Source organism: Anomalospiza imberbis, chromosome Z (assembly GCF_031753505.1).
Source record: "Anomalospiza imberbis isolate Cuckoo-Finch-1a 21T00152 chromosome Z, ASM3175350v1, whole genome shotgun sequence".
Classification (NCBI taxonomy): Eukaryota; Metazoa; Chordata; class Aves; order Passeriformes; family Viduidae; genus Anomalospiza; species Anomalospiza imberbis.
Genome location: NC_089721.1, coordinates 11822522 through 11890425, shown reverse-complemented (window position 1 = coordinate 11890425; position 67904 = coordinate 11822522). Strand labels below are relative to the sequence as shown.

Below are 67904 nucleotides of genomic sequence, written 5' to 3'. Positions count from 1 at the left end.
GATATATATTGATCAGCAATTACTACTTAATTTATCAAGATTATTCAGAAGCTGCCCAATGTTGTTTCCCTTTTGACTAACAAAAGTTTCATGCATAAAACCCTTCCTCAAGAAAAATCAAAATGTACAGATTTTGAAACTTGCAAATACTATTCTGTGCTGCATAATTTCAAAAGCAAAATTGCAAAATCACGAATTATGTGTTAATTACATTTGTTTCCAAAGCAAACATTAACACACATCCTTTAAACATCATTAACTGGCTTTTAGTAATAAAAAAGAAAGAAGAGAAGAAAGAGTCATAGTGGTAAAGTAACAATCTTTCTAGTGATAATGTCACTGCAGTTATCCTCTCTGCTCAGTTCCTCTTTATCGGGAAAAGTTTTGTGAGAGTATAGGTCTTATGGTATAGAGTTCTTTTCCCGCTAAAACTGACAGCAAAGGTTTGCACAGGCCTGATATGCTCCTGAATACATCAAAGACAAGGGATTTGTTACTTTGCCTGGCTAGATTTGATATCAAACATACATGCTAGTAAATATGGAGTTGGTTTATCTCCCTTAATAAAATTTAACATTTACATAGCTTTATCTTTCCAAACTGCTGTAAGCTGCAAATGACTAGCTTAACAGAAAGATAACCCTTCTTCTCTAATCTTTAGGGTGCTATGCTTCCCATTTGTTTCCAGTACAGAGATTTCCTGTGAAAGTTATTTCTCTTTACAGCGTGGAACTTAGAGGAGAAAATTTAACGCATCTCTGGGAGACTATTTACTAGGTTGGTTCTGCAGCTTGTGTTTTGTCTCGAAAGTTAAGAGTAGCATCACATTTGGTCCGTGACTGATGCAGGATAGAATGAGGGCTACCTCCCTGGAGATTTCTATTACACTTGGCACCACAGACTATAGACCTTTGTAAGAAAGTGCTAGAGTAGCTTTTAACCAGCTTCAGAATAATTAATCAAAAGAGCAAAGGAGAGGGGAAGGGAGAACAAAAAAGAAAAAAAAAAAAAAAGATCCAATCAAAACAAGGATAGAAATAGAGAGGTGATAGTGTTTGCAGAGGTATAGTAGTTAGCAAAACTAAGATTTTTTTTTTTTTTTTTTGGTGTTTAAGGTAAAACTACCCCCAGATTTTCTCTTCTAAAACTCAAATGCTTGTTTCTGGGTCAATCTGAGACTGATGAGTAGCTCTCTTTGGAAGCAGAGTTATTGTTGCACTTCTTACCAGCTGTGAGAACCCATCCCACAGGCCAACTGGTACAAATTCCCCCTGAAGCCTTTGGTATTCTCCCTCTTTCTTGAGTCAGAGCCAGTTGCACTACCAGACCAGGCTTCACATCCATGTGCAATAACAGCAGCCTGCAGTCTCTCTGGCAACCACCTCTTGCCAAAAAAAGCAATTATTTATGCAACCACTGTCATCTGTGCAGCATATAAGCTTATCTCCTAATACCAGAGCCTCTCTCAGGGGTTCTGGGCACTGGAGCTGTGGGATGCTTGCTCTGCTATCACTGCAGGACAGTGCTGCTCGGTACTCCCAGCTGGAAACAGAATAACCAGCCCTTAATTCCCGAGAGTCACCTTTTCTCACTGCTGCAGAGCTTTGGTTGGCACATAGTCATGGCTACTGTAAATCCTGCCTCTTCTGGGTGTAGGGAAGGTTAGGAAGAAGCCTTTACCACTCGGACGTCAAAAGAAAACATGTTAATGGCACAGCTTACATTAGTGTCGAAGTGGGAGTTTCAGCAAGTCTTTCTGTCCAGGCTCTCTCTTCTGGGGGTGGGAGGAGTCAGGCCATCCTGAAATAGCTCAACACAAAGAGTTGTGTTCCCGTGAAGTCCGGGAAAGTGGTAGGATTGCACAAGAGAGTTGTCAAGGTTGCTGCCTGTAATAAGGGACAGAGTGAATCATAGTCTGACTGTCACGGGCAAATACAAGTTTCTTCCCAGCTTTCTGAGAAAGCCTCACTGTTCTTTATGAAAAACGCACGGTTTCTGCACCCGAATACAACGGGGGAAAAAAAGTATGCCCTGGAGCAGGGATCAGAACTTTGCACTTCTCGCTCCCTACCCAGGCACTACTGTTTGCACAACCACCTTCACTCCTGCTTCAGCCCCTTCTGCCTCCACTACTCCCCTGTTGGTTTTTAAGAGATGTCCAGGCTTCAAAATCAGAGTGGACAGTGCCCTCTAGCCTAAGGAGGCGGCCAGAGCACCCTGGGGGCACGGGAAAACCCTCTGAAGCACCCCTTCCCATTGCACCCCAACCCTTCCACTTCCCAATCAAGCCTTTAAAGCCTGTATGTACACTTATGATGGCATTTATTGTTTCTCCCTTGTGAGTACTGAGAAACAAATTTCCCTGGTGTTTAAATCCAAGAGGATTCAGGGCCATAAATGCCAATTAAGTGAGGCTTGAACAGAACTGTTGAGTAGGTAGGGCAAGATGTGACACAAAATAGTGATGCTAATGCTATAATCTCCAAAGCCAGAAGAGACTCCATCTAAATGTGACTTCACACAGTATGTATGTTTTACATCTTAACAGGCCAAAACTTTCAGAGTCCTCTTCAGCATCAGTTTTGCCAACTACAGGCATGAGATGAACGACTCTATGTAAGGCCAGGGGTCTGGAACAAGGCATGGTAGAATTTCTGCCTGTTGGTATACAAAAGTTGAAAGACAACAAAACCTCAGCTTACAGAGCTATGTAGAGGAAAGCAAAACTGAGAAAACAAATGAAACAAGAGGAATTTCCTTTTGGCTAGAACAAGTGCTCTGTGCTCAGCAGGTTGCTTCCTGTGAGCCTTTTCCTGTGTTCACTAGATGCTTTATTATACATTTAACGTTCAGCAGAGAGTGTGTCAGGACCTTGACTTTTAAGTTTGCAATTTTCATTAGAGTGAAGGAGAGCTAGCAGCCTATCCAAGTAGGAGGAACATCAAATTGCCAAATGGTGCCGTGTCTATATATGTCTGACAGGCTGCATTTCACAGCAACCTGCACTAAGCAGGGAACAGGCATAGGTTGAAAAGACATGCAATACTTGGAGACTGCAACAGCCAGCATGCCAAAACCAAACACCCTTACTGGAGCTTCACTGAACTATCTCTAAAATTTCACTTAAGAGCCTAATGAAAGCTTCTGGCATGTATGTTCTCCTCCAAGTCAGGTATTCCTCCCAGACACGTTTGTTTCCCTGTCCAGTGGGCATCCAAATGAGTCAGTTACAGAGTTTTGTGGAGGGTGAGCACTGCTGTCATGCTCAGATGCGGGCTCACAAAGAGTAGAGTCCAGATGATCTTTGCAACTAGGGACACAGTGCACCTCCCTCAACTATGATGCCTCAGACAATGGACAAATGGCAAGTTCCTTTTTTTCCTTAGGTTCCCACTGTCAGTTCATCCTAGCTATTGCAAGTGTGCTTGAGTCCCTGACTGTGCCTGAAATAATCCAATCTAATGGCTAAGGCACAAAGCTGAAGTTTAAACTCAGCACCTCCACCAGACTAAGATCAGCCTAGAGCCCAGGACTGTGGTTTGACACACAGCAGGAGTGCTCCTTCAGCTTCTGCCCTTGGATGTTAATTCCAGCCCTACAGCCCTTTAACCTTTGCCCTTAGCTGTCTATTCCTGTTTATTCCTACCTCCTACCAGCCTTCCAGAGGGTTGATTTTGTACTCAGTGTAGTTCACAGCAGGAAATCTATTCAGTTAAAAAATAACTTGAGGGGAGGTTAATTTAAAAAAAAGGAAAAAAAACAAAACTGAAAAAAAGAAAAAAAAAAAAAAAAGAAAAAAAAGAGACATAACTGTTTCCTCAAATTGTGTTACTGTTTGGAAATATGCAAAGTATTATGTTAACACAATTCAAAATCACAGAATAAAAGACCTATGATGAATGACGAAGTTCATACTGGTGGCAGAAAAAGTACCTGCCAAACCCTAATCTAGTCCAACACATGTATCAACTCATTAACATGCATGAGTCTGTGCCTCATGCACTCACAGCAACTGTTTGAAAAATGTGCTTTGCAGCCTTCCAGGTGAGCTGTGTTTTAGAGCAGGGAGGACAGAACAGAGACAAGTGTGAATGTGAATCCATTTTAGCTCAGTGCGGACAGATGTGGTTCTGGGACACCTGGCTGGTCTGCATCTGATGTGACCCCAGTGGGGAATGAATGCCTGCCTAGATACCCAACTTGCCAAGAACAGGAATAAGACAAAGCATGCTCAGTCACACAATTTTCAGCATGTACATACATTTCTGGTGTCTCCACTGCTGTCCACACCTGTTCTAAAAAGGGTTTTGCAGAAAATTCTCTCTGCCTGAAGAAGCTGAGCCTTGCAGCACTGATGCTACAAAAAAATCAGGCCCATGCAGGCAGCTCCTTTGGCTTTACCAGGTTTTGCAGAGGCAAATTAAAATTGCCATTAGTCTTCAAACTACTGAAAGCAAAAGTGCTTGTTATACCAGAAGGGAGGATGTAAGGATGTACACAGACATGTAATTAAGTTGATACTAGGTTAGAATTGTATGTCATTATAGAGTTTTATTATTGTAGACAACAATAAAAATAAGGTTGAGAACAAAAATAGGTCCACCTTGATGGAAACTCCTAGAATAGATACAGAATTTGCTGCAATAAGACACCTCATGCAAGGAATTGCCCGCTTTTATGAAAATTTCTTTCAGCCTGACTTCCAAACATGCTGGAAATATCTGCTTTACCAAAGTTAGCACTTCTAATGCAGACCTTTTATTAGCCTACAAGAGGACTGTGGTTAATAAGGGTAAAACACAAACAAAAACACCAGTATTTCTTAATACAGGCCCAGAAAGGACAAAGTTTCTTCTAATAACTGCATTTTGCCATCATATCCTCCAAGGCCACACCTTGAGGCATCTTTTTTGCATATTGTTTAATACTATAACATCCAAAGCTCTGATGCACTATGTGAAGAAGTACTGAAACCCACATCTGAAAAACTACATGGAAGGACTGACAGAAGGAATGCTGTGAACCATGTGAATACAGAACTTCCTGTTTTCCTGAAAAGCATTTGTTACATATTTATACCTCCTCTCTAGCTGAGCTCTCTTTGTCTTGCTACTTCTATGCTGATGCATAGAAATTTGCTTGCAAGCAGTGAGTGGGCTAACAGCTCCGTCCAAGGATAGTGCTGGAGAAGGCATATTTCTTTCCCTGGATACAGTTCAGTGTGGGGAGAGGGTGTTGGTGCCTGGAAGCTTTGTGCAAGGAGAACTGAAAATTCTAGGGACTTACTTGGGATTCACTGAAACTGGCAGCTCAGCTTGAGTTACATGAATTCTGGTTGAATGGAGATCAGCTTGGAGTGCATCTAAAGTTCATAACAGCTTAGAGTACTTCAGATTTATCCAGCATTCATCAGACATGTTCAGGCCATGGACTAATGCACAGAAAATCTGAAGCAACAGCATACTAAGCCTTGTAGTACAGAGGGCATTTCTCGGTGAGATCTCTTAGAAATAGATAAAGCATGGCAATATCTAGCTGATAAATTGGTGATTAGAAAAGTGTGACTGATGGCAAAGGCACTGCACTGGAAATGGAGCCAACACAACAGTGACAAAGAGTTTGAAATAAGGAGCATAGTTGAAAGTTACAAAGAACACGACAGGATGTTTGAATGGGATATACTGCTGTCAGGGAGCCAGTGAAGCGCCTTGTAAAATTACAGGCATACGAATGTCTGAGATGTTCTTGCTATCTTTTATTTTCAGATTTCCATGCTTCTCTAGCTATTACAAATCTAAATTGCTTCTGACTCTCATAAATCCTCTTTTTTCCTTATGTAATTAGGCCCTTCCAGTACTGTACAAAATATGCTTCTTCAATTTCATTTCTATAAATCACACTTAGTTCTAGGCTTGATTCCACCAACTCTTCCACAATCAGCAAGATTGTAACAATTTGTTGATGTTTCTTCAAAAATGTGTATTTAGCTTTATTCCTTCCCGAGAACTATTCTGTGTCTTATATCACTCTCTCAATAACGGACCTCTTATGCTTCTGTATTAGACTCAGCAATATGATGCATCCAACGTGATGACTAAGCATGTGCTGTACTTTATGCTGCAGTGTAAGCACCTGCAGGATGGCACAAGTGCTTAGATTGAAAAGCAGGCCCGCTGCTTTTAATTGGTTACAGCATGGAGATTGTTGTAGCAGGGAAACTTCAGCACCAAGTGCCTTCTCAGGCACCAGTTCACTTTAGTCCCTGTAGACATGTTTAACTGAGGTATTAAGACTTAGCTGGATGAAATACAAATGGAAATGCCTGCTTGTGGAAGTATCAGAAGCCACATTAGAGCAAGAGTGGAAAGAATGAGCATTACTAGACACAATGGGCATGATTGACTGTACTCAAATCAAGGAATGGTGAGGAGTGTGCTGGTTACATCAAGATCACAAGATAAGACAATAAGTTGAGTTCCCTTAGCGCAGGCTATTTGCCACCCCCAAAAAACTGTGCTCTGATAATATAATGATAACTGGGCTCAGATGACATCTTCTCAACAGGAAGGCAGACAGTAGCCATAAAAATGTGAAAATGAGGATATAAGGTGATGGGCAGAAACTTTTCTAAAGGTTCTGTAGAGTAAGGCAAGGAAGGGTCTGAGGCAAGACCACTGCGCAGCTGCTTGTCTCAGGAAGATATAAAAGACCTATTCAAAAGAATTGTTTGCAGTTGCCAGTGAAGATGGACCCAAGGTACTCAGTGAAGGCTCAACAGTTGGTACCCCCATCTTCTATCCTACACACAAATGCCCTTGGCATTTGGTAATGTGTGGCAATGTAATCTATCTCCTATCACCTCTGTAATGCATGGGAGAAGCTTCACTTTCACTGCCAACAATAAGGGTCCTATTACAGACAGTGAATCCAGTATTTCAACACCGTGTATTTCCCAGGCATCTGAGGCAGATTTTTTCCCAGTGAAAGGAATGTGAGTGTATTAAATTTAATTGGTTTTGGCAAGTAGTGTTTTTCTACCCATTTCTTTTTAAATTCATGGCACTATCAAAGTTAGTGCAGGTCAGTAGATCAAAGTCCTTCATTGCTTCTCCTGTAAACACAAAAACCACAAAGGACTATATGGTTTTTCTGCGGACAAGAGAGATCAGGGAATTTTTTGAAGCCCTTTAGCAATATATTGACAACATGCCCCTGGTTTACAGGCATAGGTCTTTAATGATGAAGAAAATGCTTTGTATTTGAAAATTATTAATTACCAAGAGTTTATTTCTCTGGGGTCAGTGTCCTCATTTCCAAGAAAAGCTCCATGTCAGCTTGACAAGAAGAGGTGCTTCCACTGAGACTTCATAGGAAAGAACTGTTGCATTGTAAGTGCACAAAAATACATGCACTATCCCCACTACTTGAGGTTATTCCTGGCTTGAGCAGAGGTTACTCCTGTTTATCACAGTCAATCTGATTTTTGTTATTGGCCTTCCTGAACACATTCAGTTAGACTCAAATTTGCTTTGTTGGTTGTATTATATAATTTTGTTTTAAAGAAAACAGGAACAGATAGCCCATAAAAACAACCATTGTCAGACCTTTGCTGGCACTACTATATATTTGCAATTTCTGGCTTTTGTAAACACTGGTAGAAGTACTACCTTTCAAACTTCTGGTTAAACTCTATGATTTGTAAAATGTGCACACAGCTTCTCTGCAAAGTTCTTTAATATTCTTTATTGGCTGGAGGAAAGTAGGTGCCAAATACAACTGTGAAATGAGAAACAATGCACAAAGGAAAAGTTCCAGAACATCAACACATCCCGTTCCTTTTCTCTGCCATAAATAACCAACACACCCTTAAACAGAAGACTAAATGGCTCCAGGAAACTCTCATTAATGAAAATGTCCTAGCTGGACTTCTCACTTTCATTTGGAATTACATGCTTCAAGAACTTTTTTCTGACCTAGACAGCAGATCTGTTGTTCTCTAAGTAATACCAAGCCTTGAGATAGACTAAAATAAACTGAAGCTAACCTACTTTCCATAGAGACCTAAACCTCTCCCTCTCAATGTCCAAAATATTAGTGTTGAAAGGCACAGCCCTGCTGCTGTTGACATCAATGACAAGAACCTACACTGACTATATAAAGACATAGCTGTGTGTTCCAGCATCTGTCCTTCAGTTCTCTGGAAAACAGAGATAAAACAGGAAACAAAATAAATGGCATTTGTGTATGTACTCTATGCAGATAAATTTCCTCATAAAATATAGCAGCTCTGATATTTTATGGAGAAGATGTCACAATGAGACTGTATGCATGCATAGCATATTTACTGCAGATCAGAAGTAGCAGGGTAATTAGGCCACTCATTTATCTAGGGGATGTTTATATTAACATATTTCACTGTATAAAAAAGAGATAACTGATACCAACCATCTATAGTCTTATCATCTTGAAACTTGGGCTATACAGACTTGTCGTAAATTGTACCAGACCTAGAAATTTCTGTCTCTTAACTTCCAATTGAGTCACTGAAAATTGACTCCTCATTACAATATCAAAACATTAATACAACTTCAGGAACTATCCCTACCTCTTTTTTGTCCTGGAAGCCTGTTCTAATTTTACAATCATATTTTCTGCTTTAAAAAAACCCTCAAACACACACAGCTCCTGTATGAAATGTCTGTGAATTACAGAGAAGCTATCTGGCTAATTAAGCAGAGAAAATAGTAAAAATTACTATTTCTTGGTTTTGTGATCTAGAAAATTTGCAAATCTTCTGCCACTACTGATGGTATCATGCACATGCTACAGGGCTTTCTGACAAGTGAGATTCCTGTGAGCCTTCACTAAATTTGAAATAGCATGAGCTGCAGAAAAGGAAGGTGGCACAATTTCACTTAACATTTTCAATGCCTTTTAAAGAGAGTTCTTGTGTCATTTTCTTGGATGGAAACCTGCATTTGTGTGTACCACCCATGGCACAAAGTGCATGTTACATCCTCATGAAACTTAGATGCAGACTCTAGAGAGTGCACCAGGCTCCAGTTAATGAGATCTAGAAACAAAGACAGAGGCAGTCCTTCCTTAAACAGGTGTGTACCATGAAATGTCCACTTTATCCTCAAACCTTGTGGTATTCCCAGTTTCACTGTGATTCGGTTGCTTTTGCATGAAAGAAAGCAGAAGGGCTTCTAGGCTAGAATGGGAACTAAATGGGAAAATGTTCTTAGGTAGCTGACATATCAAACCTCTTTGTGCCGGCAGTGAAGACTTCACCACAGAATTGGCCATCTAGCAGCCTTTCCAGTGAGGAGAGATTTGGTAGTGTGAAAGGATGACTGATGTGTTGGAAAGGCAACTGCTTAAACCTACTAAATAGAAGATCCCTAATAAGAGTCTTGCCTTAAAGTCTTTCCATCCTTGGAGCTGTGGGTGTTTCAATGTGAATCAATGTTCTGCTTGGGATTCACAGCTCATGGCTTTTCTTCAAATCAATTTAAAATAATCCAAGAATTGTAGGTGTATAAGGAGACTCAATCCTTCCTCTTGAAAGACCAACACACAGACAAGTGTCTCAGGTTTCAAGGCCTGAAGTCAAGTTCTTGAGCTAGAACAGATCTGAAGGCATGTATCTTGATACGTGACTGAACCACACAGTTCACATGCATCTTGCTGGTCTACTGCGTGTCCAGTTCTGTTTGCACAACTAAAAATGCTGGAAAGAAGACAGAACAGTGCCAGATTTCTTCTCTACAGAACAGCCTGTCTTTACTTAGACTGTGCAAGCAGCGCGCAGGATGGCAGGAGAGTCTGGATTTGGGGACCTGAAACCTACTTAGCCATCATGGGACATAAGTCTGGCCTAGGAATTCCACGCAAGTATTTGCAGTTTTCTGTCATCTGGGTTGTGAGACAAACAAAAAATCTGCAGCAACTTGGAAAACTGCCCTAGGAAATTGTAGGCAGAAAAATGCAATGAAAATCCAGCACTCACTTTTTCTCTCCATTCTTCTGTGGTTGACTGGGGCACAACAGAGGAGCCACAGGCTTGCCAACTCTTCTGATTTTACGGGTCTCATGGCATATTTTTGTTTAATTGCCCGACTCTTGAGACTGTGGGATTGTGAGGATTTCAAATTTAATTTACAAGAGAGGCTGACATGCAACAGTTGCGGCTTCAAAATGTTGGAGGTCAAGTCTCAGACCTCAAAAACCAGTGGCAAATACTAAGATAAAATGAATCAAGAATCGCCTGCATCTGTGGAGCCAGGCCCACCGCATCCAACCCTGGAGGTCTGGCAGCACTGGAAGTGTTCAAGGTACTTTTCTGTATAGGGTACTTGACCGCGACACAGAGAAAACCCGGAAGGCTCAGATGAGACCCGCACCTTCGCTCTCCCCGCAGCACACTCGCCACAGCCCCCTGGGGACCCAGCCACACCGCCGGCGCTGCAGTGCCCCCGGCAGCTCGGCCCTCACCACACGGCCAAGGGCGCCGTCAGCCCGCAGGGCCAGGCTACTTCGGCACGGCAGCACCAGGGTCGCTGCAGCGGGGCCGAACCGGGCCGTGCCGGGCGGCGGGAGGCGGCGGTGCCCGGGGCAGGGCCGGGGGCGGCGGCGGGCGGTGCGCGGCACAGGCTCCGCCCGCGGGCAGCCCGCCAGCCCAGCTCCTCTATCCCTCCCTCCCTCCCTCTCTTTCCCTCCTTCCCTCCCTCCCTCCCTCCCTCCGCGGCTCCATCCCTCCTTCCTGTCGGCGCTGCGCACTGCTGCCGCCGGAGCTGGGCCGCGCCGCGCACCGCCCGCACACCCGCGGCATGCGGCCCCCTCAGGGCACGGCCGGGCGGCGCCGGGTGAGTGTGGGACCGCGCCGGGCGCCCGCTCCCGGCCGCTCGCACCTGGGAGGGGGTGGCCCGAGGGGCACGATGATGGATGTTCCCTCCATCCCTCCCTCGCTCTGCCCGCCCCGGGGAGGTGCCGGCCAGGAGGGGCGGATGGGGGGCTGGCAGCCCCACCGGGACCCAGCGCGGCGGCGGGGGTTTTCGGAGAGTCCCCGGCTACCTGCCTGGTCTCGTGCGGCTCGGGGCTCGGCCGGGGCTGGGGACAGGTGGCGGTGGCGGTGGCGGCACCGGGGGCGCGGCGGGGGCCGGAGCCGGTGTGGGCGCAGATCGAGGCAGCCTCCCTCGGGGGCGCGGGGGGAGACCGGCGGCTCCTCTCTGCCGCTGCCCGGAGCCTGCGACTTAAATAGAGGCTGTGTTTTGTCAACAGCTCATTCTGCTGGCCGGCAGGTTGGCTGGCTCGAGGATTGAGCAGCGGGTAAATACTATTTATGCTTTTATTTTTATTTTATTTTATTTTATTTTATTTTATTTTATTTTATTTTATAATAAGTAGCACCCTTTTGAAAAATGGAACATAAGAGGGGACTCCATAGCCCCTTCTGTGTTTGGGGAGCATCCAGATATGCTGGGCGCCTCGCTGCGCACTGGCTGTGCAGGGACTCTGGCACAGCGGCATCTGTGTCTGTTTTGAGTGATTGAATTTCTAATGTGTCTAGATACCGTGTTTGAAAACGATCTATGAAAACCTTTGAGGCAGTTCTGTAAAGAACGTTATTCCCTTGTAAAATTCAGTGTAAATTTGATTTGACTATGTTGTGCTGGCATGCTTTGTGTTTCTTCCGTAGGAATTGGTTATATGCATGCTTTGTTTTTCAGTTGTCATTGGTGGTGAATGCCTGGGAAGTTTGCTATGAATGGGAGTGAAAATCTGGATAGGTATTATAATCACCTAATACTGAGGAGAGTGTGATAGTGAGCTGTTGTGTAGGAATTGTCACTCTGATTCTTTTCGACAGATTTTCACTCTTAAAATAGTCAAATATTTATATTCAATTAGCAAGGCCGTGTTCTGTCAAATTTCCTTCAGAAAAGCTTGGGAACTGGGTTGATTTCTGCTGTATTTGAAACTCAGTTTATTACCTAAGTAAAGCAATGTGACTTGCCTTTGACATCTCACCTGGAAGTCCATTCTGCCTTTTCTCCTTACTGTAGAAGAAATATTTAAATTCTTCCTAAACCCTTAATTCAACCCCACAGCATGAACCCAGACTGCTAATAAGACTAAGCAGATTTAACTGTGGGAAAGATCGAACTCTATGTCATGCCATGTTCCCTCTCAAATCAGCATGTGGCAATGCCACCTGAGACAGAATGTTTTTTTGGTGTAGATCCATCAGTGCTCGCATGCTTTATATATGAAGCTTTGCACATCCTGTAGGGAAGAATGCATGAATGCCTTGATCTGCAAAAAGTCTGTGCTTGTCCTTAGCTCATCAACCATTTTATGCTGCACGATTTTGGTGATAAAGATAAGCTTTGATTTCTGTTGATTTCTGTACATAAAGGTGAGAATAGACCTAGAAGTCTCCTGGATTTGGCCACAATTTGAATCAAGATCAAAACAAAAATTATCTTTGATGAGGAAAAGGATTTGGATTTGGAAGAGACAGGAGCAAATGCCATTGAGTGTATCCACAGAATGGGATACACAAGCACCATATCTGCACTTGGTTATGATTTGTCAGCATGAGTTGCTGGCTATTAGCTGGAGATGGGTCTGCAGGTTACTTTGGAGAGGTCTAAAAAAAGACAGACTAGTCTCAGTAGACTGCAGGGCTAAGATCTACCCTGGAAAATTTGCAGAAAGTCACAAAATGAAAGCTTATAAATCATTAAGTTGGAGCTGGTTTGGATTATAACTTTTAGGGAGTCAGTAGATCATCCGATTTTGTTTGCTTTCTGTTTACTAAGTCTTTGCATCCTTTCATCTTATCGCTGTTTCACCTATTCAAACTTTTATCAGCATTACTAAGTGATAACAGTTTCCATTGTGCATTCTTCAAACGCACCACTTTAGTCACCTAGAGCAACCAGTGGCAAGCATTATCTGTGAATTAGATTGTGCAGAATCCCTTTACAGGTGTGCTGAGGAAAGGGAGGGACTTAACCTTTAGGTGAGGGCATTCTCACAGACTTGCCGAAGGCAAATTAGGAATACATGGGAACAACCATATGGGTGGAGATGCTCCTCTCAGAGAGGGGAAGACTTTTTCACAGGTGACAAAGCTGCTGCTGCTACTCCAACAGGTATTCATAGGACTTTAATTTCAAGTGCGTGTTGAGTTACAGTCTCTGGCTATAAGGTCACATCTGTTTCAGCATCATGCAACTCTGGGTGTTAGAAAATGTTTTAAAAATATCTGAATTTATTAACATCCATAGGTAATGCTAGAACAGAATCTCTAAATGTATTAGAAACAGCTGTTTTAGAGTATGAATGTTGGATTGCTTAATCCAGTGAGTGTCTGACAGCAAATTTTGTGCTTTATAAAAATATGTATTTAAACAACCTACATGTTTGTAAATACTGAGTCTATCTTGCAGAATGTCATGTATCACAAGGCTGGATTATGTTTTTCTTTTGCCCCTGAGATTTAGTTATGATTACTTCTTGACTGGTAGGCATCAAATTTGTCTAAAAATAAGAAAAATAAATTGCTTCTATATAAGACTTGAGAAGTGCTCTATGCTCCAAAACTGGTTGATACAGTTTGTTCCATAAACAGTTTAATGTAAAAGATGAAAATAGTCCTTGGGACTGAGACCTGGAGACCACGATCCTGCACTTCCAGTGAGTGTGGTCTCACAAGGACATGAGTGTAGCACTGAGTCAGTGGTTACTTAAGCTTCAGAATCGACAGAAGAGCTGGAGGAGTCTTCATCCTGATTCATCTGTCACTTTCAGTAGCCTGAGGTGTTTCTGATGCCTCCGCAAGTGCTGCAGTGTCTTGGGTTGCCTCAGAAAAGGGATCATTCCTGCTGCTTTCTTCTCCTATGTCTTTAAACAAAAGCAACAGCTTTTTTCTTTGGAACCTGATTCTTTGGTTCTGTGCTCTTTTTATCAGCAGATGCAAGCAGGGAGTAGTTGCTTTGTGAATCTTGAGTGCTTTAGCATCAGGCAAGTGGTATGGCCCTGTCAAAGATGAGATTGCATCTGTGTGTGTTGATGCCTAGAAAATTTATCATCACCTCTCCTTTTATTTCTTTTTCCTCTCTAATGTTTACCTGCAACTAAGTGGGATTTTCAAACATGTCTCCTTTGACTGAAGCATCAAAAGTCTGGGTTTTATACATGCTTAAATGTCTTCAGGGATGATCTTCCAGAATCATATGGATTTCTTCCAGAGTCATTAGCATGGCAATGATGAGGACCATATAAATTCCTAGATGAACAGACCTATTTTCTTACCTGTATTTTGAGGGATTGAGGGGCAGCTAGGATATCTATCACTAGAAAACACAGAAGTCCCCTGTGTTCTTTGCTTTCCTTTCTTACTGACTTACAAACGAACAGATTTTAATTAGAATAAATGATCTTCGAAAGTTCTTATCTGTCCCTGAGAAATATATATGGGGACTGTTTTTCATACACATCATCATTTCTTTGCTGATCACTGCTGTCCTCCTTCCTCTGGAAAATTTGCAGTCCCTACATTTACAGACTGTGGGAGCCCTGCTGCTGTGTGTCCACAAGGTCCTTGAACTCTTGCAAGCACCAGAAGCTCAACAGGGCCTTTTGCCACTTCGCTGCCGTCTGCCTTTCCCTGCTGCTGTCTCTTGGAATCATTCCTAGTAGCAGGTTTCACTGTAAGCAGAAAGTGCTTAGGCTAAAAATAGATCCTAAGCCATTGGTATGAATGTTGGTCAGGGTGTAAGGTTTTGAAGGGCATATGCACCCCCTCCTTTCTGTGCACTGTCTGGAGCTGGCACTGGAGTGAGGTCAACTGTTGCTACAGCAGAACCAGCTTTCCCTTATCCCACAGGCAGAGAACTGCTGAGTTGTCAGCTGTTGAGTCCAAATTGTGCCTTTTACCTCAGGGCGCACAAGTTACAAAAGCACATGTCATGGAAAGAAGGACAGCGCTGTGTCAATTCCCTGCTCCTTCTGCCTCACTTCCTACCCTGCCAAAAATCAGACCCTCAGCACAGCCCATGGTAGAGGATGGACTGCTGAGTTGGCAGGTTGGTTTTAGCAACACCTCCCCCCTCTACTGGGCCATGTGTTGTCAGGGAGCAGTCTCCTTTCTCATTGCTATACCCAGCAATTCAGGGGAAGTTTCCTGCAAAACCAAAAGCACAGCCTTTCAGCCAGCCTCAATCTCCTGAAATTTCCTTAAGTAGATTAAGTAGTCCTTTCTTGAGCTTGATTTTATGTTACAGCATTCTCTCCCCAGTCAACCAGTTTCAGTGATACAGTACCATTGGTTAGGAAATTATTGTGGGGTTTTTTTTAGGTTTTGGTGGAGTTTTTTTGGAGATTTTTTGGGGCTTTTTGTTTTCTTTTGTTTTGGAGCGGAATGGTTCTATATTGATGAGTAATGTTATGCTAGTGTTCTCTGCCAGTATAGCTTACTGCATTTTGAACAGTCAAAAAGTACTTTATTTTGGAATATACATATATTCCAAAAATAGAGGTATGCATTTGTGCTTGCTTTGTACCTACAGCTGCACTGATAACACCTTTATAATATTGACTGAACATTGATAGTTTCATGTCAAGGTTGCCTGGTAATTTGTAGTGCATAATCATGAGATTTAAATAAAGCAATGTATTTGAGTGTTTTCTTTAGGTGATAAACACTGCCTGAAAAGTATGCTGGAATGTTTCTTATACTTGCATAATTTTGTCATTATTGCACAAGTTGCTTAAAGGTATAATGAAAGTAGTACAAGCAACAGGGGTGGTTGAGGGTGGTTTACACTGTCAATCTGGCTCAGAAATGGTCCATGTTTTACTTCTGGGCCTCAGCCATCCACTTAAGCTAGTTTTGCTTGCTGAATAAATTAGTTACTCCAAGAAGAAATGCAGACTCAGTTGACTGTACATAACTCAGGCACAGTTAAGCAATTTTTCTGGATGGTATGGGTATGGCCTATGGCAAGGTTGGCTAGGGTGGTGAGCAGCGCAAGCCAGCTCTCTCCCAGCTGCCTTGATGCCCTTCAATGCTCTCCACATTGTGCCCTTGGGCATGACACACGTTTCAGCCTAAAGCTTTAAAAATTGCTCTTTCTTCATTTCAAACACTTTAGTGGAAACCCAGGGCATGGGGGATATCCCCCTGTCTGCCCTGGGGTGCTCTGACTCCCAGGAAAACACTGACCCTCATTCATGGAGAAGGCCTCCTAAGTCTCAAAGTAAACCAGAGACCACAAAAGTGTGAAATAGATTGTAGAGATTGTAGAGAGTAGTTTACTATGTCACATGGGTGAGAAATTTAGATTTTAGGATTTTTAGCGTTTTGTAGATAGATGCAATATGGAGGATGCAGGGTGTTGTCTCGAGTTCCTTTCTTTTTTCTTCCTTCTTCTTCTTGGGTTTGGGTGGTATCTTGTAATTGGGCAGAAAAATCCGCATTGCGGGCCTTTAGGGGTCAGTTATTCAGTTAAAGAGGGAAATAATCTAGGTGTCACTCCTTAATTGGGTAGTTTAGTTTTCGATTAGACTTAAAAAGACCTTGTGGCACGAGTTTGTTAGCCATTTTGTGCTGTTTTTACGCATGTAAGGTCTGAGTGCAGACAGTGTGCTGAAGTCATTATAAGATAACAATAAAACAAGAACATGAAGACCAAAAAAATCCTGTGCATCTGCTTTTCCTAATAAAGAGCTGCTTCAAGGGGGTTTCCCCCTGCCAGGGGAGCCCTCAGGGATTTGCCCAACATGGGGCCCGAAAACTCAGAACTTTGAACACAGAACAAGAAAAGCTTCTTTGGAGCCAGATGATGACCAAGGCCACTTGGTGCAAAGTTGTCTAGTCCAGACTCAGGGTGGTCTCAATAAGTGTGAAGGTGAGCCCTTCTGCAGCATTTAGGCTGTGGGTGAAGACACCTCCACACTGCAGTCCATCAGGGTGGTCTGAGAATATATGATATTCATATTTTCTTTTCATTTATTAGCTGCATTTCAAATTACATGCATGTTTGAGAGTTGCACATCCCATGTATCTTGGAGAATCTATAAGAAAGAAAAATTTGGACAAGTGAAAGAAGAGTCTGGGCTCTGCTCAGCATGGGGCAGGTCTGGGTAATTGCCTTTTGGGGTTACTTGGTGGTACTGCCTTAGCCTGGAAGCCCTTCTCCTTTCCAAAGAGGATTTAGCACAGTCATCCAGAAGCTCTTGTGCCAAGACAGCAGTGCTGCTCATCATGTGATGTAACTATGTTTGTATGGCAGATCATGGTTTTGTCCTTCTTGAACTGGGTGCTCTAATGGCCTCTCGTAAGTGTAAAATCAGTGAGGACAGAGTTTCAAAATCTCAAATAATTGGTTTGAATATTACTGCAAAGCAAAAATGCTTCCTAAATCAAATAAGCTTCAGAAGAAAATCATAATGGTCAGTATTATAGGTGGAGCTTCTGCAGATTCTAAAGCCCAGAGGGTGAATATAAGTATTCCAATTATAACTAATTTTCACAATAATTCATGTTTTGGATCAAATTCAGCACTTGCGGCAAGAGATGTGTGGCCTCTGAGGTTTTTACAGCTACTCTGGAGCTAAAACCTAGGAGATATGTTTCTAATCCTAGGCAGAAAAAAGAGAGGAGGTGAAAGGAAAGGGAAAAAATACTATTTTTGTTGTAAACTTATGCGTTGTCTTGAGTCATGTGCGGCAAAAACAGAAGTACTGTGTTTGTGAGGTGAACTTAAATGTCAAACTCCTCTAGGGCTTCACCTAGTTGTGAGGATAATAACATCTGTTTCCTAGATTCTACCTGTTCTTCCTTTTCCCCTCTTTCCACCTGCTCCACACATTTCCAAAAGTCATGGCTGTGGGAAGCCTTTAGTGCACAGGTCTCAAGGCACGTAACTCGTATTTCATCTGCTAGAGCAGCATTGTCACAATTCCCAATATAGAACAGCCTGCTCCAAATTAAATGTGATTGGTCTGGTTCTTTTTCAAGATGATGGGAAATTTTTGACCAAATATTGCCACATATTTTAAAAGACAGGGTCAGTCTGGACATAAATCCAGCAAAATATTATGTGACCCTTATTGTAAGTCTTACCTCAAAATCAGTATTTTGTCCCTTTCATATTGTCTTCACTATTAAAAAACTTTCTAAAGTGAGATATGTGCATGATTTGTACTAATGTAGTCTGACGCAGTAATGTGAACTAAAGGCTTTAATATAGTAAGATTTGCATTGAACCCGTATTTAGAATTTCTTAGTAATTAATACATCCAATCTTATTTTTATGTCAACCAGTTCACTCCTCCCATGAAAACCTTTGCCAATACTTAATTAGTTTTACTTTTCACAATGTTCGCTTTTCAGTGGAGGTCTACTACATGGCATTTCCTCTCGTGTTTTACATTGTGGGCTAAGTTTAAATTCTTTCTCTGTGTAGATAGTTGAGAACTGTGACCAAGTAATCTCTCTAAACTAAATAGTTATATTGTGTTAGCCTTTGCAACAACAGACCCAAACTGTTCAAAGTAATAATTTGATCCTGAGTATAAATCGACTTTGTACTGGATGAAACTATTTCCACTGCTGATGAATGGCTAGTTTTTCTCTTGTGTTCTTGGATCAGCAGGTTTTGTAAGGTAGCCTGATCCATACAGAAAAAGTTGTTAAGACTTTTATTTTCAATATCTTTAATGTATTTATTTGCTTGGGCTGCGATAACTGATACTTCGAAAACTTTGAAAATGTTTTCCGGTTCCTTCCTCATATTTCAACTACTGAGTGGTGCATCTGGTGTTAACATGCAAAGAATGTATCCTTGAAAACGTTAGATTCTTGTCTGCTATCCTTTTCCCCTGGTGTATGCATACTTGCTAATCAGTAGGTAGCTCTGGGTTGAAATTTGGGCAGTGATTACTGCAGACATAAATGGGAGCAAGCACTCAGCATTACAATAGCTGCTGTAGAATTAGGTCATTAACAGGCTTTCAGCAAAATTGTGTTATTTTTCCTCTTCACACACTCAGAGACAGAACATATAATTTCACATCTTTTCTGAGTAATCCTCAAGTGTGGCATTCCTAGCAATGAATACGAGTCTTTCAGCTTCAGGTGTTTCATGTGACTGCCCAGTTCACCGTTCAGCTTTCCTGTACTGAAGACTAAGGAAAGCTCCTGCAGTTGGGCTCCTGCCAACAGTGCAAATGTGAGTTTGTGCATAGCTTCATTAGTAAGTTAGAATTAGTCATATACTTATGTTTCTGAAATTCCAGAGCAATATGTGTATATATGTGGTTACTGAGGCTTATTATCTTGCATAAATCTGCAGTGAGTTAGTCATGAGCAGCACTCCTTGGCTATCAAATACCCTCTTGCAGAGGACATGGGTGATCTCTGATAGCATTTAGCAGCTTGTTTCATGAGGCCTGAGAACTAACATGAATAAGATGCTGCAATCTAAACCCAGCTTTTTGATGAGCTGATGACTTTAAGAATTGAACAAGTATTGGTAAAAATTGCCTTCACTCGACCTCTTCTTTGTTGCACAAGTCCTCTTGACCATTAGTTTTTGCCATACTTAGTGATAGTCACTTGGTTTGGTTTGGTTTTAGTTTTTAAAATTTTCTTATTTGGACAAAATAACGTATTTGTCACTTATATTCCTAATACCTACAAAGGTATCTTATCTTTTTAAGCTCTTCTACTGCAGTTTACAAATATTTTCTGTATATAATATTCTAAAGTAAAATACTTATATCTGTGAGGCATATGTATTGGCATCTAAATATGTTTTGCACTTCTAGTCTGTGTGCAGATTCTGTGAATAGCTCTTTAGTATGGGAAGGTGCAGAAATGGGAAAAGCAGAGTGCTCTCCAAAGATGTTTGTGGTGGTGTTATTTGTGTAATGTTTTGTGAGTTCTAATGACTTGCTCTGTGATGAGATAGGCACAAGCTTTTGTAGAGTAATATTTCACACAAGGAATAAAAAAATTATGTGTTGGTGTTTCATACCATAAAATTAAAGGTTCTGCCAGTCTCTGGATTTTGACAGGTGAACTTGTAAGGATGTGCTTGGCCTTAATGCGTCTGTGCTGTGCTTAATGTGCTGTGTTTCTGAATAGACCTGACTAGATTAATGAAGAGCAGAATTTTTCCTAACGAATAGAATACTGGAATAGAAACTAAAAATAAACTGAACTTCTGATTCATATAACTACACCCAGGTTTTAGTTCTCCAGCTTGTCAGGATCCCCTTGCCCCTGCCTTTTCTTCCCTATGTCTGGCCACCTCAGTCTGCAGCCACCAGAGAGACCATTGAGAATTGTCACACGTCTCTTGCTCCCACAGTTGGACTTGCTCAGCACTTTGGAAACAATAGCTGCTTCGTTGCTGACTTGTGAAACAAAAAAGTTAAACATATCAGCAACAATGCGTGAAAAATGTGATGAACAACCTTCCACAGGAAAAGGTTTTTACATGCTACTGTGTATTATTGGTGTCGGAAGCTAGTAAGTAAGAAATCCTTCTTCTTTTGTGCTTTATCTGCCAGCTCAATGCTGAGAGAAGTAAACTGTGAGATTTACTAATAATAGCAGGAAGGAAGAACCCTGTTAAGCATAGATAGAAAAGTTGGTATGACTTGTGGGTGTAAAATCCAAGGATGTTTTTTCCTCTCCTCAGCCCTTTTTTATAGTCACCTTTCAGAAGAGAAAAACAAAAGAGTACTTCAGGAGGTGAATCTCACTTCCAAGGGAGGATTGAGGGAGAAGAGGCAGATGCAAGTTACAGATGCTATAATGATGGTCATGTGAAAGTGATGTGAAGATGTGAGACATGGCCTTGAAAATTTCTGTTTAGTTTTCTTATCCTAAGAATGAATCATATCAGAAGAGACTTGTGGAACTGCCTCACTCTATGTCCTATTAGTAGCAGTCTCAATCTTGCATGAGCTGCTTTCAATTTTAAATGAGGTGCAGCATCATTACCCTTGCAGATGCTGCTGTCTCAGCACTTGCTGGTGGGTTATTTACAGGGAATCGATTCTCTGCTTTTCTTAACTGCTAAAAGAAATTGCAGAAAAGCATTGTTTTATTTTACAGCAGTAAAAATCATGGATCCTAGCCATCGTGTGTATTATTTTAAAATCTTCATATCTTCATTGCTTTGTTTCTTTTTCTGAGCACTATTTTAATGGTGCAGAGTTCTCTTTACTATTTTATCCCTGTTGAAACCAGGACAACATCCCTGCAAAGTACTTTTATAGCAGTATTTTCTATTCTGAGACCCTCTATGAAACACCTAAAGAGCTGCTAGGTTTTTTACATCAAGAAAAATAAATAAACTTTCTAAGATAGAAAAATCCATCCAACAGACAAAATACAAACTTCTCATTTAGATTATTCTGAAAAAGTTTGGAATTTTTAGCATCTTTTTTGTGGACTGGGAGATTTCAGTCTGTGTTTGAATTCTATTTATAGTCATTTTGCAAAAATTGAAAACAAAATTTTGAACTTTCATTCATGTTTTCTTTTTAGACTGTGTACTGCCTAAACTGAATGATCAGTCTAAATTATGGGAAACTGAAAGCTGAGTGTTAATTTACTTGGAAAACAACTACATCTCATTCCTCTCGCATTGCAGTAAGCGATTAAGGAAGTCCTGCATTGTAGAGGGGATAACATGAAGGAGCACACTAAAACTGAGGTGAGGTTGTAAGTTTCTTGGTAGCATCAAAGTCTTTTAGATGGGTAGAAAGGATAACATGAAAGAGTCAGTTTATATTGAGGCACTTGGTTGCTGCGCTGCTGCAAGATCTGCAAGTGGACCATAAGCCCTTTGCAGGGACCTTTGTGAGCAGAGCAGAGCAGAAAAGGAGGAGTAGTGTTGCCCTCAGAAAGCTGGATCAGTGTGCCTGCCTGTTGTTTGGGTCCCTGTCTCCAGTGGAAGCTGTGAGCAGGAAGAGAATGAGGGAGTACTGTTACCATAAACAGGCATGAGAGTGAGTCCATGTACGTGCATGAACTGTGTGGTTAATAGAAATTTCTTATAGCCTGTGTCTGTGAGATTTAATTAGCAAAGAGACCATCTCCAGTATATTAACTGTAGAAGTCAATATTTGCTGAGTAGTTAATTCCAACACTTTGCCACCTTAAAAGGAGGGGATATTAATGTATATATGTGTAAGTGAAAAAGTCTAGGGGGAACAAAATACAATTAAAACAGCATGTGAAGGAAATAAATGAAGGAAATACAACTGCTGTGTAATTACACATGGACTGACTTGTTCTGATAATGTCCTACTAAATTGTAAACCATCCTTTTTTGTCAAGACTGGAAGGGGAATTGCAGCATTGAGGGCCCACTTGTGTGCAGAGCAGAGAGAAAAGTCCCTATCCCAGTGGAAGGGTGGTCATACATGATAACATGCTGCAATATATCTTCATGTGATCTGTCAGATACTTATTAAGAGAGGAACTACAGCAGGTCTTGAGAGCTTTTAGTCTCAATAAAGATTAGTACAACAGGAATTTGTCAGGAAATATAGATCTGTAGTTTCAGGAATTGCCCATTTCCTTGATTAGTTAAAAAAATCAATTTATTTCTCATAAGTGACTCTCATTCCTTACATTCACTGTAAAAGGATATTACATAACTGTTGCTCTTTATTCTCCGTATATTATTTAATGTGAAAGTTGTATTTCAGCATTTGATCTATTTATGTGCTTTTTGTACACGTGAAGAGAGACTTTCTTTGGATTTGGTTCATTGTACCTTAAAATAATTTGAATACCACAGGTTTTATTGTAAACAATGAAGGATTCCAACCCTTGGGTCATTGCCGGTTTTTAAAAAAAACACACTTGGAATTGCTTCAGTAATTATCAGTGTTCTCTTATAAAACTAATTAGGCTTTTCCTGTGATGGAAAGAAGATTAAAGGTCATATAGTTCAAAATAAGTTTTTGGACATTTCCAGATAAAGGAAAATAAACTCTCATTAATAAGGTCAGCTTCTTAAATGTTTGTGAGTTCACAAGGCCATATGACCTGAAGAGAACCGGCAGGGACAGTATTATGCAGATAACATGACTCTTCTAAGGAAAAGCAATTTTATCCTGCAGTCTTTGTAAAGACTGAGTGATGTGATCTGGCCCTTGAACCTGACATTGAGTAAAATGCAGCTGACAATGTGGGCAATTGACATTTTCTTCTGAAGACGTGCTGTTTTGAGAACTACAGAGTGGCTAACAGTATCCTCCAAAACTGAAACGTGCTTTGAAATAATTAGATTACGTTTTCTTCCAGTTACATGTCAGTAAAACGCAATAAGCATTGGAGAAGTGGAAACCTCTCTGTCTGCTTTCATTGGATTCTTGGTTTATGTACTGAAAAAAAAAAGGTGGGTGCATTTTTTTTCTATGCTTTGCACCTGTATTAAGTATTGAAAAGGCATAGTGGATAGCCACTGGAGTTATGATAAGAGGTATTCTTTAGTAATCGGACTTGTGTGCATTTGCTCACTGTACTTGTTCCATGCTGTGTTGCAAAGCACAAGAATTCAAGGAAGTGTCGATCATGAGGTCACCAAATTCAAGCATATCAGGAAATGTGTGTAGCTGAATCAGATTTATTAAAGTACGTCCTTTATCTCCATACAATATTAATTTGCCAGTTGTAGTAAATATCAAGAAAAATTTTGAATGGGTTAAAACACAAGTGTGTAAGTGACTCTGAGCTGTTTCCTTCTCCTGCACAGCACAATAACCTAGAAGATCAAAAATTCTCTTTTGGCCAGTAGCGTCCCTTAACCTTCACCCCTTTGCTTTGTTCTTTGTTCAGATGATTAGGTGTTTTCCATCTGCACCTCTATGGCAGAAGAATCTGTGCTTGTTAATTTGAGTTGACTTCCTAAGGAAGCTGGGCTTATCTGATAAAGTGTTGTCTGTCCCCTCACCCTTGCAGTAACCTTTGAACACACTGCTCAGGTTCACTTCAGTCAGGATGAGGAGGTGAGATCTCAGCATACTGTCTCCTTACAAACTTGGTGAAACTCAGCATCTGGATGGACATACCCTGCTGAGGAAATTGCTGCAGAGTGAAGTCAACCTTTACTGTACTGCAGTCCAGATCTTTCTAGCGTGCCTCTTCTGATGTCTAATAAGACCTAGGGGTAATCTATAATAATATTGTCCTAATATGTAACATCAATAAATCATGAACAGGCTTGCAAATATCCCAAAACATATTTAGTCTATTTTTGGTAGTATTAAGGTTCACTCTGTTTCTCAGAAGAGTTTGTTTTTTGTTGTTACCATCTGGAGAGCAGTGCTGTGCTCCTAGTAGTCATTGATGTGCTTGTATTTAAACATGTACTTGATGACTAATTGATATGGCAAGGACTTCCAAAATCAGGAGTGAGACACCCAATTTTCTTTTGAAAGTGTCTTCATTCTTCTGAAAAATCTCACGCTAGGAACACTGAACAATGCATGAAAAAATTACTCTAGTAGGACTAAGAGTTTTTAACTTAGCATACAGTTTAATTGAAAACAGGCATAAATCAATGAGAGCAAAAGGCAAAGTGTCCAAAATGCATATTTTGCTTGAAAAACAAGAAAAGTCACCTAGTAAGTTACCTTTTGATTGTGGTAGAAAAATATAATCAGTTCCTACAGTGTTTCTTTGCTTTTTATTGCCCTTTCAGTCCACTGCTCTGTCTGACTGTTCCACCTATTCAGTATCACCATGTTTTTTTCTCTCCAGCTCATTGGTCCCAGCAGGGGTATTCTTCCCAGTGATCTGTCATGTTCTTGTTTGGTAGGTTTTTTTTTGTTTACATGAGTCTTCCATTGACTCCATGAAGGAATCTTCCATTGTAATTTCCAAATCCATCTCAAAATTGTATACATGGTATAAATACAAAGTATTTGATATCTGCTTCTGCTGCATTTTTTCCTTTATTTCAAAAGGCAAGTCCTGAGCATCTCAGTTTCTTTGTGTGTGTTGTGCTCTCCAACAGGTACTAAAGGCTTTTGTAAAATCATTCTTCAGTTGTGACACTTGTTCATGAATTTGTCATCTCATGTCCTTGCCAGGGAAAGGTGCTTCTCATGCAAATCACCACCTGGAAGTACCCTGCAGCTTTCCCAGTCTGCAGCTTGCTTATTTGTATTTCCATAGTGTCTAACAGTCCTGGAATCAGAAAAAAAAAGGAAGAACTGAAAATACTGGAATGCAGGCGGAGTTGCAAGTTGGCCTTAGAAGCTGAGACAGGTGACATACTTACTCCATCTGGGGTGAACTTTAACCCTTGTTGGTAAAATTACTTGCTAAAATGCTTGTGTCTGTAGGTGGTGCTTGAGACCAGAAGCTTTGAAAATGAAACGCTGAAGTGTTGATCCTTGCACTGAGCTGGTCTCCTGAATTCTCACTTCTCCTTGCAGAGGCAGGCTGGGGTGCCTATAAGATTAACTGCAGTGTCTCAGAGGTGATGCTGCTGTTTGGCAGCTAGAGGACGCAGTGAGGAGGGAATTTTTCTTATGCTTGACAGGAAAAAGACCCCAATAAAACAAATGTCTCATAGGACTGTAATTTTGGCTTTGTGTATTCCTGCACATTCACTGAATAATATATTAACACCCTGTCTTTGTTTCCTTTTCTTCCGCTGCAGATTAGAAGACATTTGGTGTAGATAGGAAACTTGAATTATTTTATCAGCTTTCAGAAAAAGAAATAGGAGATTTTTAAATTAATTCCTCAGAACTGGGGAAAGCCAGATTCCCAAATGGGACTCAGTCTCCGTTTATAAACAAGTTTCGGTGATTCATGTTCTGCAAATCTTTTATAAAGTGGAATAGTGCCATGTTATAAAACAGAGAGGGAAAGCCTGCATCTAGATTACCAGAGATTTTTTTCTCAACTTTGGAAATTTTTTCAAAGAGGTGGAAGAATGTACTCTGTTGAAAAACAGCCAAGCTCTCTCTGCCTCAAATAAATCTTATTAATTCTTTTTTTTATTATTATTACTCAGCTAGCTTTAAAGTCAAAGACTGAAGCCTGTGGGATCAGCTTTGCTAAAGAAAGGCAGTTCATCTTCTGTTTCTGTGTTCATTGCCTTTACTGCCAGCTGTATTGGCCATTTGCTTGGTTTCCCAGAAATGTGTACTTCTGGCATGGTTTTTCAGATAGGGGAATTTTTTTGGAAGCTTTCAGTTGGCAACAGTGGAATGCATAACTTGATGTATGCATTTTTACCTGGATGTGAATGTGTTTTCTTTCACTTTGAATGCTGAATTAGTATCCTTCAGCAGAGACAAGTAAAATGATCTTTCTCCACCTGCTGAGCAGAGTAAATTTTCTTCTTTGATCTAGGCACATACTTAGCACTTGCATTTCTGCTTGATAGTTTTTGGGGTGATGGCTGTCTAGTATTGCCAGAAATTCAGCCCCTTATCATTCTGTACAATATTTTGGTGGTATGCTATGTAATAATTTTCCTTAAGAGCTTTTAATATCCCATTTGGTGGTAAATTATTATGATACCTTTAGCTGTGGAGGCAAAATAAAAATTTTAACTTGAGAAAATTTATTGACAAAGACACTTCTCCATTTGCACTTACTACATATATTTTTACTTATTTCATGGTTTCATCTAGACCTCTCCACTTAGTTTCCTAAACCTTTTGTATAAGCTGACTTTTTAACCATTTCTTTTCAGATATCTGCTTCTGGAGCAGAAGTATATCTATAAAAACTCCAGCAACTAATCCTCAATTCATAGACATTTTTAAAAAATGTATCTGGAGGCTTATGACTGTCAGATCAGGCTGCAGGCAAAAAGCAGGCTGGAAAGATTATTGATTTTTCTTTTTTTTTTTAGCTGTTTTGTTTGTTTTCAAAGTGGTTTCCAAGCACTTGACAATGAAATACATTTGGAGACCAGAAAACTCAAAAGTACAACAAAGCTTTGCAGAACTTTTGTGCTTAGAGAACTGATCTGTTACAACTCACTAAGAAAACACTTTTTTTTTAAGAGAATTGAGCATTTGGTCAGCTATGCTGAAAAAAAATAGGATACACAGAGCCAGTTAAGCCAAGAAATAAGTAATAACAGAGTCAGAAAGAGACATACCAGTTATTTTCTGCTTTCCCCTTTAAGAGGTTAAGTCTAAAGAGACTGGTAATATCTTAGCTGCCCTCATTTTCTCTGTCACAGAACCTTTAACCTTCTTTACAGCTGACAAGATTTTGAAGCAAAGCTGTCCTCACATATTTTCCCATTATTGTCTTGGAGTCCTTTTCCCTTTCTCATCTATCTGATCTTCACTAGATGCACTGACTGAATCAAAACATCTTTAAAAGTCCACGATGACTATTGAGCTCTTTTAAATATTGGCCACCAACTGCTGGCTTCAGTGGTTAAGAATCTGAATCTAACTGTTCTTTTGCTACCTTGTCTGTGTAAGAAGAAATTCAGAATTTCTTTTTTCTGACCACAGATGCAAGGGTAGCATGACATAAAGCCCTGGGTGGAAGTCAGGGAATTCCTGTGTGCTGTACCTTCCTACACTTATTATAGAATCCTGCTTGTAGTAGTTGATCTTAAAGAAGGGCAGTTTACACTGAAGCCTGCCATTCAAGCCTGCTGTTGTTATGGCATGAATTTGCATGTGAATGCTTTCTGTATGCGCCCACAAATTTTTTATTTAGCATAGATTTATGGGAGGCTCTTTCAGTATTTTAAAATTTCAAAAGTCAAAGACCTTTTAGGCAAAGACTTTAAGGTGAATTTGCTGTGCAAACACACGCACAGTCAGGAGGTTTGAGGATGAGACTGGGGTCTGAAGTACTAAATAAACAGCTAAGTGGCAGCTTTGTAAGTATCTGAGGCTGGATCACACACTGATATTGAGTCAACAAGGTCTGAATGTAGGAGAAAGCAAATATCGCATGGGCTGTGTAAATACATAGGTTTGCCTTAGGGAAGTTCCTTCATTGTTCTTGATAATGCTCAGGCCTCAGGGCAGAGATATTTCAAAACTGTGGATACAGCAGCTTTGGTTCATGGAGAAATGTTTATTCCAGGAATGATCAGAAGTCTAAAAACTAAGACTGGGAAATGGTGAAAAAAATTGGAGCTTTTAAGGGAGGTGCTATTAGAGATGTGGTATCAGTCATCTTCTATGTAAGAGGTTGCTGCAAGGCAGAGGATAAACTGTTCTTTGTCTGCTGGAGATAGGACAAAGTAATGTGCTTAAAATGGAGCAAGAGATAGTTGTGGAGCACATTTGGAATGCTGATGATAGTGCCAGTTAAGTGACATGAATATATGGCCCAAGGAAATGAGATGGTTATGGGATGTGCTATTTTTTAAGATGGACAACTGTTAAAAGTGGTTTAATTCCAGTGGCTTTTTTTCTGGTGGAGACAATGGACGTAACACCCTTTATACTGCTTTTAAAAACAAAGACCTGTAGAATAAAGACATTTATATTTAGTAACAACTGCTCTGGTTGCACTCCAGGCAACCACGGTCAAGGTTTTACCTTCTTCTGACAATGTCGAGCTCTCTTGTCCTAAATAAATATCCCTGCTCCTAAGAGTACCTCTGTCTAGAGGATGATATGCTTTTCATATCTTTCAGGGTAAGGAAAAACATCCATGCCTTGCTGAGTTAGTCTTGAACTGGTGGAAGGCAGCTTTCATCCAAAGAAAGTAAACTTCCTATTTTTAAAGTACTTCAATTATTTTGTAACTTTTTAATTAAAACAAGCCTATAAATGGGAGTCTTTTCTCCTGACTAATGGCATTTAATTATGTGACATGAGGATTCTAATTGCCAACTTTTCAGCAAGTTATAAAATGTGAATAAGAACTAGGGAGTCTATTCTTGTTACGAAAGATTGTGGTTTACAAGACTCATCTTACTCTGCGTGAGACTACATAGGTTCACTTCTGTGCCTGACTCTGAAACTGAAATTAAAACTGTTCTTGAGTTATGAGAACTTGGTATGACTCAGATTTCTTGTAATGCACTGCTATGATGTTACTCTTAAAACTTCTGCAGTAGGAGGACAACTCAGTGACCTACGTGTTGAAAGAGGTGCAGAAAACCAGATTTTCTTAAAATACACATACACACACATAGTTGTTGAATCTACCTCATAAACCTGGCATGACCAAGCAGGTTTTTCATGTATCTACACAGGTAATGTGTTTAGAGACTTGGGATTAATATGAGAGGCTTGGGATTTAATTAACAGCTCAGTTCTCTCGTCTTCAAGTGGCATCAGTGCCTTTTAATCTTTCCTTGACTTTGCCAGGTGATAGAGGACTGTCAATTGACTGTGCTATAGAGTTTGAAATTTTGGGTTTGGACTTTTCTGCAAACCAGAAATAGCCTTTGAAGAAGTCCTCAGAAACAGATAAAATTTACATATATTGCATAGACTGAAATAGAAATCAGTCATTTTATTAATGTAACTCCCAGGCTTGTCTGAGTGGTCTTCACGCTGTTTATGAAGTTAGAGGTTTGTGTGCAAAATTTAAACCTAGAGATAGCATCCCATATTTTTGTTAATAACATGGTGAAATACGAGTACCCTGAGATACACCAGAATGCAAAGGGGGAATTTGGTGCAGAGATCATATATTTTATGTACTGGTTGGTTCTTGATTCATCTTTACCTGGATTTGTCAACCTCTGCACCTGATTTAGCTTTTAACAAGTTACACAGCATGGATATTACAAATTAGGAATATATGAAAAATACTTTCTGGGGGCAGTGTAGCTTAAATTAATATGTGTTTTGTGAGGTTTTCAAGTGATTTGAGCGCATGCTGAAATTAAAATAATTGCTAAGTTTTATGGGTACCCTTCACATATAACAGTGGTCTTGACTATAGTATTTCTCTCATCTCTTATGCTGCCTGGACCTTTCCTTCAACCTGGTTATTGCAGACCAAGAGAAAGAAGAGAAATGGCTTCTTGTGAGGAGCTCTGGATTATTTGGCATAGTGCTGTTGTGTTTCTTCTCACACAGTGCAGATTGGTAATGGACAGAAGAGCATTTCATGCATTTCCAGCTGTCCCCTAAGGAAAGATTCCTTAAAAAAAACAAACAAACAAAAACCCAAGCTAATAAAAATACATGGGATGACGAAGCACAGACCTGGCACAGGGAACTTCAGAGTAAAGGGGTTTCTTTAAATATTACAGAGACTTCTAGACAAAGTTTGTTATTCTGATCATAGTCGTCTGGCTTTGGAAGATATTTCTGAGTCAAGGTCAGGAGCCTTTCAGAATAGAATCCTGGACAAAATGGGAACAAAGCTGCTCTGTAGGACAGGTAGACTTGGTCATATTCTAACATGAAAATGATCCAGCTCCTGCTGTTGGTTGCTGAAAAGACCTCTGGCTACATGAGAGCTATGGTCTCTGGAAGGGTGCTTATGTCTTCACAGATTTCAGGTAGCAGGGAAACCATGCACCAGAAATGAGATTTCGGATAGGTTTTCCTGCAGTTTTTCCCTTCTGAAAACAAAATCTGATTGTGTTTGATGTGTGGATGGAACTAAGTGGTCCTGCTGAACAGCTGACCTTCTCTTTTTAAAACAAGAAACTTGTTAAATCTTCAATGAACACACTTAACATAATATTCCAGAGAAGTTTTTACTCTAACATCAGTAGTTGCAGCAAGAAGTATTTTTTTGATAAAGAAATGGCTCACTTTTTTTTCTCCATTATTTTTCCTCCAGGCATTACTAGTTAAGACTGGATTGAACCAGTGATCTTGGATGATCAGATCTGGTTCTGCAATGTCTTGGGCATCCCATAGCTTTGAATCACAGCTTTTTGAGAATTGAGCAGAGGAAAGAAGAAAACAGATGGTGTGTTGGTTTTAAATGCATAAATTAATCAGAGGTCATTTCCATTCATGGTATACAATATCCTTTGTAGATATGCCATTTCATCTAAGATGAAGAGGTTTATCATAAGAGAATACTCTGCCAATACTCTGCCTGTTCTGTTCTGATATTAGATAGTCCTGAAGAGTACCTATGAACTGTAGGGTTTTATATGTCTATGATTCTTGAGGAAATGTCTTAGAGAAAATGCATGAATCAAGGACTTGTAACAGAGAAGATACTTGTTTGCCAGATGAAGGAAAAGGAGTTGCTATGCCTGGGAACATTACTGAAGAAGAAAAGTATATAGGACAAAAAGTGGTATTTGTGGCATACCAGGTCCAGAATTTAAACTTTGGTCTTTTTTTTTTTTATTTCTGTATTTAATTTTAGAACTGACCAGCTTTTTGGAAGATGATGTTTACTCCTGCTTAAAGCTGCTATTCTTAAAACAAACAGTAGAAGAATGTGGAAGAACTCTAGCCTCCGCTGCCTTTTAGCACTAGCTATTTTATGCTTAAGAAGCGTAATGTATAGCCAAGAGATAGGTGAGTTTATTGCAATGTAATTAAGTAACTACTTTTTCTCTGTAGCTTCTGTACCTTGTAATTGCATTGCTTTCCTGCTGTATGTATGTTCAAAACCCATCACCTCTGTGGCCCCACACCATCCCAGGGATGGAGGCAGTGCCAGGCCTGGTTTCTGCTTTCTACCAGCACCCAGCAGCATCTTGCAAACCAGTGCAAAACTGGGTGTTAAATTGGGTGTTGATGTAAATGTCTGCATTAAAACCTTTTTGCTGTATATGTTGGCTCTCTTCAGCCATTTCACACGTTATCATTAAGTGTCCTGTCATTAATTGCCCTCCATATATGAGATGGAGGAGAGCAAAAATCAAAGCTTACGGTTTTGCCATTGGCCCAAAGCCTGCTTATTAGGCTAGGCAAGGAACGGGTATTGTGGAAAGAGGCAGCTGCCTCTGTTATATGCTTGAGTATAAATCCAGATTTCAGGTACTTCTGCAAGTCTGTGAGTCTGTGGCTGTCTAATCAGGCACACAAATCATTCAACAGTTTTAAAATACTGGCCAGACATGCATGCAATAAAAACTTCAGAAGAATGGCTACAGATGTGAAAAATAGCAGTTGTTTTACAGTTGCTCATTTTTGACCTGCAGTGTTTTACTGTATTTCTTACATGATTTCAGGCTCTCCAGGGGACCCCCAGAATTTGAAATGTGTAACGCACAATTTACACAAAATGCTCTGTACTTGGGATGTCTCTTCTAGAAGAAGACATGGACAAACTGACTTTTGCTACACTACCAAGTAAGTCCCTCCACATACCTGGTTAAAAAATACCAAATTGTGATGAAGGTACAATTTTTCCTCAGACACTGCCCATGGAAATTGTGATGCTGTTGTTTCCCAGCATCTTCCCACCAGTTTTCCTTGGGTGGTGCTTCCCCTAGGCCCTGTTAACTCAGGCAATGGCAGGGTTTCTGGCAAAGCTGTTCCATGCTAATAATTTGCCTGCCAAAATCTGCTTGCTGCTTTCAAAGGACTGGAAGATACTCTTATTTACTCAGACTTTTCTGTGTGTCTGCCTATCCCTTGCTCAGGGTTTTCATGAGGGATATCTTCAAAACAGGTTTAGTCCAAAAGGAAATGAGAGTTGGAAGCAGTGAATCCTGATGCTGTGGGCCAAAGCAGTAGAATATATGACACAAGTGTTGAGATTCATGGATTTTGTGTGGAAAAACATGAACAATCTCTCAGCAACTACCTTAGAAACTTTATAAATTTTAAGCTGTATTAAAGAAAGGTAAAAATTATTTCACAATTGAAACAGCTTTTCTGAAGTGGATGCAAGTTAAGAATTTTGAGAAAAGTTTAAAAAATCTTTAATCTTCTGTGTGTTTTTTCACTAATGAGAACTACATGTTCAATTCCCCATGCTGTGTGTCTGCCAAATACTTACTATGTGCTAGGGATGAGTTCCATTCTGCATCTCGATCCTGCCCCCAGTCCAGATATTTGTATTGTCTTTTTTTTTCTCCTGTAAATTCTGCAGGCAGCCCAGACTTTTCCTTGGGGTCCCAGGGCTTGGCTGCACTTAGTCCACCTACATACTTGATTTTCTGTGTCTCATTATTCCTGCTGCATTGCCAGCTATCATTTCTATTTAAAAAACACCATATATATGACTCTGTGGCCAGAGTTCAGAAGTGCAGAGTTCATGAGGTACTCCCTCTGAACAGGAACAATCGTGTAGCTGCTGCTGTTTCTCCTTAGCAAAGCAAGACAGACTGGGGTCCCTGAAGCAGAAAGTCTGAGATGAGCTTGGTGCTGACATCCCTGAGGGAGAGAGGTTTTGTTTTTAAATTGCTTAAACATCCTCTAATAATATCTCAGTACCAAAAAGGACCAGCCTTTCTGAGCACTCAAGTCTCAGCTGGCCTTTGCTAGCCCAGAGACTTGTATGAATCTTAAGAGTTCAACCCAAGCTCTTGACTCCAGCTGATGGGAGCTCCAGGGTCCTGTTCCAGTTAATAAGTGAGTAACAGTCCCTCAGCAGGAAGTCTGGCATTGTTCTCTCTGCTTTCCTTCCTGCCGTCATTCCCTCAAGAGGAAGGTCTGGATTTTTCCAAACTTTCTGCCTTTCTGGTTGCATATCAGTGATAATGAGCAAAGAGACTTGACCCATCCATTATTGTTTCCTGTATATATCTACATCTTCTAGACAAAAGCCAGATCACATGGTATTGAGCACGACACAAACATTAAGCAACAGACTACATTTTCACCTGGGATCTTAGGAATCCTCTGCCCTGCTCTCTGCTCTTTCTCTATGAACTGAGCAGCAGAAGGGAGCTAAAAGATTTGTTCTAAGATGTGGACACGGGTGGTAATCCTCTTCTTTCAACCCATGTGCCCTCACTTTGAAAAGAAATGGAGGGAGAGTGAGTCAGGAAACACAAAGGGAGGGGACAATGCTACTTGATTTGGTGTCATGGTTTGACACTGGCGCGATGCCAGCGCCTCCATGAAAATGTACTTTTCTAAATAATTGCTGTGAGATGTGATCAGGAACAGAGCAGAGCAGGCCCAAGCTCAGTAACAAAGAAAAGAACTTTATTAAACTACTACTGCTATAAAAACTACAAACACTGAATCCTGGATGAAGACTTTCCAAAACACCCTCCTCCTCCCACCTAATTTCCAAACAAACTCAACAGTGAGACACCACCCAGAATCCTGATCAAGTTGCCACCCTTCAGATATTCAAATACTCAATCTTTCAAGGGAGACAGGAGTCTCTCTTGTGCCACAGACTCCCCAGGAAACACAATTGCCACCCTTGTGTTTCCATGTCACACGTGGCAACCGCCCGGAGAAAATCTGCCATGGTGACACTCTCCTTTCCATGTCACAGTGCTCTCACCACCGTGCATGGACAGACTGCTCATAGGGCTCCTTTAAGGATGCTTTGCCATGGACCAAAAGAGACAACAGTTCAGTTTCTCATTTTGGGGCTACAGTCCCCCCCATTTTCCCCTGGGGCTGAGGGTCTAAAACAGAGGTCTTCTTCTCCTCTTCTTCCTTGAAGATAGAGGGCTTCTCCACACCTTCTCCAACTCTCCTCTGTTCTCTCTACTCCTCTGCTGGTAATCACTGAAACAGGTCTCTTGGCACACCAACGCACCCCCCTAAGTGCAGCTTCTGTCAGGAGAATTTGGTTCAGTCTATGGCTAACAAGAAAAGTCCAGCCACAAGCCACTCCATCATCTCCTTCCAACTCAAGAATTTCTTCTTCCATCATCTCAGATCCCAGACTGTCTCTCTTCTATTTCAAATCAAGGAGGAGTAATATTTTACAAAGCCTTCATTTCTCAGGAAAGGGTTAAAAGCTCAGACTCCCTGGATGGCTGATATCTCTGCCCAGCAGCCGATTCCCAAGGCCAAGGCTGGGTGCCTTCCCCCCCGCCGCCCTCCTTCTCCTCCTCGCCGGCAAAGTTACAGGTGCCGTCCGGACTCTCTGTCTCTTCCCTCTGGGGGGGGATGACAAAGACATCTCCATTTCTCTCCACCCTTCCGTCCACAGGAGCTGGTTCGGTTCCAGTCCTTCTACCCCTCGGCTCACCTCGACCAGGCTGCATGGCTTCCCCTCCCCCACCCAACCCCATGGCTGGGCAGGGGAGGTTTGCACAGCACCCTGACCAGAACTAAAGAGAGCGAGCTCTTGGGAGTTCCTGCTTTTAACCCCCTGTGTTCTCAGAGGCGTATCCCTATCTTCAGTGGTCACTTCAGGTGCCAATTTCCAAACCTGACCACTGATTGGTTTACTCAACTTCCTGAAAAAATCACTTTCATGTCAAAGCACGACATTTGGTTTGGGTTATTTTTCTTATTTTGAAATGTTGATTCATGGTGACTAGGTTTCAGAAACATGTCTTTTGTTGTCCTCAAGTTTAATTAGATAGTAAGAATATCTTTTTTTTCATGACAAGAGTTGTAAATGGTTGTCTGCATTGGAACAGAGTGCCCAGGGAAGCGGTGGAGTCAGCATTCCTGAAAGTGTTAAAAACCACGTGGATATGGCTGTTGAGAACATAGTTGAATGGTGAACATGGTGCTTGTGCTAGGTTAACTGTAGCAGTACTTTTCGGGGCAGGGAGTCCCGAGGGGAACCCCCCTAGGCTGTGTGGCTGGTAGCAGCAGGCAAGCAAGGAGACTCCACACGGCTTCTGAGGGTGCTCATTAGACGAGGGTTTATTGGGGGTCCTACCCCCGGGAGGCAGCATGGTTTCTGAGGGAGAGGGGGAAAGGGGAGTGATGGGGAGAGAGGGGCTGAGAGAGCACCGGCCAGCCGGTGAAGAGAGAGAGAGAACTGTCCCCCCGGCACACTGAACAGGGAGATTCAAAGTGGGCGCGGAACAGATTGGGCAATGGGATTACAGACACAGGATACTGCAGGGGAGGATCACAGGCTTGGAATAAACCGTACATTTTCCAGGGGTGAGACGGAGTATACCGTTTAACTAAAATATAACACCACAGTTAACAGTTGCATTTGATGACCTTAAAGGTTTTTTCCAACCTTAACAATTCTGTGATTTTGGTTAAAGAGTGAGGTTTTCACTTTGAAGTGTTCTCTTAACAACTAATTGGTTGCATTATGCAGCCAGTGCACAACCAACCACTATGACAAAAGTGACTTAAAAGATGAGGGAATGCCATTAATCTGATATTAACCAAAGCCCAAGCAAGTCTCACTCCTTCACAAACTTGATATGGAGCTTTCTGTTTATTACAGAGAATTTATGTTTTATTAGTGTGCAAGAATAGGACTTAACTTGCCTTAGCTTCCTATCAGCTAAAATAACTGCTTAATCCTCTCTTTTTAGTGATCTTACCCCTCAAGTGTGTTTTAAAACTAAGGAGAGAAGGGTTGAGATTCCAATCCCAGAGAGCTCCATCACAGTGACAATCAGAAGCTCTGGAACTGTTTTTCCTACCAAAGAATTTGTAATTCACCAGAAAGACATCCGTAAGTATCAGGTCATATGTGTGTACCGAAGGCCTTTATACTCTCTATACACTTTTCAGATGTGTATGCTTGCAGGTTTCTTGGGCAGCATTCCTGTATATAGAATGTTGATATGCTGACTCCATGAGAAGCCTCCGTATGTCATAGATAGTTTTCTCTAACCCTTCAAAAGAAAGAATACTCCTCTTACCCATAGTTCATAGCAGAAAAAATCAAGGGCAGAATGTGAGGAGGAAAACAAAATACAGCAATGATACATCACTCACTCTTCTCCCTTTTTAGTCCTAGTTATAAATTAGGAAGCATTTATAAACAAATTCCTAATCTACATACATAAGTAAATTTGACTTTTTCCCAGTTCATTCCAGGCAAAGAAGGAAATTGTAAAAAGAGGATGGGAGTGACACAATCTACCATGCTTGGTCTAGTTTTTGCCTTTGGTTTGCCTGCTTACTCCTTCAGTGTAGTCAAATTTTCATGTCAGTAACACTTCTTATCCATGGTTCTGTTTCCAGTCAAGAGCAGCTCAAGAACTTATACAAAATAGAACTCAAACATATTTGGTCAACATGATAAGTCTCTCAGGTTCATCACAGGTTATTGTGGGCAGTGTATTGATTGTGCTGAACACTTTGCAGGCTCTCAGATCCTTGGTCAGGACTAAAGTTGCATGTATCACACATATTTTTAAAATGTTTTAGCTTACACCAGGCCCGATAAACTGCCATAACCCTTGAACTACCAAGGTTCTTCTCTGTTTCTCAACCTCTTGCTTCACCACAACACATTTGTAGAAGAGATGCTTCTGTTTAATCTCCCTGTCTTGTCCCTGTCAGGACCTCGTGCCCTTAATACTTCTTGTAGCTTAAAATCACTTTCCCTGTGATCTTCAGAATCTCATGTGCTCTTCTTCCATTCTGTACTTCTGGTCTCCTTCCTCGCCACTCTCCCTTTTGTTGCCAGTCCCCACTTCCCTACTGGTCTCCAAAACATGCTTCTTCTTTTGGGGATGTTTTTTCCGCTGTTCTCCCTAGAAGTGTTCTCATGCACACTTCAAAGACTGTCACCATATTTCCTTTATCACTGTGGTATTGAAGGAAGGTTGGGAAAGATGGGATATCTTCCCTGCTATGCATTGTGAAGAGTCATATTCACAATCAATTACTCGCCCATCTACATGCTGAGGTATTAAAAGAAGATGCTACCCGATGATTCATCAGCACCTGTGCTTTCCTGAGAACTCTCATACTCAAGTAGACACAGAGCCTTGTTCTAATTACTGAGGTTGAATTACATATTTGTATGGTTACTAGCCAGTTCAGAGCAGAGAGATGTGGCTGTTAAACATCTGTAGAGCTGGTACTGCTGACAAATGACCTGAATATGGCTTTTTTTCTTTTCCCCCACCTCTTTTTCAAGCCTTTGTCCCTGTCACTCCACACATTCTTAGTTTAATGCCTGACTTTCCAACTTCCACATTAAATCTGAAGTGGAGTGATAATGGATCAATCTTCCCATATGGACTGGATGCCCTTTGGGAGATTCAGATACTCCGAAAAGAAGCTATGGAAGTAGTCACACAAGTAAGTCCCTTTCTTCTTTTATGAAAAATATATGTACAGTTTTTGCCTTTGGTAATGTTCTGAGAGGTCACTTGAAAAAAACTGTGAATGATGAATTTGTAGGACCTGAGTATAATCATGCTTCTGGCAGGTAACTTCTTGTTAAATTTCACAGTTACAAGAACACTGGCTACTGTACTGTTGGTACTTAGTCACAGCAATTTTTTTTTCTGGTACAGGGTCTTTGGAATTAGAACTTCCTTAGGACTTTGGCAGATATTTTACACCATTGTCTTTGTATCTCCAACAGTGTCTCCTGTCTTGGTCATCTCTGAATGCTCAGCTTACTTTTTTCTTTTTTTGTAACCAGAGTTCTTCCAGGCCAGTTTGTACCTCTGTGCTATAAATTTTACTAATGGAGAAAAGACAGAATGTGCAGCCTGGGATATTAGAAAAGTTTTATTTTTGAGAAGTTGGAACATTTTGCTGCCTATGAGAAGCCCAGGGTGCAGTATACCTTTTTAAATGCATGGGAATCCTCTGCTCTCCCTCATATGTCTGCCCCCTGGTATTTCTGACTGACAGTCTACCTAGCTGGTGGGCTGTTTAGCAACTTAGACTTTTGTCCAGGAAAATTCATAGCACAACTAAAAGTTAGATAGAACACTCCAGTAATTGATGAGGATTTTATGATTTACTTCACCTAATTTGCCATTCTGTTGACACTTTGGAGATTATATGTCATTACTAATAGGTCTTCATAAGCTCTGTCTTGGTTGATTTCTTGGTGCAAAACCTTTGCAGGTTACTTACTACTCAAAACTGACTCATGAAGACATCATTCTTTCTTGGAACTGGACGTCAGATATGCCTTTGGAGTGCACATCACATTATGTGAAGATTCGCTGTTACATCAATGCAACACAGTTTGTTGGCCCCAAGGATTGGAGTGACTGGAGTCCAGCAAAAATGATCCCTGGTATGTTTGTACCCTTGCAACCATATGGACTTTTATTTCTTTATAAGAATTAAGCCAAAGTCAGAGGAAGAGCACTAGTTAATGAAACCTAGCAAATATTTATTTGTATGCATTGCTGTGTTCCTCAGTCACATTTTAGCTGAACAGCACCGTGTTTATAGCAAATTGTTCATGTGAGGTTTCTTGGTTTTTTTGTTTATTTTCTTCCTTCTCTGCTAGGAAAAGATACCGAGCCTGGTGGAAGTGGAGTGTTTCCTCTGGACCCTGTGGTGGCAGTAGGTTCAGATTTGACATTTTGTTGTGTCCATGAAGAAGATCAGCATGTAACAAATATGACTTATGGATCAAAATCCTATACAATGATCCAACTGAGCCGTCGAAGCCATGCCATCAGAGTGCTAAATGCCAGCGTTTCAAATAGCAGTGGAACAAATGTAGTGTGCAGACTCGAAAATGGATTGGAAGGAAGTGTCGTGTTTGTAGGATGTATGTATCATGTTTACTGACCTTAGGAAAATCAAAATAATTTTGAGTCTGCTAGGAAAAAAGTACTATTGTGGCTTTATGCCTCCTGGGGAAAAAAGTTTTGAAGTTTGGTTTTGAAGTTGAACTGGGGATTGTGCTTGTTTGATTTTACTTTGGAAAGGCTGGCTCATGGAGGAGACACCAAGTCTGGAAGGATGAGAAAGTACCCATGTAAGCCCTTTCTAGAACCTGCCCCAGTGCTTCTCTCATTGGTCTCTTGTTCTAAGGTACTTTTTCATGATCTGGAATGCCAAGTAGTTTGTTGCCGTATGAATATTCAACCCCTGTCTCTGTCAGTACATCTGTTCTAGTATAGTCCATGACTAGGTGAGAGTAAGAGCAAGAACTGTAAGTACAAACATTCATTTACCAATCAGTCAAATGAAGACAGCAGTTAAAATTGCAGCAACAACAGATGCTCATCCAGGGCAGAAGCTCTTTGGGAGCTAATTACAGCAAAGGTAACTAGGCAGTAATTCCTCTTTCCTAGGCATTCTTCTAAAACTCCTTTTTAGTGTTTTCTTTAAAGATACTAACTCACTGTGTATCTTCTTCTCTGAACCATGTTAAGGCTTAGACATATGTTCCAGAAACAGATACCTATTAAAACAAATGACTTAATGTACCACATTCTTCTTCCCCATAATTAGTCACTTTAAAGCTTTTTATGTTTTTTCCTCACGGGAAATTTGAGAGTTGTCATCTTCCAATAGCTGCTCATTAGAATCCTATTCCCCCTTGCAAATGGCTGCCTTTGAACTTAAGGTCCTTGGGGTTGAGGAAGAGGACAGGAGAAACTGGAATAATTTTGAAAGTGTGTTCTGATCTCCAGCTTGTGCATCCTGTCATTGACTTGGTCTGTTAAGGGTTCACTAGGAAATGCAAAACAGAATTCAGCCTTTTATTACTTCTCAGTGATATACGATGTTAACGTTACTTGTGCAGAATTTGCTTTTTGGGAAAATCTTCCAGGTAAATAAGTCAGTCACAGAATGAAATCTGTGACAATCCCATAGGTTTTTCCGGCACGTTTTTTTTTTTTTTTTTAACAGATGGGATGCAAAATCTGGTTTTTATCAGTGTTTCTTCTTGTAGTACTTGCTTAGTGGGAAGAGGTCTTGTTATGGTCCTCTTGCTGGTGAGGGGAGGAAAAGGAGAAGGAAGTAAATATGTATACATAACACTTTGGTTAAGCCTAGATCTAGCAGAACAGGTGTTCTTTTCTGGCTCGTTGCTCATAATCTGAACTAAGGCTGCCGTTGTTGCCTTGTGTGTTATTTCCCCTTCTCTAGGGCAGAGAGAAGGGGATATATATCTCTATGTGGATATTGTTGCTCTACCTTTGGCATACTTTTTGGCAAACTTCTCCAGTTTCATACACCTCAAGTGTACAAGACCTAGTCTCATGTTGGCATGGTTAATCTCTCTATTGGGAGCACTGCCCATCTTTTCCAGCAAGGCACTCAACACTGCTCTAGTATGGACATAAAGAGCGAGACCTAAAAGGAAAAGATGGACACTTCCAAAGCGATGGTGAAGAGGATGAGCCATTCAGGGCCTGCTTTAATTTTCAAATTCAGTATGGAATTCATGATAAAGAGACTATTTTCTTGACACGACTTGTTTGGAGAATTCAAAGCAGTAGTGGGGCTTCCATGTTAGAAAATGTGACGCACAGCCGACAGCATTCCTGCATTGCTCAGCGGCTGAACTGATGCTCAGAATTTCAGAAAACTCTTTGCAGAGTTTCAGTGAAACACTTCCAGGTCAGAGCCTGGAGCTTGTGAACATGTTTGCATGAGATTTGCCATATTACCCACCCACTTAGAATTCTAGAGTCAAGTGTTAGTCAGATGGGGCTGATAATTATCTATCTATTTTATTGTCATTTTTTTAAAGTATATTACTTCTGTGGTTGGGGTGTAGCTATTGCCACGTATTTTTGAAGCATGCAATTTAGACCCAGCAAAACAAAAGACCAATGCTTTCAGGAAGCCAGTAACCCAAATGTCACACTAGGATAGCAAAACCTCAGCTAACTGTTTTGGTTTCCTTTCATACTACAGATGCTCCTGATAGTCCCCAAAACCTCAGCTGTGAAACACCCAACTTTCTGACAATAAAATGCACCTGGGAACCAGGCAGGCCCAGTGGACTGTATGGAGAACGAAGAACAAAGTACAGCTTATTTGAAAGGTAAAATTAATCAGCACTACAAGGAGTAAAAGGATATAACTGGAATACCTCCACTGCTGCCTGGGACTTACTGCACCATACCTATATAAATGTGATTGCTTCCAAAAGTCTCAGCAAGCTGTACCTAAGCTAAATTTGGAAAACTCTGGTCTAGCCCTGCAAAATTCCAATGGGAATTAAGGATAACTTTCCCTTAGGTTTATACCATTATGAACCTACAATCAGATAAAGGGCTTAGTGTATCAGGCTGTTGCCAACATATATACAAGGCCACTATGAAAATACAGGGAGATAGTAGAAGTCAATCACTAATTTTTAATTTTTTTATATGAAACCTGGGTCAGATCATTTAGACATTTACTGTGCTTCTGCTAAGCAGGATGACAGAAGTTCACTGAGAAACAATTGTAAGACAGGTTGTAAGGCATTTCCCAAATGCCACTAGGGAAAATAGCAGTTAGCCTCCATTTGTTCTCCTGCCATTAAGAATTAGAGCAAGCAGAGTAAATGTTACCCATAAAACATTGAAAAGGACAAATAACACTGGTTTCACCAAAAGGAAGCAGTTAACTAGTGTCCTACTACATAGTCTTTAAGGCCAGGCCATGTAAAGCATTAAAAAAGAAGAAATATTGGAATAGCACTTGCAAACTGCAACCACTTCGTTGGTGATTTTGATTAGTAGTAGTTAGTAAGGAGTTAAATTCCCATGGTGAGAGGAGGCTCTTGTGTCATTCCAAAGGAGCAGTCAGGGAAAGAAGCCAGGAGAGGCCTGAGTCACACAAAATGATGAGAAACGGAGTCTCATGGTGGCTTAGAAGCATGCTGGAGGCAATGAGGTTTGAGTTATAGTCACAGATGTCGTGTAGAATGCCAGTGCTAAAAAAGCCACTGGGTAGGGTGCAAAGAGGTGGACAAAACAGGGCAGTTATTCACAGGAAAGGCACTTCAGTCACTGACTGCCCATATTAATCTTATAAGAACATTGTCCAGTCTTGTTTTCCTCAGCCCAAATCTGTGAGATTAGTATGATGCATTTCGGGATAAATATTCTCATCCTTATTGTCAGCCCCACTGAACTCAGAGCTCAGCTAGAACAGAGTAAAAATGCCTGAAAGAAGAAGAAGTTGGTTAAAGTTGTGCTACTGAGTGAGAGGCTTACACAGATAGTAATTAAAATAGATATATTTACATACATACAGATACACAATTTAGATTTTATCCCTAAAGATGCACCACTATTCTTGTCTGTTATCAGACTGCCTCTCCTGCTTTTGACCAAAAGACAGCTAGGACTAGTTGATATATTCCAGGTAACAAACCTGAGTTCATATTTGACAGGGCTTATAGAAAGACAATGTGTGTAGCATCTCACTAGTTCACAAAGCAATTAAGAAAATTCTTTAAATGCAAATGTATGCTGATCTGAACAAAGATACGTTAAATCAAAATCTTAGCTGTGACTTGTAAGGTGGTTTTTCAGGACCTACCTGTTTTCCTGGCTTTTGAGAAATGAGAGAATGGAAATGTTATGCTAGTGGAAGAGGAAAGTTTCACATGTGAGCAGGGCAAGTCATGACTGATGCCACTTTAACCTGCGTTGTAGTGTTAGATATGCCTCTGCAATTGCATCATTCTGTAAGCCATGTGAACTGAACCCATCATTCTGTACCGTGTTTTCAGTCTAGACTTCTGATTGTTGCTAGAAATGAACTTGCTCAAAAATTAAGCTTTTCCTTCCCCTCTTTACTTTGTAGAACTTCTGGTAAAAATGTTTCATGCGAAGACAATGAAGTGAACAGAGATCATGTTTGTGGCTTTCCAGTACTGCCTGATCAAAAAACCTATGATTTCATATTAGGTGTCTCCAATCCTATTGGGCAAGCAGAGTCATCTCTTTTGGTTGATATAACTCAAAGAGGTAAGACTTATGACTTACAAGGGGAAAAAGATGTTTACTACTTGCTGTTTGTTAGTTTTAGGTTTGAAGAGCTCTGACATGGTATACTTTTCATTATTTTCCTTAATTGTCACCAGATTATTGCCATATTCAATAATTTAAATTGAAAATGACTCAGGGCATGTCTTGAGGCAATGATGAGCTGTACAGGGAGATGCCAGTTCTTAACCGCAGTGCTGCTTTGTTGGACAGCCTGCTATGTGATAAATGCTAATATGTGATCTAATAATTAGACAGCTGCTGTTTATCATGGAATCCCAGAGTGGCTGAGGTTGGAAGGGACCTTAAGAATCATTTAGTTCCAGCACAGCACACACACTCCCCATGCCCCACCTCCTGCCATGGACAGGGATGCCACACACTGGATCAGGTTGCTCAGTGTCCTGTCCAACCTTGCCTTGAGCACTTCCAGGGATGAGGCATCCACAGCTTCTCTGAGCAAGTTTATGTTTTGCTTCATGTTCTATTACACATCAACAATTAAAATTTAGGTGTAACTTTATGAACCTGTATGTAAATGACCCTGTACTTCAGTGTCTGCTTATAGGACAAAATACTACACAATTTTACAGCAGCAGGATTTAGAGCATAAAAAAATAAGGTGAAAAGACAGAAGGTAATATGAGGACTATTGCATGCTATTGGTAATAGCCATGATCATCTGCTGTCAGGGTTTGGAGAAAGAAGAAACTTCTCTCATTTAGACCTTCAGTTTAAAAAAGGAAAGGAAGATGACCGTCTCTGTAGCACTGCCTGCACCACCCTTTTCTCCTCCACAGTCATGGCTGAAATTTCAGGGATTCCTACTGGTTACAGTATTCTGCTGTTCTCCAAAAAACTGAACTAAACATGAGGATTGTACATTTTTTTTGTCCAGGCCCCAGTTCAACTAGCCTGAGATTAGAATTGTCAGAGTAAATTGACAGAGTTGAGAAAAGCATAATTTGTTTCTGTTAATTGTTAACTAGGCTGTTTCACACCCAGGTGATATGCTGCTGTTTCCTGTTTGTTTCCTTTTCTTTCTTTCCTGCACTGTCCGCTTAATTCCCAAAGCACAGTACATATTTCCTTAAGGTATCTGAACGAAATCCAACAGATATTTTTTTCTCTGAAAGCTGTGAATGTTAGTGCTGAGTATTATTGAAAAATTCTGTGAAGGGACTTTTGGGGTGGGGTCATTTAGGAATCCTCCTTTGTCCTGGTCTGCAGATTTTAAGTCCTAATTTAAAAATTTCACAGAAGTAAAGTTGAGTAAATTTTATCCATTATTTGTGGTCATCTGAAATAGCTGCTGTTTCCCCCTTTTGATAAAATCAGTTAAGAGGAAAAATGTTTTTTCTTTGTCTCAACTCCTTATCATGTGTGCAGTACACTCAGTCTTAAGTAAATGTGTTTCCGTAATTGTTAGCTGAGAAGATAGTCAGGAATGAGAGTGCTTGCAGGTGCTTTCCCAGCACCAGTTTTCCTCTTGCTGATTGAAACACTTATCCTTCTGATTCTCTCTGATCTTCTAAAATAAGATTTTTCTGAACTATAGTAAATGGGGATTTTTCTTATAACTGAAGTTTTTTTTCTTTATTTTTTAAGTTCATCCGAAAACCCCAGAAAAGTTAACTGTTACTGGGAACAATTCTACAAGCATTCAACTGCGTTGGTTTATAAATGGCAGCTTTGCTGAAACCAGGCTTCTATGTCAAATTGAAATTAGCAGTAGTCACTCTGAGAGAAAACTGGTAAGCATTGCTTTGAAAAGATATTTTGTTGAACAAATGCTAAACTTTTTCACTGATCACACTTGAAATTTATTTCTCACTCAGAGCTTCATTCTGATGGTCTTATTAAATCATTAATGTAGTAATGAGTAGAAGTTCATTTACTAAAGAAAATTTTTTGCTCATGTCTGTTATTGCCTGTTTTGGTTGGTTGGTTTTTTTTTTTGTTTTGTTTTTGTTTTGGGTGGGTTTTTTTGTTTGTTTGTTTGTTTTTTGGTTTTTTTTTGTTTTTGTTTTTTTGAACACTACAGAAAAGCCAAATTACGCACCATGTTATTTGGTACTTGAAAGGGTTGCATAGTACTTTATGCTGACCTTTTAGGTAACCATGTGCTTTGTCCTTCCTGGTGCCCTGTAGACTTCCACACTGGCTGCTTCAGATCTTGAAGTCTGCAGTTGAATTTCTCCCTTTATTTTTTCCCCTCAGAGAACAGGTCATTTGTTTGTCAGCAGCTGACATGCACATGGCCATAATAGGCAGCTGCTCATAAACCTGCTCATATGTCAGTATGTAGAGACAGGATACAGGATAGGGAAAGATTCTCCCATGGGATGTATCAGTAGGTAAACTCCAGTTTACCTGGAGTAACTTCTGTAGCATTCTTAATGAATTTAGCATGGGGTGACCTGTCTCACTGGGGAAGCCTAATGAGAAGTGCATTTTCAGCTGGCCTGAGATTTGCCACCAGTTTCTCTGTGCATACTTATCTCTGACCATTTCAAATAAGCACATAGTGAATTCTCAGGTAGGTCTTAGTACATAGATGCTGAATTTTTAATTTGAGCACATTAACCTCAGAGGCTTCTTTTTGCAATGCTTGTTTGATTTTTAGCAGTATTCTGTTACCCTCTTCACTTAGTTGCCAGATGGGCACAGCTGTTGAGCACAGCCTTGAATAACATAAATGAAGCCACAGAAATGATGCAGCTGAGACTGAAGTCAATCATTATGTACATGCCTCCATAATAAGAGGGTGCATGCTCTCTAACAGTATTTTTAAAATACTTTCAAAGCACTTAATGACTGCAGAAGCCTTAAGCTTTTATATTTTGTCTGTAATAACATGTGTTAAGTAATACCAGAGATTAGGTACTACAAAAGGAACTCAGATATTTTTGGAATATGCAGCTCAAAACCTGGGGCATGCACTCATTTGTGAACTCTGCTACTGCATCAATCATCTGGGATAGTGGGAGAGGATCAAGACTTACACTTCCACAGCTGTTTGATTCCCTTCACCTGTATCAGAGCCCTCACCCACAGATCTTTTGTATGCAGCAAAAAGCTTGGCAAAAGTTTTTATAGCTTTGTTATATGGTTGCTGGTTGCTAAATAAAAATCTCCAGGAGTTCCCTGTCCCAAAAGTAGCTGTGAAATTGCTGTGGGGTTTTACATGGCATTTTGAGGATGTTTTCAGAAGTGTTTCCATCCGAATGAGAGATTGTTGGCTTTTCTAGTATTTTTCAAGTTGTCATTTGGCTTTAGAAATGCACAATTAATTGCATCTTAAAGTCACTTGGAGTCCAGTTTTTGGCAGCTGTGATGCACATGTATTGTAATTGGATTCAGTAAAATAATATTCCCAGGCTTAGGGTTTGTTTAAGTAATTGTGTAATTGAAATGCTCTCTAGACTCACACCACTTTAAGAATAATAGGAGAGACTAGTCTGATCATAAGAGCTGTGAACTGAGATCACCTGGGTAAGACCTGGATACTATAATCTGAAAGAAAAATGAAGGCAGCAGACTGCATAATAAACATCCTTCTCAAAGAGATGTTTCTAGTGAGCTCCTGTGCATGTCTCATAGGAAAAAGGCCTTCATCCCTACAGCTGGATGTTCATGTGCTCAATGGGAGTGTGGGTTCTGAACACCAGAATCCTGGCCTGCCCCATGTGAGCAGTTTTGCTGCATGTGGGAGAGAGGGGGACTGAATGGTATAGATGGGAAACAGCCACCTGCTACTGTGTGCAGAGCTCACCCTGTTGAAGAATCATCCATGTTGCTGCTCCTTTTCACACGTTAATGTATGCTTCAATTTCTGTCTATATATAACTTAATTTTGGTGGATCTCTGAAGTTTTTTTCCTTGTTTAGGGTGACTGCATGGGACATTTTTTTCCCACTATTTTCTTCTTAGGGCTTGACTGCAGCTTTGACACTCAGTATTTTGGGGGGACAAAACCCCCCACCTTTTTAAGTGTTGACTAGGTGTGTAATCTAGGCGAAAAAGAATACATGTATCATGTCAATTTCCATAAATTTTTAACAGCACAATGTCTCCATTCCTGGGCGTAAATCTTCAACATACACAGCTCAGCTGAATGCTTTGCACCCTGACACCAAATACCAGCTCAGGGTGCGCTGTTCGGCTGCTGACCACTTCTGGAGGTGGAGTGACTGGAGCAGGGGAGTGGAGCAGACAACGTCAGAAGCCCGTAAGTTCATCTAACTCTTAATGATGAAATGCTGAACTTGTGAAGATATGTATTTTAAAATTAGTCATCTAAAAAATCATAACTTTTCAATAGATGGTAAATTGTCTACTGTGCCACTGGGGAAAATAACTACCACTCTTATTTTTTTTATTTAGCTCCTGCAAGAGGACCAGATATCTGGAGAGAGAGAAGTCCTTCTGGTGAAAGCCTAATAGTCTTCTGGAAGGTAGATAGAACACTTAAAATATTATGTAATGTAACTGTACAGAAAACTATTTACTTACACATTTATAAGTTTAGTGAAGTTTATAGTCAATAAACCAGACTGCTTTGCTTAACTTTTTATAGAACCATCGAGACAAACATTTTTCCCCAAATAAGAATGTTACTAAAATTTTATAATTTAAACATTGCTTTGAGAAGCATTTCACATGAAGAATTAAATGTTTTACACATCTCAGTTGAAAATTAAAAACTTCTGAATTTACATGTTAATTCTCAAAGTCACACTTGAGTTACTTTTACTTTTTTGTCTTGTAATCTTACACAGTCATCAGACTAGATCAGGAACAGTAAATTCATATTATCCTATGTCGTCTTCTGTATATTGCATTTTGGTTTTAATGCACTCTTTGTCTGTTCGTAGCCCTTATCCCTTTCTGAAACCAATGGAAAAATAGTGTCTCATGAAGTGTCCTGCTACCTGCTAGAGACACTACTGGAGCATAAAGTAGTCTTTGAACCCTCAAACAGTACTGAGATAAAACTTGGAAAAAGTGATTGTGTAATTAGTGTTGTAGCCAGAAACCATGCGGGTTCATCTCCCCCTTCAAGGATAACAAGCGTGGAACTTCCAAGTGGTGAGTGCTCCCAGCTGAGAGTTAAGCACCTTCAAAGCTTGGGGAATATCTAGGAGAGTTTGTTTATTGAAAAATAATGCTTTTTTTTTTGTTTGTGTTTATTTCCCCACACAAATCTGCTGGGCGGGGGGGAAAAATGCTGCTTTGCTCTTGGAGTATTGTCTCACCAATTAATTGTGCTCTTACATAACATAAAGATGATTATGTGCTGTCTTTACAGCTATTTGTGCTTTTCAAAAGCATTGGTGTGGATCCCTGATATTTAGGGAGCTCAGTGTATTTCTGTGTGTTCTTGTTGAGACACTGAGAAGTGTTACATTTCAAAGAGATTCAGAAGTTTTGGAGGTGTTGTGTGGCTTTTTAAGGCGAGAATTGTCAGTTCAATGCCTGTGAGCTCTGCAGGAGAATATTAATTTGGCTGGTTGGTAAAGTGTTGGCAGCCTTGTGCTAGGGAGCCAGTATTTGAAAACTAGGTAGGACTTTAGCTTCCCAATTAAAACGCTGCTACTCTTGCTGAGGGCTTTGTAAAGGGAAATAGCTGAGCCAGATAATGATTTTCTGCTCTTAACATTGAGCTTGGAGAGTAGATAATATTGCAGAGCAGTTACTGAGAGTCCACGTTTCCCTACACACCAGACAGTGTAATCTCCCAAAGCCCAAACCTTTAGCTCCAGATCTGGCTGATTATCTGCAGGGACGACAGATTCGCACAGCAAGGCCTGTCTCCACTTGTTTGCCAGGAGCATTCATGGGTTTGCTTCTCCTTGCCCACCTGGAGAACAGGTGTCACAGTTGGTTGTCTGGCAACTCGGGTTCTGGTAAGACATGGCCATCTCTCATAGGAAGAAATGTATTCTGGCTGAGATTCACAGTGAGATGAAAAAACAAGTTTGTTTCTGTGTGAAGGAAAACCATGTGAAATACAATGTTTCTTGTGCTTCTCCAGAACAAAAAATCACAGAATAGGTCAGGTTGGAAGGGCCCACAGTCCAACCTCCTCACCCAAGCAGTGCGCTCCCAGAGCACACAGCACAGGATTGTGTCCAGATGGTGCTTGAGTATCTCCAGTAAGGCAGACTCCACAACCTCTCTGGGAAATCTGTCCCAGTGCTTGGTCACTGCACAGGAAAGTTCTTCCTCATGCTCATATTCCTGTGCATCAGTTTCTGTCCTGTCGCTAAGCATTACCAAACAGAGCCTGGTCCCTCCTCTGACCCCTCCCTGCAGGCTTTGACAGACACTGATGAGGTCTCCTCTCAGTTGTCTCTTCTCAAGGCTGAACAGGCCCAGCTCCCTCAGCCTGTCCTAGTAAGAGAGATGCTGCAGTCCCTTAAGCATTTTTGTTGCCCTCCGCTGGACCCAGGCCAGGAACTCCATGTCCCTGTTGTCCTGAGGAGCCCAGAACTGAGCACAGCACCGATGCTAATACCTGGTAGTATATTCTTGGTCTGCCTATTGGAGGGAAAAGTAACTGTACAGGACAGTTGATTTGAAATGCTTTTATAGCTCTCCTCCTGCAGAGATAGGGTGAGGCTCTGGGAGTCAGAGGTCTCTGTAACAGGTTTGTGGTGTGGGATAGCTGATGGCAGCTGGAGCTTTGCACTCATTTATAGCTTTCTCTTAGATATCTGAGGTTCCCTTTGGTGTTACCCAACTTGTACTCATTAAAGATTTGCTCTTGAGTTGGTATAGGAATTGAGTCACTGATTGGAGTCATACAAGATGACTCATTCAAAGAACTGGATGACACTTTTGCCCAGACATCTTTTCTGGCTGCTTCCTGTGTGCAGTCTGTAAGTGATTTTAATGTCAGTAAGAGAGCAGAGGATCTGAAGCTGGAGATCTGCTGAGATTTTATGAAAACTGAAAACACAAACAAAGGATACACTGCCATAATTAGTCACTGTCTCTGAAAAGTGCTCTGTAGAATTTTGGGCATGTAATCTGGCTGATCCAGGCTCCCCTACCACTAATAATGCTCTAGTGCTGGTAGTTATTTGTTCTTCTAGTGTAAGTTGCAGCTATAAATACACCAAAATGAGCAGTACTGCCCATGGTGAATTTCTAGTTATCTAGCTCAGAAAATAAGGTGGAGTGTGATGTATTTAAGTATTTTTTAGACAGTATGTGATTACTGTCAGTAAAAAACTCTTTTCTGTAACTAGAAAAATTAAAGTGATAATTAGAAATATGATCTTTTCCAGCATCATAGAAATGTAGTTTCACTGGATGCGTAGTAGTTTTTCTGGGGAAAGTATCAAGGCCCTTGTGGAGTTGATTTACTTTTATTATTCATGTGTCTTTTTCTTGCCATGAGCAAGCTAAAAACAATTGTACACTTAACTATATACGATTATATGTATAAGATTATTTAGAAATAGATAGTCCTTTGACATTCATAGCACATCTGTGAGAGCAGAGTTTTCATAGCACTAATTCTTAAAAACTGTCCTTGCCCTTCAGCCTTCCATAGTTTATGGCTTTAATAAAATGAAATAATAGACTCAATGGGGAGCATAAATGAGAACACTGAAAAAGGAAAACTGAAACCCTGAGATTGTTTTTGCAGATCTGTCATGGGGCCACCCCTTTTGTGGTGGCCTTTGGAAACCATCCCTTAGCTCTGCGGGGTCCCATGTGATGGACAGCCATGGAGGGCAGCTGCAGAAATTGGAAGCTGTTCCCAGATCTGATCACTTCACAAGGGCAGCTAAACCTTTGATAATCAGAAACAAGAAAAACAGATTAAAGGCAAAGCTTTTTTTTTTTCTTTCTTGTATAATTTACCCTTGGTAGACTGAAGCCTCCATAAAGTTCACCAGGGACATGATTATTGCTGTTGATTCTTCATGAAAAATGGTTATCTGTGGTTGGGCGAGTGACAGCAAGATACTTTGAAAGAAGCACAAAGCAAACCATTTGATGAAATGACAGCAGGAATTTATAGCTGGAGGCTCATGCCATATTGGTGTCAATTCATATTTGAACCTGACATCTGCTTTTTCAGCTTGAAAAAGTGCTTTTTAAGCCATCCTGAGCTGCTGCATTTCTCATCATCATACTTAAGGCTGGCTGAGGGATTTGCTGCAGGCTATGTCTGATTCTGAGCACTCCAGAAAGCTCGGCTGAGTGCACTGCTTCGAATTCACAGTTCACTCTCGTGCCTTTCGTTCCTAGAAATGACTGCCCCTAGAAATGACTGCCATTTATAAAGTCGTTGTGCTGTGGCTGGAAGGCTTTATTTCATCTTGGGCTATAGATAAGTGTCTGCTCTTTGATGGATTTTTGTGTCATCTTTGTTGCAGACAATGTCACAACAGATCAGGCCGTGGCAATGGGGAATGGAATTAATATTTCTTGGGATTCTTACCCCAACATGACATGTGGCTACATAGTAAAATGGTGTCATTCATCTGGGTCTGAACCCTGTAGTGTGGACTGGCAGAAATTTCCTTCAAATACAACAAATGCAGTGATAAAATCTGGTAAGTCAGAATACTTTCTTGTGAGTCTTTCTGTTTGAGATCCTGAGCAGCAAGTGGAATGAGACTAGCATGAAGCTATAGATTGCAGATTGCTTGATTGCTGTGTACTTGTGTAAATAAATGAATTTTTTCTTGGTACTGTGTTAATTTTAATTTCTTATACAGTCTTGCCAAATCCAAATATCAGTCTTGACTTAACTTTTATCATCCTGTGTTTATTAACTGTTTTGAAATTACCTCTTCTAGCTGTATGCCACAATTTCCTAACTCAGCCTAATGCATAATGGTTAATCTAGAGTTTGGGGTTTTATTTGGATTCTAAGTATAAACAGTGCTGCTCAGGATGGAAGAAGACTAATCCGTTGTTTTTACATGAGGCAGATTTTTTTAAGTGTGACCTCCATGTGTTGGCTTGCTGTCAACTATTGAAATTTCCTGGAACAGGGCACATTCCAGGTCTCTAGATGCTGGTGGGCAGATCAGGGAAATGAAATTCAGCTGTGGTGGGACTAGTAGCAGTAGAAGAGGAAAGAGAGAACACATTAAAGATGTGGGATTTTTTTCTCTGCTGTTTATAAGGGTATATATTTGCCTTTTAGAAGAATTCAGTATTAAAGTCTCCATTCAAGGAAACAGCTTTGAGCTGTGTACATAGGAAAGTTGAGGAGGAGTGAAACCTGGAAGAGTGGGGGCAATATGTTTTTCTGTCTGTAATTACAACACTGTGTCCATGTTGTTTCTGTTTGTGCTAGATAGAGATTTCTTTTTTTTTAAGCAGACAATACTGTGTCTGTCCAATGATGCACTGCTTTACTCCTGAGCTCTTCACTGGGATGGTTCTTGCAGCATGTGACTCTTTTATGAGTTATCCAGCTGCTAGGGCTGGGCTTAAGCTGGCAAATCCACCTCTGCTCTTAGTCCTGCTGGGAGACTCTCAGGCTGGACCTGAACTCTTGCAAAACCCAGTTGACTTCTGTGTAGTTTCACAGTGGTATCTTGTTTAGAAAAAGTCTTGAAAGTAGTGTACAGCCCTGATTTGAGAAAATCCCAGAAAGTGGTAAATTATTTACACATTATAGCATCAAATACCTGTAATTCCACCAAAGACACAAGAAGCATAGATTTGCTGACTATCTGTGTTTTTTAAAGTCAGTTCAGGACTGAAGTTCATTGCTAAGTTGTTTCACTGTCATTTCTTGGAGTTTTCTGCATATATTTTGTACTGTTGCTCCAGTAAGCCTGGTTATTTCAAAATGCATTTGTATTTCTGAGGAGGCAGGATCTACACGGCTGCTGTGGGAGGAAAGGAAAGGGGTTATTTCTGGTAACTTCAATTTGTGTTGCCCCATTGAAAGGGCAATTTATGCAATTTGAGTAGCTTGTTTTGAATCCTCTTTGTTTAGTACTAAACTTTCTCTGGGAGCTAGATTTGGTTACTTCTAAACCACATCTGATGGCATAGCTTTTGTAGAAATTACAAGCAGGGATAGTATTTATGCATTATACTTTGTAATTTTTTAATACATATTTATATATATGCATCATGTGAAATCTAAAAGCATCATTCTTCTGATATGAAATATTCTTACAGCAATTTTCTCTTGCAGCTCTGTTCAAACCTGGCGTGAGATACAACTTTTCTCTGTATGGCTGCAAATCCACAGGATATCAGTTGTTGAAAAATGTAACTGGGTATATGAAAGAGCTGCGTAAGTGGACTTTTATCATTCAGGAGCTCTGCAAAGTGAGCTTAGTCTGTGACTATTTTTTAGCTCAGTGTTGGCAGAAGACAGAGACCAGAATCCCCATGCAGTACTACTGACTTCTGTTTGTTCTCTGCGTAAAACTGTAACACATTTCTCCAGCCACTTCCAGTTCCAAGCATATGCAATAACCCTGTGTTTTCCAGCTTGTGTGGCGGCACAGGAGTGTCACAGCAATTCACAGCCATAACTTGAGCCACATGGCTGTGATCCCTTCTACACAAGAGGAGGCAACTTTTTTGATTCATCAAGTCCAAGTAAACTTCCAAGCACATTGGTACAGCTCAGCAAATGTAAAAAGTATCCATAACATTTCTGTTTGAAAGCACTTCTTAGATCCAAACTAGATCCTAGAGCACAAACCATTTTGAGAATTGCACTTGTATTCTATCCCACACCAACCGTGTCTGGGTAACTGGGGTTTGACCCAGTGCTGAGCTTTGCTGGCCTGAAGATGCATTAGTGTCTGAATGCTTTCTGTTCCCAGGTGTCTGGACATGACTTTACCCTTTAACACCACAGCTGTATTGTATCTTAACTACAGCACCCATTTCACTTTGAAGTTTAATGTGATTTCTGCTGAAATAGTTTGCCTAGAAAACTGAACTGATGACATAATCCGAGTCATTGGAAATGGTATTATTTATTTCATTGCAAAGGTTGAAGGTGAGGTTAAGGCAATTTTACCAGAAACTCAATTTTCAGCCATTTGTATTTCTGCAAAAATTCTGAAAGGTTTTCCATGTGTATTATGAGCAGATCAGACAGAAGCTTTCCAGATATAATGACTTTGAGGGACTAAAAATGCATTGACCGCGCAGAAGAAGCTTACTAGGAACTGAGAAATGCACAAGAGCATAGATTCATTCTAAAACTTCAGGTTTGCTTTTGGACAAGTAACCATCAAGAGAAAAATGGATGCATTCTTAAACATGAGTTCAGCCCTGCTGGATCAAAGCCAAATGTCAGGCTAAGTCCTGACATTATACATGGCTATATGCATTATCTGCTGTGAAACTTTCAGTAGGCTTTAAGTATTGGAACAAGGACTTGTGTAAACTGCTAAGAGTAGTTCTTTTAAGCTGAGATGGTAGAATTGTGGAATTTTTTTAGTATTAAGACGAGCTATGAAGTCCCACAGTTAAAGCTTGTAAAAGCTAATATGTATCCTCTGAATGTTTATACAATCTTTTGGGGTTTGTTGCAGGAAGAAGGGTATTTACTTGTATGGGTCTGTAAGAAGGCTGACCAAAGAGAAATTTTTCCTCTAGCACCTCTTAGTAACTAACACTGCAGTAATTATTAACAATTAGTCCAACATAGCTGTGTTTTTGTAGACACCTACTAAGTCTTTCACACGTACTTTACACTGAGGAGTCTCGAGGAAAAGGTTGGAAAATGCTAGCTCCAAAATAAAACTGATTAAATACTTACATGGTTTCAGCATTTTATGATAAGGTAACTTATTACTAGTTTCTTCCCTTATAATTCTCCCTACAGCTCCAAAAACTGCACCAAATTTTATTGTTGAAGAAACTTCTTCAGATTCTATATTGGTAAAATGGGAAGACATTCCTGTTGAAGAATGCCGAGGATTTCTAAAAGGATATCTTCTTTCCTTTGCAAAAGGTGAAAAAGATGCTTTAAAGTCTGGACTTTCAGAATCAGGTAAGTTGATTATGTAGATTGTAACTTCCTTGCTTACATCTTTCCTTTTTATTTTTTAATAATTTAATTTCACTTTAATAAAAAGATGCTTTAATAATGATTCAGTTGCATTACTCACTGTTATAATTTGCTCCTGTTATGTGACAAAGGCATTTAAAATCATCAGCTCCTTGTGTGATTAGCCCAGTTGTTTTTTAATATAAAGCAAATGTTGGAGGAAACCCTGTCTCACTGGGGACATAAAGTAATGCAGTGACTAAGTGGCAAGGTGTCATGCTGTCGTGTGGTCAGATACCCTGGGTAGATGAGGTGGGGAGGTTACATGGCTATATTTAATAGGGTATAGTCTTCCAGTGCCTGTCCTGTCAGGACTGAAGCTTGACTCACATTCATGGAGTCAAGAGGACATGCAGGAGGGTAAGGAAATGTAGTCAATCTGCAGCAGCAGCACCAGACTCCTGTAATGTTTAGTGCTGTGTAAGCAAGCAGCATTGCTAGGGTTCTTTATTTCAGTTTTTCTTTACACAGACTGTTGTTCTGGTTTCATCTGCTCATGTCAAGACACTTTTGCTAAAGCTGAGGTTGTCTTTTTGAATCCTTTCTTACGAAATTATGCTCATGTCAAGACACTTTTGCTAAAGCTGAGGTTGTCTTTTTGAATCCTTTCTTATGAAATTATGCTTTTCTTACTGCTACCAAATAAACAGGGAATCCAGAACTTAAAGTTAACAATATCACTGACTTAACAAAGAAGTCTATGAAAATATTTGATCTTCAAGGCAAAACGAGTTACCAGCTGGAGCTACAAGCCTACACTGCTGGTGGGTTGAGCCCTCCAAACAGCCTCTATGTGGTGACAAAGGAGGACTGTAAGTTGATTATCCCTGTTCAGACATATCCTTGTCTTTAGTACAGGGGTGTACGATGTATATAAAGCTGAGCTTATTTTGTTTGTTTGTGGATTTTTTCTGGTTCTGTAGGTGATTTGGGCCTACAGTCTAATTTTTCACTTTATTTAGTTGGTTCATTATAAATACAAAAATACAGTTCAGAGTGAGGGAAAGATCTTTTCCTATTACAGCTACTTTGTAGTTCATGGTAATATGTGCATTAAAAAGAACTTCTAACGTACTACTAAATGTAGTAGTGTCTGAGCTTAGTTTTCTCAAACAGCCAGTTGTTTTTGTCAGTTTTCCCATGATGGATATCTGATAATACATGGTGGGAAGAAAGTCATTGTGGAAATATTTTATTAGTTTCAGAGTTGTAAACAAATGCTTCTCTTCTCTGAATTCAGTTTTATTGATCCCTTGACAAAAGCAAACACAGAAAGATAATTACAAAAAAAAATAGAGATTGACTTTGGAGAAAGAGAGAAAAAACCTGTTTCCTATGAAGGACTGAACACTGGGGTGCAACTAAAATACTTGAAAAATCAAGCTCGAGGCATTTAATATCAATGGAAGAAGGCAATGGAGATCTATTGGAGCTAAAGCCCAGGGATTGGAAGCATTTTAAAACATATAAAAGACAATGCTGTTTATGCAATTAGTTGTTGGCCTAGAAGAGCCATTACCAGAAACTTGGCCAGGTCAGGTAGCATGAAAGTGCAATGCCAGTGCATAGTGAGAACAGAATCACCATAACAATGAGTCTTATGCAGCACATGAAGCTTTCTGTAATTAAACAATCAGAGAGGAATATCTACTGATTCCCATAGTTATCACTGAATCTGTGAATTCCAGCAAAGGGGAAGGTTGATGGTGTAGGTCACTGTTGGCAGAATGCTGCACTAGTTGAGTTTAATGGAATGGTCTTTAATTGGGGGAAATACTAGCAAAGGCATAAAATTTACTGGTAACATTGGATATACTATCATTGGGTATTTACTGTCTTCTCTTTTTCTTATCCCCCAGCTGTGGGATTAATCATTGCAATTCTCATCCCCGTCGCAGTGGTGGTGCTGCTGGGAGTGTTGGCCAGCATCTTTTGCTACCGAAAGAGAGAATGGTAAATGCCTGCCTTGGGTTCTCATCGTTTCCTGGAAGTGTTTGCTTCAGTGCTAGGGTTTTCCATGATTTTACTTACTCCTTGTTTTCTCTAAATACCCAAAGATGTTAGTGGGCACTGTTTAAAGGTGGGTGGCAAAAACACCATGTGGAAGGTGAGGGAGAAACTGAGTTAGAGAGAGGTCAGAGGGAGGAGTGCAAAAAGTTTTTGCAGGAGCCTGTCTTCCAGTGAACACCGTTTATAAACAGTTTCCAAATGGAAATACACTGGCGATATACTGTAATTTGTGTGCCCTCTACAAACATAGACAGACATAACATCTTCAACTTTTAGTAAATGTGGCATATTAAATTCCCAACTTAAAAAAAAAGGTTGCTGTTTTTTCCATTATACTCAGTGAAAGTTCAACACACTAAATCTTTGCACCAGATGTCTTCAGTATTCTGTTAAAGGGAAGTGTCCTGACTCCTTTTGTGTATTCACAATCTGTTTCAGGCTTTGCTATCTTTATAACAGTTTATTCTTTCCTCTTTAAAGGATTAAAGAAACATTCTATCCAGAAATCCCAAATCCTGAGAACAGTAAGGCACTGCAGTTTCAGAGGAACATCTGTGAGGTAACCCTTATTTTAAATCTAGTATTTTAAACTTCTGAAAGATAAAACCAGTTCAAGAATTCTTTTGCAAACTGACTCATCTGTTCCAATTGTAGAAAAAAAACTCTGTGGAAGGGGGAAACAAGCCAATTTACTGAGTAACTTTTGTCAGGTGGTATCTAGAGCTTTGTTGTTGTTAATGTAGTTACTTGCAATGTTTGAACTAGGAAAGGACTGTTGCATTTCTCTTCTTCCAGCTAATGAAAAGTGTCATTACCTGATAAGAACACAGGAGTAACACGCCCATATTTGTCAAAGTGTTAGAAGAAGCAGAAAGTATGGAGATCTGCCATATCCCATTATCCTGGCAGGTACATTAGTTGGAGATGGGCATAATATTAAAACAGCCTTCAGGTATGGCTTATACAAAGACAAGATTTGGGGAGAGCTCTTGAACACTTACTGCAAGATCACAAGTCTCTTTAATTTGCATAAAATACTTCTAACATTAACAGGAATGTGAGCCAGAAAATGATAAACACTTTTTTTCTTTTTTAATGTATTGTACTAGTGGCCATTGGATAAGTACAATCCACAAGCCACCAAACTGCTGTAATTTCAGCAACTTGTTGCTTTCGGGTTTTCCAGATCTTTTAGCTTAGTGTCTCCCCCTTCTCCTTTTTCTCATTTCAGGGGAATAAGACACTTAAAACACTGGAAATGAACCCGTGCACGCCCAACAGTGTTGAAGTGGTGGAAACACAGTCTACAGCTCCAAAGATTGAAGACACAGAGATGATGTCCCCAGCAGCGGAGACCACTGTGCCTGAAGATGGTTCTGACTCAGAAATGGAGAACCACGTTGTTGTCTCCTACTGCCCCCCTATCATTGAAGAGGAGATCTCAAATCCCCCTATGGATGAACCTGGGGGGTCATCTCAGGTGGTTTACATTGACATCCAGTCAATGTATCAACCTCAAATTAAACCAGAGGAGGAGCCAGAAACAGACTTAGTGACTACAGCAGGCTATAAGCCACAAATGCAGCTGTCTATCAGTGCTCTGAAAATAGAGGGTCATTCACCTGTGGAGGAAGAATTGGATAAAACTGCAGGTTACAGACCTCAAGCAAACACAAACCCCTGGAACATGGGCACTCCAGACTCTCCTGGATCAGCTGAAAGCAACAATGAAAATGCATCTTTTGGGAGCCCGTGTTCAATTAATTCCGGACAGTTTCTGCTTCCCCCAAAAGATGATGAAGACTTTCCTAAACCCATTAACACAGGGTGGTCCTTCACACACTTTTTTCAGAACAAACCAAATGATTAACAGCGAGTCCTCATTGCACATGAACCTGCCTTCTGAATAAGCTTTTATTCCTGATATTGTAAAGAAAGGAAGAAGAAAAGTGCAAAAGGCATTAATTATTCTTGGAGACAGTCAGAAGTTCTAGTGACCTGAATGTTACCATGTGTAAGTTAGTCAAAGTGTTAATATTCCATTGTAATAGAGGCTGAGAGGCCAAAATTATAGCAATTTAGTTATTACTCTAGTAAAATATATTGGATGTAAGGGGTTTTGAATTTACAGCCCTGATAATTATAGTCAAAGAACTCTGCCTACCTTCACACAGTGCTCCAAGATAAACGTGGTCTAATGCAATTTATGACTTGGAAAGATTGCTTTGCTTTGTTGTAGTTGTTCTCAACCATGCAGACTCAAATGATGCAGCGCCAACAGATTTCCTTGCTGAAGGTTTAATTTATAGCAAATCTCAGCCTAAGACATGGAAACAATGTGGTGGGAAACTGTTGAGATCTTTTACCTAGTTATAAACAAAGAACAATTGAGAGTGCTATTTTTTTTCTTCTCCTGTATGGAAGGTTATTGTCACTGTTTAACACTTACAAAGCGATGGCCATTCAAATCTGTTGCTTTTTAACTAGACACTAATTTCTGTACCTACTGTACAATGTTTATTAAATGTTTGACTCAGGGGTACAAACTTGGGGAAAAGAAGTGTAACACTGATTGAAACCTCAACAAGAACTGCATAAAGTTTAAAACTTCCTTTTTAAAAAAAAAACAAAAAAACAAAACTTAGAATGCTCTATATTTTTTCTATCTTTTGGTTAAAGAGTTAATCTTTCCTAATGTATTGCACTAATACATTTTGTATTTCATAGCTTCTGCTCCAGATCTCCTGCTTTGAAGTGGTACAGTAGTCCATTCACCCTCAGTGTTCAGCAGTCTTTGCACTATGCAGTAATGTAAGCCATGGAGAAATATCTGTCTACTCACCTTTGCTGCTGATGCAGTTTGGCACATGAAATTAGCAGTAGTAGGACTAGGTCCTTGAGGAGAAATTGCTTTTTGGATGGTCTTTATCATATTAGCTTTGTATTACCTGCTGCCTGGCTGATCTTTGATCTTAGGTGTCAACCCAACAGGACATTCTATACAAATCCTACCTGGGACTACAAGGTAGGATTTCTCTAGTGGCAGGGGGAAACCCAGGGAGGTTTTAGTGCAGCTAATTCTACCTCTCCTTTACCAGATATGTGATGCAAAGAAAGCTTAAATTATGTACATTTATGTGCTTAAAGGAGTGTTTAGAACAATCATATTTTAAAATGCTTGTTTTCCTATGTACATCTCTAAACAACTGTTAACTGTAACATTTCACTGTGTAAATTTCAGGCTGTGGCATACATGAATTTCACTAGCTTACAGGTGAAATGTTTGAGAAATTTACCTGTTTCTTGCTGTAAAACAGGGGAGGCATCAGATGTTAAAAAGAGCTTGATCAAAAAGGTTCTCCATAAAGTCCTAACCATTTTTTTAATCTCCATTTCCTTAGCTACTGTGCTTTGTTTGGGGTTTGGATTGTTGTTTGGTTTTGGTTTTTGTTTTTTTTTTTTTTTAGTAAATAAGACATGGGAATGGTTTTTTAAACAAAACAGATAGGAGACTGAATTGGCTCGGCTGCTAGTTGTAAAGGTGCGAGAGTAGACTAGGAGGATGACTTGAAAGACATTTGGTCTCCAAACCACATGATCTGGCCATGAAAATAAAACCAAGCATAAGGTTAAACATAATCACAGCAATGGGTGGTTCAGTTTCAGAGGCTGACATGTCTCTGCCATCTTCATAGAACGAAAGTGTAGAGGTGTTTCAAAACCAACAAAAAGGCAAAGCTCTAAATAGTTACCATAGTAGGTAATAACCTCCTGTGTGTGCCTCCCTGAAGAGTGAACTGTGAAGAAATGAAGAACAGATTAGTCTGCAGGTCTGGCAGAGTGCAAGGTGTCTCAGAAAGAACAGAAAGTGCACATAGGATTCATTTTTTGAGTCTTTGAATTAGCATGGCAGCACGTGGAAAGAAAGGCAGTGCAAAGAGCTGATGACATCCATTTGTGACCAAACATGAGCACAAGAGAAGTGTCATAGCCTATTACTTAGAACATTAAACTAACACATGAAAGGAAGTAGTTAAGCACTTTGTGATTGATAGCTGGGAGGAGGCTAAATCCCAATAGTAACAACTGTTTTTCATAGTTATTTTTTTTAAGAGTATTTCTTTTCACTATTGTAGATTTGGCTTAGTGTGTCCATCTCCTAAGACAAATTTTAGCTTTTGCTGCTATATGCTTTTAACTGAAAGCAGATGATGTCATGGACAGCGTGTATGGATAGTGGTTAGGGGTTTTTTTAATAGAGCAGTTTCTCAGTGCAGAGGAGCAGTCAGTATGGTATGGTAATCCAACTGAAAAAAGAAAACCTCTGTAACAGAACAGCTGACCATGAATAATAACTGGGCTTTTCATATGGCTATGTTTTGCAAGAAACAAAATCAAACTGCAGTTTGAGAATACTAGCAATTTTTTTATTTGGAGACTGGAAATCAGGGCAGCTACAGAGAACAGAGTTCTCACAGGAAGCAGTTTAGGACCATTCTCAGTGTTCACATGGTGAATCACTTACACATAAGCATCACATACTCAGGTTTCCCAGTGTGCTGTTCCTCCTATTCAGTAAAGACAACATTTTAAATTGCTTAATTTCTTAGTGATTAGGTAAGGAAAAGCTCCACAAATGCATGTTCTGCCTCAATGTTGACGTTGTAAACTCTCTCTGACCTAATTATTCATCCCTCTTTTTTTTTTTTTTCTTTTTTATTTTTAATTGTTGACTATATACCTGGTATTCTGACTTTCAGGGTGCAGGTCAGAAAGATCCTTTAACAGCAATTGCTTCAGTAAGAAAAGTGGGGCAGATGTGGGAGAGACACAGACTTGTGCAGTATCTGTAGCATCATTGTTGCTTAATGCTGATGAACCAGTAAGCAGCTGTCATTCCAGCACTTGAAAGCTCAGCTGCTTCACCTCTGTAGTTTCCTTTGAGCCTATTCAGTGCTGCCTTTCAAATACCTATCTCAGATCTTCAGCAGTGAATTCAGATGCATAGGAAGAGGTGGTGTGTTAATGTTGTGATCAGCCACCCCTGGGTATGTGGAGCAGTAGAGATGAATGACAAGGACAGTCAGGGAACAGACTTGCTTTCTGAGCCCAAGTGCCATGTTAAACCAGTGAAGCATCTTTAGGAATGTCTTTGAACCAAATACTCTTTCAAAGCATGGTGCTTTCTCATAGCCTCTAAATGCTTTGATAACACAGTAAGCTTCAGAGGGGATCAGATTCTTTGTACTAGTGCCTTCTAGCTTCCTGAAGAGCTTCTTTGGACAAGTTTTTTTCTGAAAAATATATTAGGAATCCTAAAGTTTAAAGACCATTTCCTTACTATCCTTTTGTGAAAAATCTTATCCTTTATTGAACATTTATTTTTAGTTATTTTGGATTTTTTACTTCATTTTTTAGAATAGTAAAAAGTGCAGCATTAAAAAATTTTTAAAAATAACCAAACAAAAAACAAAACCCAACAACTTCCAGAAGGGATATGACCAGAAGGGATTGTGTCATGCCTAACTTCAGTCCTCCAGGATCAGTGTTCATAGATGTAGGGTATTAATGCCAAGCAGTTGCTTTCTGAAGTCGTTGGTTCTGCTGCTTTTTATTTTTGAGCCATGCCTGTCATATGTGACAATTTAAGTTTTGCAATGGATTTTTGTACTGTTCACTGTACGTGTGGAACATCAGCCACATTTGATGTGTCATTGTGCACTCTCCTATTTGACACATTCATTATTTTTTGTTTTTTGACATGCACAAGATCTGGGATCTCAGGCTTGTGTTAGATTTTGGGATGGTAGATCTGCATGTGATATACCTCACAGAACTACTAGTTAATATATCAACAAAATAGTAAGCTAATATTAGAGGCAGGCAGTGAATTACCTCCCCTGCTATGCAGTGGCTGTATAGGCAGACCTAGAACCTGATAACTGACATTTGCTGTCCTTATTATCTCTAGTTGCTGTTTTCATGGGTAAACCATTTCCAAAGGGAACCAGTTGTTGTGTTGTTTGTCATGGCACAATTGGCAGATGCACCGTGTTTCTTCATCTTTGGTTTATGTGGGGGACCAGAACTTTACTTTGTTAGGAACTGGCAGCAGTGCACTCCTGCTGACCTCGAGCTTTAGGCTGCTCTGAAGAGGCATTTTTAAGTCACCTTTTTATGTTGCTGTTGATAGGTTCAGCGGGGTAAAGCTTAGTGCTGTGGTGTTTCTTGTGATCATGTCCTCCAGGACACTCAGTTGAACATGAATAGGAGCAAAAATGAAAGCATTTGGATGCACTGGAGAGAGAAGGTGATAAGACATCACTCTGAAAAGGCAATGATAAATTGTGTGTTCTGTTTTTAAATAAATATTGCTTTGTAAATAGAATACTTGTATCCCTACAAGTAGATAGAAATATAATAAAATAATTTGACAGATATCAGAAAAATGTAACATTTAGAGAATGAGATTGCTAACAAGGCTCTGTGTACCATAAATCTATGAAGAGCTTCCCATGTAAATAGCATCTTCTGTTCTGCCACAGACTTTGATGAAGACTTCAGTGCAAATGACATTTAACATTTATAACACTAAGTCCTAACCCTTTATGCACACATGTGCTTGCATCATCATGTGCCTAGGTACATATGGCAGAGGAAGTCGGCTTGCAATTGCCAAAGTGATTTTTTTGGAGTCCTGTACATGAATATATACCTTCTGAGACAGTTTTGTCTAGAGGAAGCACCTGCTGTCTTGTGCTCCTCCCAACACACTTTGCAACCCTTGTGGTGCAAAGTGATGCTCTGTGTGGACAATGCTCAGAGATGCTGTTGGCAGTATTTGTTGTTTTTTTCCCTCAGTCTTTCCATTAGCCAGCCTGGAAACACAGTCCCAGACCCCAGATGCTAGACAATGATTCAGAAGTGTTTGAGTGTTTAATTCCCTTATGTTTAAGACTGTCTTAGATATCTTGTTAGGAGCTGTAAAATAGTTTCTCCCACTACAATTTTCTTTCCCCTTCCCCATTAATATGTCTGGATTTTCCCTAGTGTTTTTAAGATAGCCAGTGTTTTTTTTAATTTTTGCATGTTGTACAAACAAACCTCAGATGATATTGGCAGGCTTTCTGTAACTTTTTAAGTTGTCCCAGTATTGTGCATGACAATACTTCTCCCCCACAAAAAGATCTATTAGTTCCTTCTGCTTTTACAACTGAAAAAAAAAAAAAACCTCCAGAAGACTTCAAGACTTCTGGGTGTTGGAGGGCAGGGGCTCAGCATCCCCATGCAGGTGAGCTGGTCTAATGGCAGGGCATTTCATGAGAGGATGGGGTTAATCCCTCTCCAGTCTCACCCTCCTCTTGTGACAGCACTGTCCATGTGACTTTGTGGTGCACCAGAACAGATTAAATCCTTGGTTTTCAATGTGATACCTAACAAAATCTCTAGGACAGTCCCAGATCTGCATTTTGACTGAAAGCAAGCTTCAGTGGAGATTTATGGACAACTTCCACTAGAAGGCTCAATACCTTTGCAGCTCACTTGGTCTCATGTTGTTCAAAAAGTAGTGAGTAAAAGTAACCCGAGAACAAAGCAAAAAGTGAAATTTTCACTTTTTCATTACTTGGATTAAGAAAAATTTAAAAATTAATAGCTTGAGCAGGGCAAAGTAAAATAGAAAGTTCACACCCTTTAGTAGTAATACAGTAAAAGAAGAATCCTTGAACATCATTCTGTCAGTGTTTTCTAAATGTGGTTCAAGAATGGCTTTGGAAACATTTTTCATTTTGATAGCATGTCAAAAGCTTGTAAAGCTGGGGATAGCAAGAAGAGAAGACAACTGAATCATATATCTGAAATCCTACTTGAAGGTAACAGCAATTTGAACTTCAAGCCTGTTGTGGCACACAAAACATCAGAACTGGTGGAATCATACAGGTCACCTGAAAAAACACACAACATTGTACTATAATGCTGTAACTTTAAACATATACTGTGAATAGGTTCAATTTTTTTTAGCTCTTTTTATACCATATTTTTTACAACATAAATAATTTGCTTAGAGATGTTTTTTATGTTCTGTTTTTATGAAGATTTTAATGGACTTTCGTTAAATACTAGTGAAAATACTGTTTGCCAATTTGACATAGTTATCTATAGAAGTTAATTCTGAGACTAAATCAGTAGATAGAGCTGAAAAAATAGTCTTCATAACACACTAAATCTAATAAGTCATTCAGCATATTTTTGTTGCTGAATGATACTGAAATTTTCCAGCTTCCAAATCTGCTATTGAAAAATTACTTCTTTCACGATTTTAGCAAAATCATCACAAGGCACTTTAATGAAGCTGTAGCATGCCAAGTAAAATACTGATTCAACAAAGTATATCAATATGAAAATTGATCATCTAAGCAGTTAAACAAATGCATGCTTAAAAAAGGAAGCATGGAATCATGTTGGGGATATAATATTTCAGTGTGGCAGTTGACATTTAAGACTAACCTAAGATACAACTTTGCATACATTTTAAACCTAGTTTGCTTGCTTGATGTAACTCCTGTTGTATTGCTTGGATGTCTAAAAGTTAAGCATGTGTTTAACAATTTTGCCATAGTATTGCCATGAAATTTAATAAATATATTTTCTTACACTCTTATATGTTTTCATATTATTTGCTCTCCCATTTATTTTTTTAATTAAGAGTTAAATTCTGCTCATGCCCCAGTACAAACAGAGTTATTTTAATTTTGTGCCAGAGCAAATAACCACAAGATCTAGCAAGCACAGCCTTGACTTCCTGATAGGCAGTGTGGACAGTAACAGATACTCCCTGAGCAGCTTCTCTGCAGCACAACAGACCCTACCATTTATTTCCAAGGCCCACTGAAACCCTCCTGTTCTTGCCATACAATGCAGTGATAGGAAAAAGTCCAGGTCACTTACCCATGTCCTCCTTGGCTTGTAGCTCTAACACAGCTGGGGTTTGATATGTGAGCCCACTGCACACCTGGGCTGAGGGTGTGCTGACATCAGCCCCTGCAGACTCTGCATGGGGGACATCCCTGTGCTGGGATGAAGTGGCAGGATGAAGGGGCCTATGCTGTACACTGTGGGCTTGGTTTGGGTGGCACAGGACACTGTCTTAGCATGTTTTGGTGGAACTGAGATGACCAGCTAATGGTCATGGGCCTTATGCTTGAGGCCATTTATGTTTTGTCATTTGGTGTCTTAGTGACAGCCAAAGAATTTTGTGGCTCATCTAATCCACAGCTCCTTTACCTGAACTTAGCAATGTGTGTAATGACAGGTGGTACACTACAGCACGTCACATGAAACCATCATGGCATGGTGGCATTGTGCTCTCTCTATCTCTTTGGAGGCATCCTTGAAAGTCAGACTCAATTCCTTGCCTCACAACAGCAGATTGGTGCAGCTTGATGTGACAGCAACTGGGCAGGGTGTGGGAGCTCTTCTAAGCACTGGGGAGATGTGGGATTAAGGACTTTTAGTGGGACTGAAGAGTACTGTTCTGAAAAGACACTTAGAGCTGTGGAAATGAGGAAAGGCTTAATTGTTCCAAAAGTGAAACCCACAGCTGCCCTCTCCAGCCGTGCTACTGCTCTGGTCAGAGCAGGGACACCAGGGAAGAGTTCCAGACAGGACTCACTCCATCATCTGTGTCTCAGGTCTAAAAGAACTAACAAGATGATGGCTTTGCAATATCTTCTGAAGATATTGCAGGTGTTCAGATATAGCTCGTTCAATGTCTACCAAAACCAGGTTAATCCAGTTGGGCTGTGTATTTAACACAGCTCCTGGGCAGCTAAAATGACTAGATACGATAATCATGGAGATACACAACAGCAGCAGCAGAGGACCATGAAACCAGGAGGTTTTTTTGCAGGGATCATGAACTGTCCCATACATAACCATCACAATGAGAGTGGACAGAGGGAGTCAGACCATCCATGTTTTCTGGCCCTGTTCCAGCAAACAACTTTATCTTATGTTTGAGTCTCCCTGTGCTGCTAGTGCTGGTTGCTCCCAATTTGGCACAGGCTGTAGCATTAAAGTACATGATCCCCCGGGTTTGCAACCACAGACAGTTTCTCTCAACACATAAATAA

General features: G+C 40.2%; 1 protein-coding gene across 2 annotated transcripts; it reads left to right on the top strand.

Moving 5' to 3' along the window:
* The first annotated feature begins 10714 nt into the window (after positions 1-10714).
* LOC137464683 (leukemia inhibitory factor receptor-like) lies at positions 10715-66433 on the top strand. 2 transcript variants are annotated; one of them, XM_068176128.1, is made up of 20 exons: positions 10715-10868; positions 31343-31497; positions 32157-32277; positions 36357-36499; positions 37919-38082; positions 38866-39040; positions 39260-39526; positions 41632-41761; positions 43519-43682; positions 45309-45454; positions 47766-47931; positions 48087-48157; positions 48578-48791; positions 52097-52276; positions 53884-53985; positions 55540-55707; positions 56415-56576; positions 57624-57717; positions 58255-58333; positions 59006-66433. In XM_068176128.1, exons 2-20 carry the CDS (start codon positions 31416-31418, stop codon positions 59642-59644), a joined length of 3267 nt encoding a protein of 1088 aa, XP_068032229.1. In that variant the 5' UTR covers positions 10715-10868; positions 31343-31415; the 3' UTR covers positions 59645-66433. The 2 variants fall into 2 exon arrangements, with proteins under 2 accessions (XP_068032229.1, XP_068032228.1); XM_068176127.1 differs by lacking the exon at positions 10715-10868 and adding an exon at positions 10979-11331.
* The last annotated feature ends 1471 nt before the right edge of the window (positions 66434-67904 follow it).

What these genes read in the sequence shown, in the direction of transcription:
- LOC137464683 (XM_068176128.1), top strand. Translation starts at nt 31,416, where the DNA reads ATGTGGAAGAACTCTAGCCTCCGCTGCCTTTTAGCACTAGCTATTTTA. An exon ending in CTATGGAAGTAGTCACACAA is followed by an intron (nt 38,083 to 38,865) that starts GTAAGTCCCTTT and finishes AAACCTTTGCAG; the next exon opens with GTTACTTACTACTCAAAACT. An exon ending in GCCTAATAGTCTTCTGGAAG is followed by an intron (nt 48,158 to 48,577) that starts GTAGATAGAACA and finishes GTCTGTTCGTAG; the next exon opens with CCCTTATCCCTTTCTGAAAC.